The 71,686-nt window shown below is 46.4% G+C and overlaps 4 protein-coding genes across 4 annotated transcripts; 3 read left to right on the plus strand and 1 right to left on the minus strand.

Annotated features, from left to right (window-relative positions):
* The first annotated feature begins 362 nt into the window (after nt 1-362).
* On the plus strand, nt 363-6,581 carry LOC135812697 (uncharacterized). Its single transcript, XM_065325967.1, has 5 exons — nt 363-672; nt 1,498-1,554; nt 2,500-3,093; nt 3,584-3,709; nt 5,240-6,581. Exons 1-5 carry the CDS (start codon nt 616-618, stop codon nt 5,753-5,755), a joined length of 1,350 nt encoding a protein of 449 aa, XP_065182039.1. The 5' UTR covers nt 363-615; the 3' UTR covers nt 5,756-6,581.
* A 9,024-nt stretch (nt 6,582-15,605) lies between these two features.
* On the minus strand, nt 15,606-21,047 carry LOC135812698 (uncharacterized). The gene is made up of 3 exons (XM_065325968.1): nt 20,729-21,047; nt 20,288-20,335; nt 15,606-16,213 (listed from the first exon to the last, which is right to left on the minus strand). Exons 1-3 carry the CDS (start codon nt 20,856-20,858, stop codon nt 15,801-15,803), a joined length of 591 nt encoding a protein of 196 aa, XP_065182040.1. The 5' UTR covers nt 20,859-21,047; the 3' UTR covers nt 15,606-15,800.
* Nucleotides 21,048-27,911: 6,864 nt separating this feature from the next.
* Nucleotides 27,912-39,562, plus strand: LOC135812043 (cyclin-dependent kinase-like 3). The gene is made up of 5 exons (XM_065325359.1): nt 27,912-28,988; nt 32,772-33,320; nt 35,006-35,113; nt 36,041-36,136; nt 38,186-39,562. Exons 1-5 carry the CDS (start codon nt 28,038-28,040, stop codon nt 39,005-39,007), a joined length of 2,526 nt encoding a protein of 841 aa, XP_065181431.1. The 5' UTR covers nt 27,912-28,037; the 3' UTR covers nt 39,008-39,562.
* Nucleotides 39,563-61,208: 21,646 nt separating this feature from the next.
* Nucleotides 61,209-71,037, plus strand: LOC135812044 (putative mitogen-activated protein kinase kinase kinase 7-like). Its single transcript, XM_065325360.1, has 3 exons — nt 61,209-62,384; nt 66,617-67,000; nt 70,699-71,037. Exons 1-3 carry the CDS (start codon nt 61,419-61,421, stop codon nt 70,975-70,977), a joined length of 1,629 nt encoding a protein of 542 aa, XP_065181432.1. The 5' UTR covers nt 61,209-61,418; the 3' UTR covers nt 70,978-71,037.
* Nucleotides 71,038-71,686: the final 649 nt, after the last annotated feature.

The following is a 71,686-nucleotide window of genomic DNA, read 5'->3' on the forward strand; positions in this document are numbered from 1 at the left end:
GTACCGCGCACGTACACGTGGGAGGTCAGCCGTCAGCAGAGTCCACGCTTACATAATACATGTCATGTAATAATAATAATTAGTATATAACTATTAAAATGGGGCTGTTAATTTAATAGTGTGACGTCAATGGGCCCTTGGCTACGCGTGGACACGCAGAGCACAGTGGGAAAATGGTGGCGAGACCCAGCGGGATACGGTAATCTTGATCCTCTCTACATGTACGCGCGCTCAGATTCTAAGCGTCGCAGCTCGTGAAGCCCTATCATGTGCTTCACCTACGCCTACAACCTGTAATAAAGGTGAGCGCGGGAACTAGACTTATCGCAGTTACGTTACACAAGTCAGTAGTGAAGAAGAAATCGGTTCCGTTTGGTGTTGATTCACTACTAGCTGTTTACAGTTCTGACCTGTAGTTTCATGAGACTAGTTTTGTTGTAGATCTACAGCGTGTACAGAGCTGATCTACGTGCACGTTGCGATTTGAAAGACTCCTTGTTCACTGCTGCTTTACTCCTGGAAATCACGGTTTTCTAAGCTACAACTTACTCCGTGTGTGTGACCACCTCGAAGAAGTGTTTTAGCAGACCTTCTGTCAGCAGCAGGTATTTCGAAATGGACGTATCGGAGAGAACACCGCGGAATAGTGACATTGACCGTCCCCGCCTTCAGGTGAGTACATTTTCATTCCTTCAAACAAGTTTCTCAGTGACTGCTTTTATTGAGTATTCAAACGTCATCTGACTCTCATGAGTTTGAGGCTCAGCTTTTTTTTCTTCTTCTTATCTTGCACTCTGCTGCCGTGTATTTTTATGTTCGAAAATGGCTCATGGGAAGATGTTGTCACCAATAAGATATTTAGCAGTTGCGTGTCAGTTAGCCGGTGCCCTCGAGATCGAATGCTTTTGAATAAATGAATAATCTTGGTTACTGACACTATGTAGCCAATGACCATCTTGTGCTTACACTTGAAAAGGGTTGTGCACCATACGTATCTGAGTTTGGTTCAGTATTACTCCTTTGCTAGTTTTAGAGTTAGATAGTCAATGTGCTCATCTACATGTACATGACATTGTACTGGATCTGCGGACAGAACTGTTGCGCAATTTGTGGGCTCATCAGAGCGGCACAGAGAAAATGAGACCGAACGTGATAGCAATGAAATTATAAAATTTCCAAGGCCAGACATAATATAAAGACTGACTTGTAAGAGCAAGTCGTAATGCTGCATAACAGCAATGTTCGCAATGGCCCCTTTCCACATTTACACTGGAAGTAGGCCTGCAAATTTTACAGTGCAAATGAACTATCAGTGTACTGTTGGAGAACCAACTGGCCGGATGACTGAACAGCGACATAGGCGACTTGCAACTGTAGATCCTTATTATTATCAGCTAGCAACTGGTATAACGGCATTCAGAATGAGCATACACAAGCGCATGTAGTTGATTCTGATGATGTCTTTGGGTTTTGTTTGTTTTCATGGTTCAATCATAGGAGCGCAGCGTTGCAGGTTTGAGGAATATATTGTCGAAGAACGCTAAGTGCCCCAAGGTAAGCGCCCGTTCTGACTAAGCATCCTCGAAAAAACAAGTTTTCTAACCCTCAATTATGTATTTCCTTTTCAAAGAATGACTGGGGGAGTTTTATAACCTTGCTGAAGAGAAGTCCAAGTCTAGAAATGACTATAGCGTAGTTGCCAGCACGTATTCCACTCTCTACGTCGAAATTTGGTTTGGTTATGTGACCAATGATGCCCTGTCTACAATAATTATACGTATGCAGTACTAGTATGACTGTATAGACACACACACCTCAGACCCCAGACATGCCCATCGCGGAAGCGTTGATAGCGAACAGCTATGACAGACATAGCACCTTGTGCTGGGATTACACCATTCAACAGCTTGCAAGGCTTACACACACACACACACACCACACACACACGCACACACACACACACACACACACACACACCTCAGACCTCAGACATGCCCATCGCGGAAGCGATGATAGCGAACAGGTATGACAGACATAGCACATTGTGCTGGGATTACACCATTCAACAGCTTGCAAGGCTGACACACACACACACACACACCAGACACACACGCACACACACACACACACACACACACACACACACACACACACACACATACACACACACACACTCTTGTTTGCTTTGGTTTTTATTATTCCATTTCGCTGCCTCAACAGTACAACGTACATTTTTTTTAAGTCTTGTACAGTGTACTTTCGCATCAATACACATGCAAACATGCGTTATATGCAAATGCATGTGCATGACTGTATAATAGATCCATGATTACTTCTGCACAGTTCTGCATAGTTTTCACTGATATCATGATATGAGGGCAACAGAATCACTCTCAAGATGACGTCTTCGCAACCAATGTGGTAAAGTGATGCAATGAATTTTGAACTGGATCACTGAATTGCCTGTCTTTGCCCTTTGTTTTCTCTTGAATCTTGTAGAAACGAGCGTCAGATGATTATGAAATAGATGATATCCTCCAGAAAATGGCAAAGAAGAACGAAGAGATTCAACGGAAATTCGATATCGCTCAACGAGATCGTGAAGAAGCTGCTGCCGTGGGTGCCTCATTCCGTTCTTCCCAACGTAGCACGCAGACCTCCAGAGCCAACGTTTCTTACGGCGCTGGGTGTGCTCAAAGTCAAAGCAAGCCCGGAATAATGTCCCCGCCATCCAGTCAAACATTTGGTATGTCCTGTGGACAAATCCAGTCTGCCGGGAGCGCTTGTGGTCCTCTTTCACCAAAAGGACGAGCCAGGATACGACCACTGTCTTCCCACATGGCTGTCGTTGGTTATGTCGGAGCATCAACTGGGTCACAGGCATCAAGTCAAACTTCTACCATATCCTCGAGACAAGTCCAGTCTGCGGGGAATGCTGTTTGTCGTCTCCAGCCAAAAGGGCGCGGAAGAGTCCGAGCATTGCCTCCAAACATGGCTGGTGCTGGAAATGTTGGAGCCTCAACAGGGCCGCATACTACCGGATATGGACGAATGACGTTGACTCCCACCGAACAACCTGAATCCAAGCAGAAGGTGAGGGATAGTGATTCGTTGCAGACTGCGTCGTTTCCATCGAGTGAGTCGCCGTCTCTACAGGCCAGCAAGATGCCTGTATCCAATGAAACGAACGAAACGTTGCAAAAGGATAAATCCACACTTTTTCTGGTCAGATCCAAGTGTGGACTAAGCCAAACAAGACTCCCACCGAACAACCTGGATCCAAGCAGGAGATGAGGGATAGTGACTCATTGCAGAGTGCGTCGTGCCCATCGAGTGAGTCGCCGTCCCTCCAGGCCAGAAAGAAGCCGGTATCCAATCGTTTTGCAAGGTTTCAGGGTGCGCTACTCGGCCTTGAACCAACGGTCCGGGTGACTGAACAGCGAAATAGGCGACTTGCAACTGTAGATCCGTATCTCCGACGCTAGCAACTGGTATAATAGCACTGAGGGTGAGCATACACAAGCGCATGTAGTTGATTTTGATGATCTCTTTGCGTTTGTTTCTTTTTATGATTCAATCATAGGAGCGTGGCGTTTCGGGTGTGAGAGATTTGTTGTCGAAGAGCGCGTCAGCCAAGTCACACGTACCGCTGAATCCAAATGCAGCGCCATTTGTTCCTGGCGTACTGAGAGCACCAGGCCCACCTACGGTAAGCTACCACACAATTTCTCATATCATTATAATTATTACTCAAGTCTGTATCTTCGCCATAAAGTACACCACATCCATCGCCTCTTGTATGCCCACAAAATTAACATCTTATCTATTATTGAGTATTAACGAAGCTCATCTTGATAGCAGTATACTCGACCTCAACGTGCATATTCCAGGCTAAAATCTGTACGGCAGGGACCGAGATTTACATGCTGGTGGAGTTTCCCTCTACGTCCATTCTGACATTCACTCAGTGAGAGTACCAGTGGCTGACTCAGAAGTGGAGTGCCTGTTTGTCCGTGTACGTATTAGCGCTTCACCAAAGGCGACAGAATTGGTTGTATGCAGTGTGTACACTTCACCCAGTACTGCTGTTAATTTTTGGCAATTGCACTGCCAGCATCTTTACGCCGTAACCCGCAGCGACTGTAGAGTTATTGTCCTTGGATAATTCAACACTGATGTGCTACACCCTACACCCACCAGTTACCATAATTATAAGCACCTGCTCAACTTGTGTGCAGGTCCAAGTCTAGAAATGACTATAGCGTAGTTGCCAGCATGAATTCCACTCTCTACGCCGAAATTTGGTTTGGTTATGTGACCAATGATGCCCTATCTACAATTATGCGTATGCAGTACTAGTATGTGTAACACTAACCTGACCTGACCTTTGACGCCCATCGCCGGAGGCGATGATAGCAATGCTACGGCAGAAGCCATAGCAACTTGTGCTGGGATTACACCATTCAACAGCTTGCAAGGCTGAAGAATTGACCGTCACTATTCAGCCTGGTCTACACCATACAGCTATTTGGAGTGAAATTTTCTGGCCAGTGAATCCCTATTTTTGGTCTTTTTTCATTTTTTTTCCCCCACACACACATCACACCACATACTCCGGCATGCACTGGCTGTTGGTAACCACCCAGGAGAATGAAAGAAAAGTCAGGAAGAGTCTGAGAAAGAGATGAAAGACGTGTGCGACCATAATCGTCGGGAATCGAACCCGCAATCTATCGATTGGAAATCGCTGCACATACCACTGCACCATATGGGCACACACAACAGACCATAGACACACACACAAACACAAGTCATACAGACAAACATACACATACACACACACCACACACACACACACACACACACACACACACACGCATGCACACACACACACTCAAACCCACACAGACACACACTCTTGTTTGCTTTGGTTTTCATGGTTTCATTTCGCTGTCTTATCAGTACAACGTACACTTAAGTCTTGTACAGTGTACTTTCGCAACAATACACATGCAAACAGGCGTTATATGCAAATGCAGAATATGTACATGACTGTATAAATTATAATCTATGAGTACTTCTGCATAGTTCTGCACAGTTTTGACTGATATCATGAGGGTAAGAGATTCACTGTCACTATGACGTCATCGCAACCAATGTAGTAAAGTGACGCAATGAATGTTGAACTGGTTCACTGAATTGCCTGTCTTTGCCCTTTGTTTTCTCTTGAATGTCATAGAAACAAGCGTCAGATGGTAATGTTGGAGCATCAACTGGGTCACAGCCATCAAGTCAATCCTCTACCATATCCTCGAGACAACTCCAGTCAGCGGGGAATGCTCGTTGTCGTCTCCCGCCAAAAGGACGCGGAAGAGGCCGAGCACAGCCTCCAAACATGGCTGGAGTTGGAAAAGTTGGAGCATCAACAGGGCCACATACTACCTCATATGGACGAATAACGTTGACTCCCACTGAACAACCTGAATCCAAGAAGAAGATGAGGGATAGTGATAGTGATTCGTTGCTGACTGCGGCGTTTCCATCGAGTAAGTCGCCGTCCCTCCATGCACGAAAGAAGCCTGAATCCAAACGCTTTGCAGGGCTTCAGGGTGCGCTACTCGGCCTTGTAACTGAGGTACACGCCAAGAACGAAACCTTGAAAAAGGATCAGTCCACACTGTTTTCTGGACATGTGCAAGTGGTGAGTACGCCGAACAAGACTCCCAACGAACATCCGGGGCCAAATCAAAGGTGAAGTACAGATGTGTCCGGCCAGCCTGAATCGGTATAATACGCTAAGCAGTGATGTTATAATTTCTCGCCGGCCGAGCGGAGCGAGTGAGGCTAGAAATGATTTCTCGCGCAGCAAAATTATTTTTTTTGCGAATTTGGAATCTGATGTTTTCTCTTTTTGTTGCTGTTCTTTTTGCCTGACTCCTTCAGTCAGTGTTTTGTGTCTCACCAGTGTCTCCACCCTTCCACCCTTCATGTCTGCCCATCTTCTTCCATTCATTTATTGGCTGTAGATATGTTGTGCCTAATTTTATGCTGCCATGTTGCCACTTGGGGTTATGCACCCGGTTTTTTCCCTCATTCGTACGTCCGTCGGCGCGAGGGTTTTTTCCCGGCTGGCCCGGTCCAGAGAAATTAATCTGACGGTCCCAAGTGGTGCTTGTCCTGGCTTATTTATGTTAGGTGAATGTACTCATTCTTTCCTCCTGAGGTCTCTCCACCTGTTGCTGCTCCTAGTTTTCTTCTGCATTCCGGTTCACATCTGGCTGCGGCCTACTACCCTCACTCTGTGTGCTCCTGCCGCTGTTGTCTGGGTCCATGTCGGTATGTCGGTGTATGTGGAGCGGGAAGGGATGAAAACTAGAAAAACTGGCACTGAAGGTACTGAGGACCAAGCATATATCCTTATGATAAAGAAAGGAAAGGGACAAGTGTTGGAGAAGTGTTGGAGCTAGATGTCAGGTTGCCGAATGTCTCAGTACTCCTTGTCAGTTTTGTGCCATTTTGTCGCACTCGCTAACTGTATAAGATCTGGTTACGTTGGTGGACAGTTTGTCATAACTCGTAACATTTTGTCCTTTTTCTTTCTTCATCATACAGAATATTGCAATAATAAAAGACTTCGAACAAGACATGCTTGACATCATGTGACTTGCGTTACGGAGCCCAGGATGAACGGAGCCAGCGCAGATACGTAGATCTACGACAACGGACTTGTTCTGTATAGTTCGGGTGATTCGTCGTCAAGAGCTGGACTGGAGTTGGTCTTCTCACCAACAAAAAAAAACTAGTAAATAACGTGGATCTGTCGGGGAAGTGAACTGCCTGAAAAGATAACCAATCGTCAGACCCACCAGGACTTGAACCTGGGAAGTTGCTTTTCAAGATCATGCTCTAATCACCGAGCTATGGGACCGGGCTGAACCTAGAAGGCGCTGAAACGTGGGGCTGGCGATTTGTTTCTTTTTCTTCAGGCGGTTCACTTCCCCGACTTACCATAAAGTAAACTGCACTATTTCCCACCTAACTTTAGATGAGGCCTCCTGGTGCCAGTATACAAACGAGAAAGGCCTATGGCTCAGCTGTACCGAAACGGTACAGACCAGTCATGCTCTTATCAGTTGTTCGCAAGTTGCTGACACGCAACATCATCATTCGTTCACAACAATCGACCACCTCTTTTGTACGTCAAAGCCATCAGGCTTTACACTGGGACGTCCCACAGCTGACGGAGTATTGTATACCCGTGTCATGTGCGAACGTTCACTACTCGGTGACTTGAAATACTCTGCGGCACCAATAGACTCCAGAGGAGCATTTGACAATATTGTCTGTGAGAAGGCATTGGCACGGTTGTCAGACCGTGGGGCTGGCACCGATGTCTTTACCACTCTCATCTCGGATACGATGGTCAGAGTGAAGCTCAGTTCAGCTTCCCATTCAGGCAAAGGTCTTGATACGGACATCGGAGTATTGCAGGGGATACGCTCTCTTCCAGCATGTATAATATGCATGCTGAGGGATCCATGCGCCATATTGTTCCTATGCTATCGCACGCAAACACAAAACACAGTCAGCACAGCTAGCGAATGATCACGAGAATATTCACACCGATGTTAATTGGGACTTAAAGCACTTCAACAAATAGTCCACAAAGTCAAGTAAGCCAATTTAGTAACCGAATGTTTTTGTTCCCTTCTCATTATGGCCAGGGCGTCACACACCGTACGACCACTGCGACCATGGTCATACCACTTCACGTCCAGGATGGTCCACCCAATTCATCCCAAAAAGCAATAAAAAAATTCAAGGATCTTCGGACTTCGGACAAAATATCACAGCTTTCATTGCAAATAGAATATTTGGTTCAGACTTGATGCCTAGCAGCTAGATATTGCCCAATACTCCAGGCGGCTATCAATTGCATTAGGCGGATGGAGCTACGGGTAGAGACAACCAGGCGATGGCTTCCTCACGGACGCATTCACTGCAAACTTGGCGGAAACAGCTCAGGCTTGTTGTTGTTGTGAAACATCTATTACCACCTCGAGACATGTCCAGTCTGAGGGAAACGCTCGTCGTCATCTTCCGTCAAAAAGACGCGAAAGGGTCCGAGTAGAATCTTCGGGAAAGGCCGTTGTTGCTAATAATAATAATAATAATAATACAGCACGCATATAGCTCATAATTATGAAAAATCATATGAGGGTCATGCATCTGTCGACAACGTCGAGCCAGTGCGTTCTATCTGAGGCAAGTTGCTCCGCTTCCAAAAGAGACATATTGAGAAGTAAAAGGTCATTCCTAATGTTGTCTACCCAACTGGTCACTGGGCGACCTCTGGGCTTCTTTATATCTGTTATATTCATTGCCATGTGAAGGGCTTTGTAGGGCACAGCGTCCTTCCCTTCACGAATGACATGTCCAAACCATAATAAGCGCCGGCGTCTACAGACTGCACTTATTGAGCATTGAGCAGTTTTAGCATAAAGAGCATTATTCGAAGTTTTATTGGGAAAGATGATTCCAAGTATGTATCTGAGTTTACGGCGGTGCCATACATCAATTTTGCTTTCTAAGGCTTTTGTTAGAGTCCATAGGCCGCAGTTATATAGGAGAACTGGCTAAATGAGACAGTTGAACATGCTTAAATTAAGGGGGCAGCCTACCCATAAATTTCATATGGCATTCAATTGACCGTAACTCTGGTGTTTCTCAATGGATTTGAGTGGCATTTTGACCACACACTCCTGCCACTATGCTGGCCCTCAGGACATGATTTACAAGTTCTTGCGCCTCACTGACAGGCTTTCCAGGCCGGAAAAACTCAAATTTCCGCCATAGTGCCACGGTGTGCGAGCCCACCAGGAGCCAAACAAATGCATTTACAATTTTTTTCACATTTTCGTGCTCATTCTGTTCGTGCGCGGGACTCAAACCTAGAACAAGTCCAGAAGCAGCCATGGGTGATGGGGTAGGGCCCCTCAACGAGGCCCTGGAATCTGTCACAACGGAACGAGTGGGCGTTCTCTCACACACTCCCAAAGACCCAAGTAGATTTTTGAATTTTTTTAGGTTTAGCACGTGCTACGAGGTCGTACCTTTGATACAACATCCAGTGCTGGGACCTCCACAGCAAGCCATTTCCACAGCGCTGTACACCAAATCCAGGATACCCTCAGAAACCGGCAAAGACTACCACTGACGTTTCACTACTGCCTAGTACTGAATCCTACCTGACTTCTTGACACGACTCAAACTTGCCAAAGTCACTAAATCAACGTCAACTACAATAATCAAGCCACAAATCTGCAACGTCACGAGGGTGCTGGCAAAAGTACTGCTGCACGGCGGCGGGCTTCGCCCGCCACCGTGCAGCCCAATACGTGGCTCAAAAACCTGATTTTTTGGACTTGGAGCTAAATTCTGCACACTTTCACGTGTTTCCATGATACGACAAGTTGCGCACGGTCTGCTCACATTCAAATACAGTGCTGCCAACAAATGACAGCGTGCAACAAAAAATCTTTCCTTGCAAGGGCACATTTTCGGCCATAACTCTTGAACGGCCGGTCAGATCGGGACAAAATTTTCAGAGAATTTGCAGCTATTCATGCTTTTTCAACTGACGTTGCACTCAATATGAATTTACAAATTCGATTTTTCAGCGAATTTTTGGGTAGTCTGCCACCTTAAATGCTGACGGTGTGGAATAGCAACAGTGCGAAATCGGGCAGGGTGGTTAATGGCCCACACTGGAGCCGAGTAGGAGCGCCAGTGGTTGAGGGCTAGCACAGGAGTAGCAGCAGCTCCAGCCTAGGAAGATCAGCTTCTGGATGAAAATCTCCCGGACACAGTAGGTACCAAGCTTCACTAGCAGATTGCCGGCAGGGGTGCACGGCGAGCACCCATACATCCCTCAAGCCACCAGAGCCGCAGTACTTGGACACGATCCAGGTGCTTACCCGCCAACAATGCTGAGAAGGTACTGGAGCCATACAGGAACTTATGATCGAGCATGACCACAGACTTGAAATACAGGGTCCGGCGTTGAATACTGGGACAGCGACGTCTCCTCCACAGAACACCACTCAGCCCCACCATTGCATTATTTTCGCTTTTTCATGATTTTTACAATTGTGTTAGAGCACACAGCACTCGATGCAACATTTATCAGTGACTAAATAACTCCGCGTCTCCGACCATAACTGCAGCGTTCCCGTGAGCCTGTTGGATTTCCGTCAGCCTGTTGAGATTATCTTCATCTCGTCACATGTGAGCCTGTGTGTTTCATCCGTATCGTGGCACAATTACACAGACACGATTTCCAACTCAGGCCGGTTCCGTTGCTCGAAGGGTTGGCGGTAAGAATTGCTTCGCCGTCTGTGGCTGCATGGGAACTTGGCGAGTCGTCGTCTTTCTCCATAAATCCTGATCGTCACGCGAACAACAGCCACTATTGCCTAAAAACTACGACACAACAGTATCAAGCTCGCCCCATGCCCAGCAGAAGGACACGAATGACGAGCGCTAAGACGGAGAAAGAGAGACAGGGTTAGCGAGAGCTGACTAGTGCAGCTAGGTACGCTGTCATCTCCTGAGGTGGTGGGCGAAGCAGCGAAGTGAAACGAAGGAAGATAGAACTTATTAGAAGGCATACGGAGGCACCAAAACCTATTGCCTGTCACATACTAAGTGCCATTTAGGGTTGACAGCTGTCAGCTGACAGCCTCAAAAATTTGAAAATCTGCTCAAAAAACTCTCGATCAGAACTCTGCGCACTCTCAAATGGAGCGCACAGTAAAAACTCGGCGACGAAGAACGCTTCGTATCGACGCCCTGGACTGAATTCGGCACGTCCAACACAAACGGAATAGTGTTCTCTGATATATTCTCTACGTGCTGGGTATGGTCGCGTTTAGTTGGAAGCTCAGTGCATCACCACTTTCGATTTTGAGACTTGGCCGATGGACTACAGGGATCACACTGTACAACAGTACACAGTCAGGTCAGGTCACCGTTTTTCTGTAGCCGTGCATGCTCACTGTACGTAGACTCTACTCTAGCTCTGACTGTAGACTGTACAGTGTACTGTAGTCTGTAGTGTGTACAATCAACACCAGCTCGAGCACCGCACCGTGCAACCGCTTTTGCACAATCGTCTCAGGCCGCGCGCGCCCCGAGCTAGTCTAGCTCGACCTGGCGCGCGCCCTGTATTATTTTTCGAAACCTAGGTCGAAATTTTTGAGGGGGGGGGGGGGGCGCGCGCCCCCCGCGCCCCCCCCCCCCCTAAACCCGCCACTGTGCACGCACATGTCGTCACTCTAGCACGACTTGTGTTATTATTGTTTATTTTGATTCGCACGATAAATAGAGCACAATAAACGTTAACTTGACCGAAGGTTAAAGGCGACTGCAGATAGAGGAACACATCGAGGTACAGGTACCGGCATCAATACAGTATCAGAGAGAAACAAACAAAAATGAGAGGTACGCAGAAAAAACTCTCGTAAGCCCAAGGGGAAGTGGTTGATGAGGGATGAATGCACTCTCCACGCTCATCTACACTGTTCGTGGAAATGCACACATACATACAATAATATACAACATAGCAATAGCATGCACAGAACCGAACAATTTCATGTTCACACATGCAAGCACAGACCTGAACATTAGTACCAAAAGCCAATACAGACAATATTCCCATACACACAGACGCACACACACGCACACACACACACACACACACACACACACACACACACACATACACACACAATGTCCCATGTATGCGCCCGTGGCGAGAAAAGCACGCAAATCTACAAATGCACTGGATGTGAACCCACAGATTTTCTCTTATAGCAACGATAGCGGATCTGATTCTGAATGAAACACACACACACACACACACACACACACACACACACACACAATACAATCATTGAATGCCCATCCGCAGATGATGGCAGGTCCTGAAAGAACAGGCAGTGTTCCAGTGATGGGGAACAGAACTTCGAGTGGCGAGTGAGGTATACACACACACACGTGCGTGCGCAGGCACACACTAAAGCATTCAGAAATAGAATCGACATTGAAGTATTCATTGGTTGGGGAATGGAAAGGAAAATAAAACATTGCTGTAGGTTACTGTTGTAAGGACAATGGGAGCACAACAGAAAGGTAAGCAACTTGCTTTGAAGCAAAGAAAGTTATTATTCCACGGATCTCAGAAGGAAGGAACGTTCCAGAATGCTGCACTGGCAACAGGCGGCCTGCATGTGAGCGGCCCCTGCAGTCGGTCCAGCTGCCGGCCTTGCAGTGCTGAAAAGAATGTGCAGTACAGCATGTCACATAGTATCGCAGCCTGGACAAATAGGCGCTGGGAAGTCCTAGTTATGTGCTCACCTACACCACGATGCACCAATCTTCTGAGCTACTTTGGCAACAACTTTGTCAACTTGAGACTCCCATGGGCTGAGGCAGTTGTTGAGGGCTGCACCAAGGTGGACGGCAATGACCGCTGATGGCAAGGCAATCCATGACACACAGTCACTTGGGCATCCTCAACATGGCGCTGAGGCTGGATCGATAAAATCAACCTTTAGGCCGCCGCGGGGTTGACAACGAGGCCGCTGTCTCGAAGCTAGTCAGTCAGCCTGGTCACCGCCATTGACGAACCAGTCGCCACCGCCAGCAGCGGCGGTAGGTTGTGACAAGTGTGGTGCAATATTGTCAGCAAATTCAGTACTCAGGATAAGATGAGTGACAAAGGGAAAGTTGTGTTTGATAATATTGAAGTGAACAGGGATGATCACAAACCCTGCGCGTACTCCACCGTGAGTTACAAGAAAATTCCGGACTCGACGACGAGCATACACCAACCTGCTACATCCAACCAGGCAGATACTATTACGATAGCTGCCAAACCAGGTCAATGCCGACCTACTGCATAATGTCAATGTCAAACAGATCCTGCAGGAGAAGACTGGGGTGTTGGCGTCCAGTCACTGAGTGTACAGACACCAGTCACATTTCCTGTATCTTTTGCAGCATACAGGCTGAGACTCATCACTGTAGAGTCCACTACTGCATGAGTTTTATTTGTACAATACATGGCAGGCGTGCACGGTGTGCCTCGCAGGACTGCGAGATGCTGCAGAAGACCAGGTTCTACCTTTCTGGACCGCCATTCACCGACGGTGGGCTACACGATGCTGGAGGAACTAGATTCCAGTGAAAACCCAAGATTCCTTTGCTCCTGGACGCTCCGACGTGTTGTGATATCTGCCAGGTGCGCAGTAACTAGTATTTTCATCGCTACAGCGAGGACGACGCCGATCGGCAAACTCTCGCTCACAGCCATCACCAGCCTCTCAAAACCATCACTTGGCATCCCCCAGAGGTACAGGAGAAAGCCAAAACAGCTCACAACAAACAAAAGCTAAGGACGATGGAAAGAGAGCATGTCAAAAAGAAGACGAACAGTATGAAGTTCAAATCGTTTTGAACACTCATAGTCATACCACCAACTATACCACTTTCAATAAATCGTGACGCCATTTTGTTTTAACATGAATATCGCGGATTGTATGTGTGAAAAAAACGCAAAAAAACGAGAAACAAAACCAAAAAACCAAAACCAAAAAAAAACAGGAAAATACAATTACAAGGGCACTGTCCTCAGTGTCCTGCCCACCATCGTCTCCAAAACCTCACAGCCGGCCCTCCGAGCTTGCCAACTCTCGCAATGCATTCACAGGACGGTGGTGATATGACGACCGGGCACCACGGATACACATGATCGCCGCCCGCAACAATGCAAACGCCAGTCGACACCGGACATATGTCATTGTCTCGGCGTACAACTTCGTGTCCCCACTCGAAATGAGGCCACACAGGCGCTTGACAAATCTGGAGCACTCTGGCGCACAACAACCGGCCGTGGTGAAAACTAGTGGAGTAAATGTCCCACGGTCCACATTGATGATGCGCTCAGCATACTGCAGCTTCTTCTTCCTCTCATGCTCAGCCAACAGTTTGGGTAGTAACGAATATTAAGCTGAATAAAGACAGATTGAAGTATTTGAAGAGTCCATTCAGAAAAGTTATTTCGTTGTCCATCACCACTTTACATTTCAATAAAACCTTCGTAACATGTCGCTTCAGGTGATTCTGTTCATTGCCATCTTAAAATTGTTGTCACCGCACCGCCTGTTCAAATCTTGCTATATTCAGAAATTCATAATTGTCCACTTGGTTCCCATCAACCGCTGACATGTTTTATCTAGCTGCAAAATCTGTATGCTCAAACATATGTAAAACAAGTAAGCGTTGCATGCCCTCGTGCACGATCAGTTGGACCTGAGGAGTTAATTTTATTGTATTACAATTTCTTAGGTACGTGCTTGCATCATCGCCATCAGTCGCTATGTTTCCTCACAGATGCATTAGATGAAAGAGATTGTGATTAACCCTCATTCCGGGTTGTGGGGTCCGAACGGACCCCAGGGTATGATTTTTGAAATATTTATACTTTGCTGCATCATATCTCCCTGAAACTGCATGTATTCCTCAACAACACAATAACTGAGATAAATAAATTGTCTGGGTTAGAGGTTCATGATGGATTTCACTTTTATTACGGAAAATGCGGGTGGGGTCCAAATGGACCCCAGTGATATAAAACACAGGGAAGTGCAACAATTGCGATAGTTTTGGTATTTTTCTACATGGTCACCGAATACAAGGATGGTACCCACTGAAGTATGAGGCTCTACAAGAAAATATTCGTCGATAGCCATAATCCCTCATTCCATGTTGACTTTTTTCCTACGTTCCCAGTATATTGGGGTCCTTTTGGACCCCAGGAACGTTTTGTGTGGTATTCTTGCAAGCTTGCAAAATAATCCCGACAAACTTCAGAGCTGTCAACAAATGCAGTGTGGTCAAAGCATTGGCCTATGGGAAGGTAACACAGCAAAAAAATACATAAAATGGAGAGTTTGCAAGAATACCACCCAAAACGTTCCTGGGGTCCAAAAGAACCCCAATGTACTGGGAACGTAGGAAAAAGTCAACATGGAATGAGCTAGGGTTAACCATTCCTACCTTCTACCTTCCTTGTGTGCAACGATAATGCTACAAACTGTTTTTTCGAGCGCTTGATACCACTCTAAGCGGGTACTAAAATGCAATAGTAAAAGCACGCAGGATTCTCATATTCAGCACTCAAAATGTATTCAATACACACGGTGAAAGCTGGCACTACATTGCACTACATGAACCGGTGTGTATCCTTCATACAGAGACACCCGCAGGTTAGAGCTAAGTTCTCATTCATCTCTATGCAGTAGAGCCTGGTGATAGAACAAAATACATTAACAGCATGAAGCAAATCAGGCACACCGATAAAGAAATCCCGTACTCTGATGAACCAATACGAAATGCAGAAAAACGTGTTCTTTTGTCATTGCACATAGTAGTCTGTTCGAGAATAAAACAATTCGGAACGACGCTTCACACAGCAGTGTTCCCCGAATGTTGGACAGTGTTTCCATAAGAGTAGTGCATTAAAAATTTGAATGCCAAAAAAAAAAAAAAAAAAAAAAAAAAAAAATGATATCTACGTATAAAATACATGTACTGATGTAGCTACAACAAAAATACAGACAATATCCTGAAACAGTTAGCTCAGGTTAAACAGCCAGGTGAGCACCTCCACCACAAACAAGCCAGAAATAACATTAGTATTGCTGAGGAGTGCATTTAAAACTGCTCCTGATTGGTGTTTAATTCGGCGGGGGCGTCGCATAGGAAAATTTATACATGTATCCGGAATTCGCCTTGCTTGCTTGCTCCTTCGAGCGGATGATGACGGGATAGCCATCGGTATCCTTTGTGGAACTGACGCAGACCACGGTCTCTTCGTAGGATAGACACTCCAGCGTATCACCATCGCTAATGTAAAACAATCCTGGCTTGCGTAGTGCCTTGGCTGGCGTTATGTTGGTCGCTGGATTTATCATTTCAATATCCCATGTCCATAGGTCGTCTTTGGTGGGCACAGTGGTGTTCGCCATGAAGATAGGCTCCTGATGATATTCGCCGCAATCTCTTTTCATGGCAGCCTGGAAGACAATATGAGTCTCGTCATTTGCAGAGTTAGTTGACACGCTGAACACTGCATCAATCGGGGGCGTCACTGAGGGAAGAGAAATAGGAAAAAAGATGGAATTGGCATCATACCATGTTCGTAAGTACTCACTTTCTTTTAGAACCAAAATGCCTACTTCAGTGGTCCCAGAATACATGGGACGCTTTGTTATGTCCCCTTGCTTGTAGGTGGGAACGAAACCCACGGGGTGCTCATGAAGGCAATCTGGGACGTTTCCTTGTCACAAGAACTCACTCAATGCTCCCCACGACTAAAGCAGACAGGCATTGTGGCATGTGGCTACATGTATGTGGTTGGGGAGACCCACCCGACCCGAGTTCTCGGAATTATAGCATACGAGCTCTATGACCCGGTCACCGTGATTGAGAAACAGGGGGGGGGGGGTAACAGGTTCAAGTCCTGCTTGGAAGCGGAAGGATTGTTTATCCGTGCTACGACCCACAGTAATTTGGGAACACGTGACCTGGCACGAGGGGGCACAGATGCAGCCAATGGCATTTTCTGTCATTGACCACTAAGGCGGGCATTATCTACTCAAGTCCCATCGCTTTAGGAGCTGAACCTGCTCCTTGATCATTGGGATGGCAGCGTTCCCATGGACGCGGACAATCGGCTGGAGGCCTAATGTCACGCGAACCTTGATTATATTTTAATTTTTTATAGTAGAATAACTATGGCAAAGGATTTACTTCCCACACTGGAGGTCGCGCGTTTCTGTTTTTTTTGTTTTGTTTTTTTATACGAGAGTCCACTATTTTCCCGAATATGTGCAAGAAGTGGTGGCGGGGCCAAGCTGCTCTGCCGACCTCAAAGATCTCGGCGTCTACGCAGACGAAGCGCGCCATAATGCAGTAAACCATGAGGAGGGGAGGAAGAGGGGAAATGAATAATAGTGAGAAAGGAGGACAATGTCAATGGGTAGATGGTCGTGAGAGAAGCAGATTGAAAGATAACGTCACATTGTGGTAAAGGGGAGAGGATGCTAGTGAGGCACTGATCTAAACCGTTTCATAGGGCGTCGGTGGCTGCTTGCCAGTTCAGGTGCAGCAGATACTTGTTGCATTCTCTGTAGACTTGATTTGACACTTGAGTGACTCACGACAGCCACCCAGATTTGTTTTGTTTTAAGTTCTATTTTTAATACATCGCAAACCAAACGGGCATTGATGCCCAATATCATGATGGCGATAGAATAAAAAGTGTGGCTCGATAAAGCTGCACTTGAGAGAATGAGAAAACAGTCAATAGGAAGTATATGGACCGGTAATTACAAGTCAAGTTCGAACGAATTAACAATCAGAGAGAAATAGGAAGAAGAGGATCTATGCCAGAGGGAGGTACTATTTGGCCATATTAACCGTAGAAAAACACTTTCAGCAATCTTTTATACGGGGTTGGACGACGAGTGGACGTGTGTTCCTGTGGCAAGGTGTTCCAAAGCTTCACGGCGAAACCAATGGTCGGCTGTCGCCAGATGTTCGCCGAGTTAGCGGAACAACATAATTATTTGAGCCCCAGGCTGAGAAAAGGGTGCTATTGGCAGTTTTGGTCAAATTGAGTTAGATAGCACACCTAAAACTCAAATTCTCACTGATTCATGTGCAGAAAACCGTGTTGAAAAATCTCGAAGACAAGTATCACAAAGTTACGGCCACAGATGTGAAGGCAACTTTACGGAGCGAAGGTCCGTACCCTGCTTTCAAGTGCCCTTTTCTCAGTTGTGCGCATGAGGCCAATAGCACCCTTTTCTCAGCCTGAGGCTCATTTGCAATTGTCATTGCCACGGGTTTTACTGGGAGGTTGAGGGCTACTCTATCTTTCAGAGGAGGGCTGATGCTGCTGGTGTGGACACGGTGCATAAGGAAACGGAGTTTGCATTTGGCAAGTTCAATTACAGGGGTCAGGGAAAGGCGAGTGTATATAGGAGTGGTATGGGACGGGAAGGGCAGATTGGCTACGCAGCGAACACATCGCTAGTCTAGGACAGTGAGCTGGTGCCGCTGCCGAGCCGTGAGTGCAGAGAAGAACGCGTTTGATCCATAAAGCATGTCAGGAAGTATAAGGGCAGAATAGAAGAGGAGCGACTGGCGTTCAGATGAGATAGCGACGGGCAGATGGTTCTCAGGGTGGTAAGCTTCTGGGAACTTTTACGTACTATGCTGGAGACCTGCGCGTCCCACCGAAGACAGGAATCGATCTGTAGGCCCAGAAAGCGAGCAGTGGTGGTCTGGGTGAGAGGCGTCCCGTTGCAGTTAACGTTGAGTTCCAGGGTACTACGGCGTGATGCCTCAATGGCTAAGACCTGCGTCTTGTCGGGGTTTAAAACCAGGCCTTTCCCGTGTAGGTAGTCAGCCAAGTTTGACACAGCAACTGATAACACTTGATTTAGGGTTGCTACGGATCTGCTTGCGGTGTCGAGAAGGATGTCATCCGCAAACAGCTGGGAGTGTGCTGGGCTGGTGACGCTATGGACATCCATGGTACAGTATAAATAGTGAAAACAGCAAAGGACCCAGTACACTACCCTGAGGGATTCCACACTCGCATGCAGTTAGGCCCGAGCACTGCCCACTCGCCAGAACTACTCTCTGTCGACGATCCGTGAAGTAGCTCGCAAACCAACGCAATGCAGTCGAAGATACACCCAAAGCAAACAAATCTTGGATCATGAGCTGGTGCCGTACTTTATCGAGTGCCTTGCTCATGTCCACTAGTACTGCGCCAGTATGTAGGTGGTGGTCTGCGGACGAAAGATAGCGGTCCATGGCCAAGGTCATGGCATCTTCCGTGGAGTGTAGTAGCCGGTAGATCAAACAAGATTCCATTGAACCGTCATCCTGCTCAGTACACAGTTTTTTTTCGGGGAATTAACCCCTCGTCAGTTTGAGCTTGAGTAGGCTAAGGAAGATTATACCTGAAGAGCATCATTAATTTATAATAATTATAGTGCCCCCCCCCCCCAGGTCCAGACATCACCAAGGATACAAACCTTCAGAAACTCTCCGTTTCCAGAGCGACAAACACCTTGTGAACAGCAGATAGCAGAGTGAGTCACTGTCGCTCCTGGATGGTGACTGGAGAGAACAGACGTTGAGGCACTCCGTCATTTGCAACGCAGTCACGTCCAAACCAATTATTACTGAGTTAGTCGCAATGCCATGCTTCGAACAACAGGTATAATTGTAGCGACTTCGGTAATAGTTTTGTAGCAACGCATGTACCCACACTAATTAGGATCGCCTTTTTAGTATAACAAACTAGAGCGACACTGACTCACGCTGCTATCTGGTGTTCACAAGGTGTTTTGTCGCGCTGGAAACGGACTGTCTCTGTAAGTTTGTATCCCTGGTGATGTTTGTGCCTGCAGAGCAATATATAAGCGGTGCTCTTCAGGTACAATCTTCTTCCGCCAACTCAAGCTCAACAGATGAGGGGTGAGTTCCCCGAAACATTGTGTATTGAGCATTGAGTGGTGCTTTCTTGCAGGTAAGCCGAGTGGACGACTCGATGGACTTCACATGTGCTCAGGATGGCAGTCGTGAGTAAGGTGAGAAGTGAGAATTCAAGTCGGCAGGAATAGCGCAAGCTCAAACGTGAGGAGCAACACACAATTCCCTCAGTATCGCTGAAGTCGCACCAACCTCTTCATAAAAAACTAGAGTTAAAATTTTCATCTGCCATATTTATACCTTAGACTCTACATGTATTAGGGGCGTTTGTCTCATTCCATTGCTATCACTAGAATACCACGAATTTCTCCCCACTGTTGAAGTCTTAATGACACACTGGTATTCGTACTTCAAAGTAGCATGGTAGCATGTTTACGGGTCATGTGAAGCGCTAGCAACGGTTTGAACTCATTGTACTGGGAAAACCCGAGCTTCCTTTTGGTCACGAGCCCTGTTTTGCCATGGAGCTGATAAAGAAATACAACATGATCTAAACGGAAAGCAATCGATTTTGCACCTTTGCTTCTGGGGATTTCATGCTGGGCCGTTGTTGAGCGTTTGCCCTCAGTGTACATAATCTCCAATGACTGGCTAAAACAAGCTCAATATTGCAACCCGCCAGGACGTTGAGTAAATATTAACTTAATTTCACCTGCGTAGGCCTTGGCGTAGAGCTTGTACACTTCACCCACCTTGGTTCCTGGAAACATAGTGCATGTAAAAATATATCAGAAACAATTATATCAGATGTATTATATACATAATAGTACTTTCCCATGACTTCACATACTGTAGTGCAGCCATTTACACCACACCTTAGTGCATCGATGGGGCTTAATTGATTTTTGATACAGTCATGTAGCTTCAAACGATATTTGACCATGTTCCATTCTCAGGTTGACCATCCCATGATAGGTTATTGAATATCTATAATCGACGACGACTGCAGCATCGTGCCGGAATTCATAGAAGCCTATTGTTTTGGAGAATCAGCTTCCGTCATTGTGAATGCAAAACGTATTCAACCTAGGCTACACTTCATAAGATCGACGTATTATGAACGTTTGGTCCCATGCTGTTCCCATTGACTTACGTGTTACGTATAGTGTAGTGTTCTTCTCCTTGGTCACCAGCTCTGTCGTCAGATACCTGTACACTGGCTTCTTCACAATGCCACAGGAGCCGGGACCACACGAGCGGTGGCATTGGTGGGCGTCTGCCATTCTAATCGAACTAACCACTTCACAGGTCTGAATCCGTCGGCGTCTTAATACAGCTACCTCATTCAAATCAAACAAGCGTGGCTCTGAGTCGGTATTGACAAGCACAGTGTGCTATAAAGAACAGATCTCCTTGGGATACAGAGTTGGGCGTGGCGCAAACATCAGAATCGTGCTGGATTCGCTGAAATGAATTCAGTGCAATGCAGGCTGGCTGGGTTAGAAACTATAAGATTCCAAGCTAGGACTGCTAGCCAAGTAAGTAATTAGTTGTAGATCGGCACAGTGCCAGTATTGAGTGGTGGCATTTTCGACAGCTGACAGAATGTTCGTGCAGCATTATATCACGTGATGGCTTTGCCCTGGATTGTCAGCAGAAATCGATGTCGCGTGCATCACTGCTGTGAAGGGAACCCAAACGTGCGGACGACCTGCTGATCATCTTAACCTTTGCCACAGGTGCAGGTGAATTCCGAAGAAATTTAGCGAAGACTTTCCCCTGCATTTGCCTCCTGTTGTCATATTCTCCCGCCGTCCTGACCCTTGAGTCCGAATCATGCATGACGGATTTGATCTGCTACATGAAACAGTCGACCATCCACAGATTGATCAGACACGTGATGGATGTCGTAAAGCTGCCAATGAACTTGGAAGGTCTGCACAAACATTGCCGACAAGTCTAGGTGTACAAGCATTTGAAAAGAATTGTGACCCACCGCGTCAAGCATTGCATACTGGTTCAGTTCATCGTTCGCCCGCCGCCTTGCAGCAGGACTTTTGCCAGCACCCTCGTGACGTTGCAGATATGTGGCTTGATTATTGTAGTTGACGTTGATTTAGTGACTTTGGCAAGTTTGAGTCGTGTCAAGAAGTCAGGTAGGATTCAGTACTAGGCAGTAGTGGAACGTGAGTGGTAGTCTTTGCCGATTCTTGAGGGTATCCTGGATTCGGTTTGCAGCGCTGTGGAAATGGCTTGCTGTGGACGTCCCAGCACTGGATGTTGTATCAAAGGGACGACCTCGTAGCACGCCCTAAACCTAAAAGAATTCAAAAATTGACTTGGGCCTGTGGGAGTCTGTGAGACAACGCCCACTCGTGCCCCTGTGACAGATTCCAGGGCCACGTTTAGGGGCCCTATCCCACCACCCATGGCTGCTTCTGGACTTATTTTAGGTTTGGATCCCGCGCACGGACAGAATGGGCAAGAAAAATGTGAAAAAAATTGTAAATGCATTAATTTGGCTCCTGGGTGACTCGCACACCGTGGCACTATGCCGGAAATTTGAGTTTTTCCGGCCTGGAAAGCCTGTCAGTGAGGCGCAAGAACTTTTAAATCATGTCCAGAGGGCCAGCATAGTGGCATGAGTGTGTGGTGAAAATTTCACTCAAATCCACTGAGAGACACCAAAGTTACGGTCAATTGAATGCCATATGAAATTTACGACCAGGCTGCTACCTTACTACCCAAAAATTCGCTGAAAAATCGAATCTGTAAATTCATATTGAGCGCTACGTCAGTTGAAAGAGCATGCATAGCTGCAACTTCTCTGAAAATTGTGTCCCTATCTGACCAGCCGTTCAAGAGTTATGGCCGAAAATGTGCCCTTGCAAGGAAAGATTGTTTTGTTGCATGTTGTCATTTGTTGGCAGCACTGTATTTGAATGTGAGCAGACCGTGCGCAACTTGTCGTATTATGGAAACACGCGAAAGTGTGCAGAATTTTGCCCCAAGTCCAAAAAAGTCCAAAAAATCACGTTAAAAACCACGTATTGGGCTGCACGGCGGCGGGCGAAGCCCGCCGCCGTGCAGCAGGACTTTTGCCAGCACCCTCGTGACGTTGCAGATATGTGGCTTGATTATTGTAGTTGACGTTGATTTAGTTGACTTTGGCAAGTTTGAGTCGTGTCAAGAAGTCAGGTAGGATTCAGTACTAGGCAGTAGTGAAACGTGAGTGGCAGTCTTTGCCGGTTTCTGAGGGCATCCTGGATTTGGTGTGCAGCGCTGTGGAAATGGCTTGCTGTGGAGGTCCCAGCACTGGATGTTGTATCAAAGGTACGACCTCGTAGCACGTGCTAAACCTAAAAAAATTCAAAAATTGACTTGGGTCTGTGGGAGTCCGTGAGAGAACGCCCACTCCTTCCGTTGTGACAGATTCCAGGGCCACGTTGAGGGGCCCTACCCCATCACCCATGGCTGCTTCTGGACTTGTTCTAGATTTGAGTCCCGCGCACGAACAGAATGAGCACGAAAATGTGAAATAATTGTAAATGCATTTGTTTGGCTCGTGGGTGGCTCGCACACCGTGGCACTATGCCGGAAATTTGAGTTTTTCCGGCCTGGTAAGCCTGTCAGTGAGGCGCAAGAACTTGTAAATCATGTCCTGAGGGCCAGCATAGTGGCAGGAGTGTGTGGTGAAAATTTCACTCAAATCCATTGAGAGACACCAAAGTTGCGTTCAATTGAATGCCATATGAAATTTACGACCAGGCTGCTACTTATAAAAAAGTTCTTGCGCCTCACTGACAGTCTTTCCAGGCCGGAAAATCTCAAAATTCCAGCATAGTGCCACGTTGTGCGAGTAAGCCTGGGCGGATAATGCTAGTTATTTTGCGGTATAATGGCAATGTCAGAAACACTGTATCATATTGCTACTTATATAGCTGCTACGGTTCCTCTGTAATGCCAGCAATTCAGCAGTAGTAAGTATGGAAAAATGGCTTGGTTTGGGCAGTATTGTGCACGTTTCATAGTTCTATGTAGACGGCATGGAAATTGTTAGAAAATCATGATCATACTGCTAATTTTATGCTGCTATTGGCGAGTAGATTCTGATCTACCCCCACCCCACCCCACCCCCTCCAAACCAAAGTGGTCAAGGACCAAAATTCCCATCAGTCTTTGCATCAATGTTTCCCTTGTGCCAGGCTACGAGTTTCCAACTAACTTTGGGTCTGAAGACAGCTGGAAAATGCTAGCACTTCCAACAGATAACAGTAGTACCTGGTCCAACCCGAATAAGAAGCGACAAATTATGAATGAAGAGAAGAAGATGAGTAGAAATAGGCGCACAATTTTAAATGTGCTTGGTTGATGCTCAGTTGGTGAAAAGGAGGTGTGCGTGTGGTGATGGTGGTTGAGGTTGGTGGTGGGGGAGGGGTGCAGGGTAATGTACCAACGTTACATCAAAAGAAAATGTTGAAAAGAATGAATTCGTATTTTCCATGATGTTTTGATAAGATAAAATAGCTCATATAAATTGGAAACTAGGGTATTGAGCCCATAATAAAGGTAGAAAGGAAAAACGACATATGGAAACGAGTTAAGAGTAACTCTCCACCACTGTAACTAGATACTACAGTCAGAAAGTGCAACAACTGGGCACAAAACTGACCGAGTACTGAGACATTCGACGTCCTGACACTTAGCTTCAACACATCTCCGTAGCGCTAACCGACAGCCTTCCAACTCGGAAGGTTCAAGGTTACGGAGAGACCAAAGAGGGGAAGGTAAGCGCAACGAAAATGAGCATAAGCCACAGTCCCAACGGAACAAAGAATGTCGATTGTTAATGTACGTTGACGAGACCAGTAGGGTACTTGACAAAGCGGTCTAACTACAATTCGAGGCAGCAAAGCAGCACACCACCCAATTTGGGTGGCTCAGAAATATCAAAGATAAGTACAGAAGGGGGAAGCTTTGCGAAAACGAATTGTACAAGCCGAACGCCAAACTCTGTCAATTTTGTGCCTAGTTGTTGCACTCTCCGAATGTATCTAGTATCTAGTTACAGTGGTGGAGAGTTACTCTTAACTCATTTCCATAATTAAGTCCTTTTGCCTTTCATATAGATTTGTCGCTGAAACGCGTAAAGAAAGAAAACCTCGCAATGAGTAATGAAGGGAATGGATGAGAAAAGATATGAGTGATGGAGGAAAACTAAGGAGAAAGGAAAGAAAAGAGGCACAGGGGGGGGGGGGGAGAAGAAGAAAAACTGAAGTACATTGTAAGTCATCGAAAGCATGCAAGCCAGATTCCTTCTCTCAGTTTGTTATCTATAGTCTTCATGACTGTACTGCAACTTCATCCTGTACAGGAACATACATGTATAGCCATTGGAGGACTATGCTCGGCCAATCGTCAAAATTAATTATGCTTTTGATTATGCCACAATTATGCCAACAAATATGCTGAATCATGCTGGATTATGCTCGGTTCCACTATGTATTCACGCTGCACATAGAGGATTGAGAAACCACGCATACACACACGCGGCCCCAGGGATTTCTGACAAAGCTGTATTATGCCCTACAGTCCATTTCAAAACTATAGACGCGTAGGGTTTTTGAAATATTTCAAATTTGGCTGGAACTTTTTGAGAATAGTTTTCGGAATATTGCTCAGGACCGCTCCACAATTACTCTCATATAGTTTCTAAACGATTGGATAACAGACGCCCAATTGGAAAAAATTATGCACAAAGTGATCACAGATTTTATGTGGTATACATGTAGATGCTGGCATAACGGTTTTTGCCTTGGTACGCGTCTATGTTTTGAAATGGACTGTAAGCATAATTTTTGTCTAAACCGAAAGATTATGCCGACCTTACACGTTGGAATCCGTATATTATGCCGGAGGACAAAGCTGTATTATGCCCTGAGCATAATTTTTGTCTAAACCGAAAGATTATGCCGACCTTACACGTTGGAATCCGTATATTATGCCGGAGGACAAAGCTGTATTATGCCCTGAGCATAATTTTTGTCTAAACCGAAAGATTATGCCGACCTTCCACGTTGGAATCCGTATAATTATTATGCCGGAGCATAATGTTTTGACGAAATCCCAAGATTATGCCAAATATTATGCCGGCATAATCCGCCAAGAGCTATACATGTATGTTAAGCAGCAACAACACACAGAAGCGCTGACATCGTGTTTTTTTGCTGGAAAACAGTGTAATCCAGGTGTTCATCACCATACATGTACATGTACATGTCTGACTGCCCGAGTGTCATGCTCCTACAGAAACAGCAAGTCCCAATGCTTCACCATGCTTCCCAAAGCTCAATCCTCCCCTGGCAATGTCATTGAGCCTAAATGCATAGAGACGGTTTACCAACCACAATATTAATACTGATGGCACTTGGGTCTTTTTGCCTCCGTGTTGTGACCTGCATTTGGAGTTAAAAACTTGTCAGCACCTTTTAGGTTCAGCCTGGTCCCATACCACCATAGCTCAGTGATTAGAGCATTGCTCATGACAAGCAAGGTCCCGGGTTCGATTCCTGGTGGACCTTGCGATCGTTTCTCTTTTCACGTTTTCAGGCAGTTCACTTCCCCGACTAGCCCTTTCCCAAAGGTGCTCGCCCTTTTTTTCGTCCTTTTTGGCCCTTTTGGAAAAGCCCGTTTCTTTCGCCCTTTATTGCGTTTTTTGGTGAATATCTCCCTTTTTGAGCTTTTTTAGCTGAAAAAGTGCTAAAATCTGTTTGTATATCATGCTCATGCATGCGATCACAGTTTCCCAGTGCTCCATGGAAAGTAAAGTGTCATGTTTGGTGCGGCCAAGCTTGGCCGTTAATGTTCTAGGTGTAATATACTGCTGTTATTTGTTATCACTTTGTCCTTCCTTCTTTCTTTCTCTTCTTTGTTCATTTTCCAGTTGCAAGTTTAGTGTTAGTACACACATTCGTTATTGCTCTCGCTTTCATTGTTAAAATTCACACTTGTAAATTTCAATGCTGTTGTTCTTAGTGTTATTTCTCTAACTTAGATTTTCTATAATAGTTCAATTTTGTTTTCAGTGTCCTTTAGTACAACGAAGATTCCTGATTAGTGTTGTACGAAAACTTGTTTGAATCCCTTTTTTTCTCTACACAATTTCTTCACATTTTCATCGTTTTATTGCACATTGTTTCCACAGTTTTACATTACATGAATACAGTGTACAGAAATGTCGATCCAGCTTGTATTACTGATTGCGGTTATCAAATTGTTGTCTCCTCGCCGTTTGTTCAAACATGTATCTGTACTGTCACTACTGGTATTTTTTTAGAACACGGTATTGGTATTGCAATATCCAGGATATTGTATTCGGTAATAGCACTTTTTATCCACTATTGTACATGTACATGTACATGTACATGTACATGTACATGTACATGTACATGTATCCAATGTATGTTCGATCCATAGTATGCAATATCCATGGTATGTTACATGTATAGTGTACATGCACATGTAATGATGTACATGTACATGTACATGTATATCCATAGTTTGTTTTATGCAGGGTACACTACACTGTACTGGACTGGTGGGTACAGGATCTGGATTAATTTGCTCTCATTTCCCTGATTTTGCTGGTTTTCGACAATTTCGGCCGCTTTCTCTGTTTTTGCATCTTTTGCAAGTTTTGGAGTATTTTGACATATTTTGCGCATTTTGTTCTTTCTCTTTCAGAATACTAGTATAGTAGTACATATAGTAGTACATGCCGAAAGTACAGGTTATTGAGTTACCCTAAGATTACTAGCCGAGGACTCTTGCGCTGCAGCGCGCTGGTCGTATCCATGGTATCGGATCAACATGACACTGCAACAGTGCAAGCAACAAAGCAGTCATGTAGTTACTTTCTGTAGGCGCTGAGCTCATGAGGGCTCAGGCCCCGGTCATTTGACTGGATTTTCATGTCATCAGTACTACATCACGTAATTTACATGTACTGTCGCGGACATGGAAATCCAGTCGATTGACAGGGGCCGGCGCCCTCAGCGTGTACAGAATGTAAGTCGTTGCATGCATGCAGTGCACAATCATGTTGATCCTATGCGACCGGCAGCAGCAGCGCATTATAAACATGATGCTACGACTGTATGGCCAGCGCCCTGGGCCGCTAGACGTGCGACCGGATTTCCATATCCACGACAGTTGTCTTTGTTTCGCCTGTACTGGCTGTAGACCTACTGTAGTACCGGTACCTGATCAGATACAGATCAGCGACGCGAGCTAGGTCGCCGAACACTACAGTATCAATTATTTTCTATCGGGGAGGGCTAGGGCTCTTACGTACGACTTCCTGGTGTCTAGTCACCGGGAGGGATTATTGTTTGATATTTTCCAATCGCTCAACACGAACTGTCTAGACTGAAGTGTGAGTATCGTGTACAAAGTCGTTCGTGATGAATCGCGACGCTCAGGCGTTGCTGGATGACCTAGGGCTAACACACCAGCATATCACGTTCCTAGGTGACGTTCAGGTGAGAGACGAAGACGAAATCGGCAGAGGATCAGATGCTGTTGTCTACAAGGTCAACTGGCAAGGTATCGATATCGCTCTCAAAGTTTTACATCCTGTGTTGGTTGAGCCAGGTGTACAGGATAGAGAGCGTAAGATCAGAGCGTTTGGCCAAGAGTTGTTTCGTCTTAGCAGGGTGCATCACCCGAACCTGTGTCAACTGATAGGATTAGCTCGGGTAAGGGGAAATGCTGCGTTGGCCCTGGAGTTATTGTCGGCGTCTCTAGAAGAGGTTAGCATTGGAGATGGCAGAGAAGATGCTCCTAAGCTCGTGTCGTATCTCTGCGACGCTAGTGCAGGACTTCGCTATCTGCATTCATTCGCAATCATTCACCGCGATCTAGCGCCCAAGAACGTGCTTGTGAAAAATGGCACGGCCAAAGTCAGTGATTTCGGCGTTGCTAAATTTGTGCGCTTGACCTCACCTCGACAACAACAGCACCAAGTCCAATCGGCCATGGACATGACTCGCTGCCCAGGTACACTGCCGTTCATGCCACCTGAGGCGTTGACTGAGGCTCCGGATTACGATCGTCCATTGGACGTGTTTTCGCTAGGTGTAATGATGCTGAGCGTTCTAACAGGAGTAATGCCTGGCATCGAGTTGATCACAGCGCCACATTTCGTCGTCGTGCGGGAACGTGGCCAACAAGTCGAAGAAGTGATTCCGGAGACAACACGCAGAGCACGCTACCTAGCACGCTTGCCAGATGGACATCCATTGAAGCCATTGATACACCGCTGCCTCTCTAACCGTCCTGGGGACCGACCGTCAGCCGAGCAAATGCACGAAGAGATCAAACGTTTCCTGGCCATGTTCAACAGTATCTTGCCGGTGAGTATTTTTATTTTTGGAACGTATCGTCCCTGAGCCTGAGGGTATTACAACTACGGTAGACCGGTAACCATGGTAACCTCAAACCAATCACTCCCCCATACACATAGTTGTACTGTACAGACGCACTCACACTGACTGTCCACACAATAAGGCTGCGTTTACACGGAGGCGAAATGAAACGGAACGAAACGAAACGGAAAGAAAACGGGCTGACCTCGAATCGTTTTCAAACCGTTTACACGAGAACGGCAAATCGTTTTGAACCGTTTACACGAAAAGGGAAAACAGGCTGGAGTTAGCACGCGCTGGCTTGGCGCAAGGGCGGGAAGTAACACGTTAGTTTGAGTTGGTACGTGCTGGTGGTCGCAAGGGTTGGGTATTTCCCGAGAAATATACTCCAGCGCGGAATGGTTTCAATGACTGCGCTCCGTCTCCAATTGTTTTCACTATTTGCACGGTTTACACGAGAACGAAAAACGTTTTGAAAACGTTTCAAAACACTTTGAAGTGCGTTTCCATTTCGTTCCGTTTAGGTATCGTTTTCGGGCGTTGTCGTGTAAACGATAGTAGTAAATGCAACGATTTCGTTCCGTTTAGGTCGTACTTCGTTGTCGTGTAAACGCAAATTGTTTTCAATCGTTGTCGTGTAAACGCAGCCTAATAATAATGATGAGTGTTTGTGTACGCACCCACTCACACTGTCAAAGGGGAAGTCCGGTGGAAAAGTTAAACTTCAGGGTCCGTAGAGTTTCGGGCGCTGAGTCGAATGGTGTCGGTCCCACGTGTCTCCGACAAAGCGTTCTTGAGATATTTCCGTTTGAAAAACTGAGTTTCGGGGGCTGCGCCGTAACGTCATGCGGCCGCGCCACACCCTCCGCAACGTCATAGCGTGCAGCTAGGTCGATTCAATGGAGTGCGTGAAAGCAATAGGGTCAATGCTATTTCGAATGATTTGGCGACCGATGGTAGGTCGTGCAAGCGACCCTGAGGCTGAAGACGTAACGCTATGTGCATGTGAGAGTGAGGATGCAGCCATGGCTGACCTTCAAGAGTTCGGTCTGGGGCCGGGAACCTCGGTATTCTGCTGAAGAAGTGGCCGCTCGGGCCGATCAAGAGTGAGCGCTGCTGCGTTTCCGTCTGATGAAGAAGCAGCAGCTACTGCAGACAAGGTTGATATAGTTATTAGGTCTCTGGAGAGCAGAGTCGCCAAAATGGAGAAGAGATATGCGAGTGCTCTAAATGTTATTCCATACCGATTCGCTTGGACTCCAGTAGCCTGCCCCATGGTGATGTTTTGGTGCGAACTTGGCACTAGTATTTCGGACTGCTCGATTGGAGAACAGTGCAGGCTCTTTGAACCACGGGCACGACTCTTCGATTCAAGGCTCGCAACAATACGGGATGTGAAAGTTTTAGGTCCGGGAGCTGTTCGCTGTTTTGTCACTTGTCACGGATGTGCACTCATCGCTGTAGCGTAAAATAATGAAGCTGGACTATTCCATGTGGAAAACTAGAATTTTCTTTTTCAAAGCACAACCACCTGCACCGGCAAGGAGAAACCCTGTGCTCTCACATTAGCGCAACTTTAACCGCGCACCACACATTAGCGCATCCAAATGGCACTTGTCCATAAATCGCGCAGGCTCATTGGAGCATCACTTTTGAGAGCATGTCCCAATGTAGCGCAACTTTTTTGATGTTTCACTAAGTGCAGCGCTACTCTTGAGGCAGTACGCTAAACACCGCGCTTTATCACGTTTTATAATTCTGTGGTTCATTCTATGGAGGTCATTCTTTGCCGGACAATCCTTCAAAGTTACTGTGGCTCTACCATGCAAAACAACAAAAGGTGGGGAAGGAGCTTCGTGCAACGGCTATCTATAGAATGGACAAACGGAAGAGAGACGGGACCATCACGTGGCGGTGTGCTGAAGCTGCTTGCAGAGGGAGGCTAATGACAACGGACGTGTTGCTGCAAGACAAAGAAGACTCGTCCCTGGAAGAAGTGGGAGAGCACCATCACCCTCCAAATCCTGAGGCAACTCAAGTCCGTGGGATAGTGACAAGAATGAAACAAAGAGCCAGACAGGAATCCCTTTCTATTCCTTCTATTTACCGGGAAGAGACAGCGAACATCGCCCCAAATGTTGCCGCCGCCATTCCGTCCTTTCATTTACAACACCGAAACGCACGTTATAATTCCCAGACTACATGACTGTACATACGGCTGGTACGAGTGTAGTACATGACAAGCCCATGCCTTAACTACCGTATTTCCCGGGGTATAAGCCGCCCTTTTTTTCGCTAAAAATCGGACCAAAATCGCCCCTGCGGCTTATACACCGAATATGCTTGCGCGAATGAATGCTTAGCATACATCAGTATGCATGCTGACGTCATGTGACATGTCATTCGACTCAGCTTCGCGCCTGTGTTGCTATCCCGGCACTTTTACTAGTTTTAGTGCGCGGGCTACACCATACGGTACGCGTATACGGGGACTCTATTTTTCATAATCTGATCTAACATGCTATTTAGCTCCATGACCATAATAAATTTGTAGAAAGGCCATTTTGTCAATGAGTGTGAAAAATCTTGGTTTGTGGGTGCGGCTTATACTCCGAATACCAACTTTTAGTCAATATTTTGCCTCAAAAAGGGGGGTGCGGCTTATACCCCGGTGCGGCTTATACCCCGGAAAATACGGTAGTTCTTTTGAGTCTTGTGACTCGAGTCTTGTTGTAGCTACCCCAGCACGGCAGTGCGGGAGTAGTTCCGTGTGTGATGAGTTTGTTGACTACACTACAGCTAGCATGCACGCAGCGCAGAGCTAGAGGCCAGTGCAGTACGGAGGGAAACGTCCAATTCGGAAACGGCTAAAATACGGGATAACCTCGAGGTTTGCCGAGATGAAAATCACAGGGTAGATAGTGTTTGTAACACTGAATTGAATGGTCTTGGTCCGAATATGCTGCGACGAACGGTTGCCCAATCGACCGCGCTCCGAATATGGCCATTTTGTACACAACTAGATGGTGTGGCTGCACGCTGTGACGTCATCACCTGGATCTGGGTGATGCACGATCAAATTCGCACATGTTCGTTTGGGCGTATCTGACGAACCATAGACCGCAGCCTCCTCGGACAAAGACCATTCGACTCAGCGCCCCGAACTCTACGGACTCTGAAATTTAAATTTTCACCGGACTTCCCCTTTAGTGATACGAGTGTTCCTGAACTACTCGCATTACGCTCACATACTTGTACATTATTACAAAGCAGCGAATGCAAGTCATCACTGCATGTATGTTGACACTGTTAGGAACTGTTGATGAGAAACAGTACAGTGAAACCTGTGTTTGCTGGATGCTGTACCAAGCGTAATCCTGTATTGATAAGACCATTTTTCATGCCCCAAAGTGCTGTGGACTGAACTTGCATGCCTGGATCAAGCGGAATACTGTCATATCAGGACAGTTTCCACTGCACCAAGGGAGTCTGGTCAGACACTTGAATAGTCTGACTGTGCAATTTTGTCTGTATGTTTGTCCATCTGCAGGTGTGTCAGTCTGTTTTTTGTGTCTCTGTCTGTGTGTGTGTGTTTGTGTTTGTGTGCATGCGTGTGTGTGTGTGTGTGTGTGTGTGTGTGTGTGTGTGTGTGTGTGTGTGTGTGTGTGTGTGTGTGTGTGTGTGTGCATGTGTGTGTGTGTGTGAGTGTGTATGGGTACGTGTGCCTTCCTGTGTCTCTGTCTATCTGATTGTTTTCTTCATGCTGTACAGAATCAGCCTAGCACTGCTGGTTCAGGGGTTACCAGGCAACTGGAGTCGATTTCACAGCAGCTAAGCCAGCAAGCTACATGCATTGCTGACATCACCGCACGCAGCTCTGCAGTAGAGGACCAACTCAGCACCATAACACAGCGTCTTGTCAACACTCAGCTGGAAACCACCGCCATCCGTAGCCAACTGCAGACTACGAACCAACAAGTGACCGTAATCAATGACCGCGTGCACCGCACCAGCCAACAGGTGACTGGCTTGCGCGACCGACAGGAGACTACACACCAACAAGTGACTGAGATCCGTGACCGACACGTGACTACGAACCAGCATGTGACTGAGATCCTTGACCGACAGGAGGCTATGCAGCAACAAGTGACTGAGATCCGTGACCGCCTGGAGACTACGACCGAACAAGTCACCAGCCTGCAAGGACATGTAGCACTAGTTGCCAGTCAACAGACAGACCGTGCATCCATCAGTGAGCAGATAGATGAGACCAGCAGCCGAGCAAATGATCAACTATCACAACATCGCTCTACACTGCAGGTATGAACGTGTGTAATTAATTCATTACCCTTTCAAAGGATAAGTCGGGGAAGTAAACTGCCTGAAAAGAGAAAAAAAATGCCAGATCCACCAGGACTTGAACTCAGGACCTTGCTTATCATGAGATTGACATGTCATTTTGGCCATGAGCTCAAATGGTTAGAGTACTGGTCATGACAAGCATGATCCTCAGACCTGGGTCTAAGTCCTCGCAGGTCTGGCATTTTTTCCGGCAGTTGACTGATCCTTTGAAAACTGAAGTTCTCCTAATCCTTTAAAAATTAATTACCTTTGTTTCTATAAGACAGTCACGTGCAACATCGTCATATTTTACGATTCCCTCAGCCGCTCTTGAACCTACCTGGCTCTGGTCCGGTTGCAAGAGTTGACCCAGTTGTTTTCTGTTTTTTTAATGTTTAAAGCAGCATTGGGTATTACGCTCCTCGGCTTTCGTCTTGTTGAGCACTCTCATTAGGCTGCTCTAGTGCTGCTGGATCATGCTATGCCCGCTATGCCCTCAATGCCCGCTACTTTTTGTAGTTTGAGCACTCTGGCGCTAGAGCGATGAGCTATCTTAATGTCTGTGGTGCCTCCTTTGCACCATGGCTGGTAGCCCGGCCTATTTAGCTCATAGCTGTACTGATGAGGCCTTTATGGCCGAGACAGCTTGCTGTCTACAGCATTGGGTAATGTTTAAAGCGCACGGTCCTGCTGATGAGGTGGGGTAACCGTGAGTGGGACAGAATACTAGGACAAACAGACAGAAGGGGGTAGGACAGGCAAAAGCAAGGTGCAGGTGAGGTGAGTCCAGCTAGTCCGACCAGAGTTCTCGGAGTCAGTACTGGATGCGCGCACCAGGAAGGGGTGAGGGCGGGTTGAGGTGGGAGAGGAATGTAGTACTAAAATAGCAGCATAAAGTAGAAAATCAAATGCAGGCGTAAGGCGTTTGTACAGTGTTATGGTTCTTAGTTGATCTTAGTTGCCGTCTGTGGCCCACAGCCAGTCCTCGAAGGTGCTTCCAGGAAGCTGCCTTGAAAGCAGGCAGACTGTTCAACGATTGTTCTTGCCGGATGAGAGCAGGGGGTAGGCAGTTCCATTCACCGATGAGGGCGAATGGGAAGGATCTCCTGATGTAATCTGGAGCACCTGGTGGAAGTGGGTTGATGAGCTGGTGCTGATAGACTGGTACGTCCTAACTTGCGTGTTCGTGGCGTATGAACCCTGGGGGCAGCTGGCGGGAGCATGGCTTCTAGTTGCTGTGGGCTCTACCCACACTGCAGCTTGAAAAAGAAGCAGAGGCCAGAGAGGGTGCGTCGGGCAGCAAGGCTCTGGAGCAGAGTACCTGGTCATATGATTGCCATCGCATTGCTATGGATTCGATCAAGTCGGGCGAGGTTGCTTGGAGCAGCAGATATCCAGACCAGGGCAGCGTACTCTAGCATAGAGAGGACAAAGCCATGGTACACTGTTTGGCGTCCTTTAGAGTCGAGAATTCGAGCTACACGGCGTAGGAGTCCAAGCCTCTGGCTGGCCCTAACTGCTGTACTTGCCGTTGAAACCAAGTACTTGTGTGCGCGTGTGTGTGCGTGCACGTGTGCGCATGCCTTTGTGACCATGCACCGGTGTGTGCATGTCAATGTGTGTGTGTGTGTGTGTACATGCTTATGTTTTTCTGTACCTTTCAGGCTCAGGGCAGTAGCAGCGACTCTGGACGACCTGCAATGGATAGTGGTAGAGTAAGACCAATTTCTAGTGCGGAATCCGGAGCCACCAGGACCACTCCAGCTTCCGGTGTAAGGAGAGATTAGTGCACAAACCCTGATGGGCTTTGATACCATGCATGGTGGAACAATCTTACTTCAATAAAACTCTGAAGACTGAATTTTTTGAAACAGGCAAAGACCCAGCTGCAACCCGTTGGGTTGGCTCAGGCCACCCCGACGAGCCGGCCAATTTTGTTGTAGCAGTAAAGCAATGTACGGTTAGCGCAGCTTAGTGAAAAGCGGTGAATTCACATCTCGCAAATCAAGAATCAGTACGGACTGAAATCCAAATGACAGTGTCCACATCCTTTATTGCTGAACCCACAAATAATTGTGATACAGATTATAAACCATTCGAGGTAGAAGAGAAAGCCATTAAAAAGAAAAGAAAAAAGAAAAAAAGGTTATAGTACCATGCCAGACGGCTATAATTAAGTCATGTACCAATTGTAGTACATGACGTAGTAGTCAAGCACCTACAGAATACTTTGCAGGATAATATTTAAATTGCCTAGCATGCCTACAGATCCGCAGAGCATGCCAATGTTAAATAGGCCAACAAATGAATACCGAAGGCGGTTACATGGACAGAAGGCGACATCGGTCGAGAAAAGATGGGCCTATCTAAATCTATATCTAAATGACAGTAGTGACAGCTGTGGGTGCCGTACACAACCGTTGCATACATACCAGGACGGGAAGGGTGTGGATTGTTGGGCAGTTTGGGGGCTACTTTTGTGTCAGTTTACGGCATGTAGGGTGTGGGTTGGTATTGGGGTTGTGTGGTGTAGGCTGGGCCGGCAGGTGCTGTGTTGCTTGCACGTCTATTTGCTGCTGTGTGTGTATATGTGTGTGTGTATATATATATATATGTGTGTGTGTGTGCTTGATGGCACGTGTGTGCATGATCGCTTCCAGGGCTACCCCGCTAACATTCTCCTTTGTTTACGTGTGTAGGTTGGTGAAAATTCTCGACAGCACTCTGCAGCACCTGCCGCACGTTCTCTGGCTCTCACACCAGAGAAGATTGAGCGTATCGCGAAGAAGAGAAAGGTATGATCAAAGATGTCTTGCTGTTGATCTTTCTCTTCCCAATCTTATAACTAGGGGTTGAACTATAATTATACGCATTGATTGTACTTGTATTCCTGTGACCACACCCCTACAAACTCACACTACTTGCTGTACCACCTTTCAGTATAGAGTGATCAACCACTTTCAGGTTTATGACGAGTACAGTCGTCACGCAGACCCGTCTTATCTGGGATATAATGAATGTGCTTGCCATGTACGTTTTGTCCAGTGCATACTGCAACACTGGATAGTGCTAGTGTTTCAAACCAACATGAATACTTTGAACGAGTAGTAAATAGTTTAATCTGTCACCGAGCGAATATTCTGTACCCTATACAACACACACGCACACACACACGCACGCTCACACACACACACACACACACACACACACACACACACACACACACACACACACACACACACACTGTACTTACTGTACTGGTTAACTGCCAAAATTGGTCACGTGGGTCTCCCCGGGAGAGGGGAGAGAGGAACTCAAAAGGAATCTTGGAAAGAGGACTCAAATGGCTATTGAACCACCCACCGGCCTATACCTCCTGAAATCCCCAAACTATGGGTGGACTTGCAAATGATCCCACTTCCTGGCTCATCACACCTCAGTGGGTGTGGGCAATGTGCAGAAAAAGGATTGACGGCATAAGGTTATCCGTCGAGGGATCCAACTGCAGTAACCCCTGTTTGAATTTGATGTCCATGTAAACAAATTTACTAAACTAATATTCAAATACAGCTGTACTGGGCCGCAGTGAATGTGCCCCGAACCCACGAGTGTACTTGACAGGGGACATTCAGCAGCTGCCTGTCAGTGTCAGCGATCCACGATGGCTCAAGAGAAGGTTGCTTCAACTCGGACAACTAATAATTGTTACTTGAAACATCTAAAATTTTATAGGACTTGTAGACCTAAGCTATGTGCTGCATTTGCATTCTCTCCGCCAAAGCGGAGCGTTGACGAACACAGTACCGGTACATGTATGTGTGACCGCTGCATCGTGTGTTCCGCGAAAGCGGCTGCGGCAGCTACGCTTTTTGCCTCCACAAAAGCGGTGCAAGCGTTTCATGTGTGACCGCAGCCTTAGGGCGCGTTCAGACTGGCGTAAAACGCAAGCGGAATGTGAAAGTTGTAAAGGTGAATCACTCACGTGACGTTCCCGCCAGCGTAAACACGGAAAAGGTTTCCCAACACTGTGCAGGCCGGTTGAATGCAGACCGAAAATCCCGCTCACTACATCCATGTTTCCTTTGTGCAAGGCCACGAGTTCCCAAGTAACTGTGGGTCGCAGCACGGCAGGAAAAAATCCTTCCGCTTCCAAGCAGGACTTGAACCTGGTATCCTCTGTTTCTCAACCGTGGTCTTAGACTATTCCACTATGCCTGCCTGCTGCCTGAGCCCGACACTGAAGAGAATTGTTGTGCTTAGGGAGTTAATATCAAGTCGGAGTATAACAGGGACAATGTTAGTGAAGCGAGCAGCCTCCGTGGCGTTCGGCAAATTATAGCGCCACAAAGACAATTACAAGGAAGAAAAGAGCTATCCGTAAATCCGAAATATTGAAATTGCTTCTACTGTGATCTACACAATTGCACTGATGCACTGAGTCACAATCCATAGACGGTATGGATGCACCGTGACTGTGAAAGATTAAGTCTCAAGCGAACCGTGACATGTTTTTCTCTTTCCATTACACCAAACTACCCATATGCCATACCGAGCTGCCGAGTACAAAATGCGAAACATCTGATAGCACCCTATTAGGTAGGGTTCACACATGTCCCCTGCACTTATGCGTGTTCACACATTTGAGTATTTCCAATATCACATTAAATTTGTTATTAGTTTATTGTAGATACTGATCTTCCTCATGTTCACTGCATCATTGTTCTGTACTTAGTGTGTGTGTGTGTGTGTGTGTGTGTGTGTGTGTGTGTGTGTGTGTGTGTGTGTGTGTGTGTGTGTGTGTGTGTGTGTGTGTGTGTGTGTGTGTGTGTGTGTGTCTTCTCCAGTGGATCGAAGTGTCAACCCCCAGTGATGATCATTTAAAACTCATCACGCACCAGAACACTCTCGTGGCCGTCTGGACGGAGGTGTTCGACAGCATTACAAGCATCCAGCAGACTACAGACATGCACCACTGGACTGAGCTTCCGCGTCCGCGTGGTTCGTTCCAATGCCCGTCCCTTGCAAGCAATGGTCAGGATTTGTACATGTATTGTCATGACAACCAAGATCAACCGTTTCTACTACAGTACGAGCAGAATGATAGGCAGTGGGTGAAAGTGGCAAAGGTGCCATGTGGCCAGCACAGAGGCTGTATTGTACATGCTACTGACACTAGTGTTAGTCTTCTAGGTGGTATCACCCCTAGGTTGGCTAGGCAAGCTGTCAAGCGTGTTAGCTGTTACACACTTCTTGACAAGCAGTGGAGATCCTCTGCTATCCCTTCCTGGCCTGCACCACATGCACTTCCATGTGACTGTGCAAAAGCATCGCTTGTAACCTGTGGTGGTTCACTCTACATCATTGGTGGTAGCACGGGGTGTTTCCTCCAGTACACTGACGATGGTCATTGGCAGGAGGTTCCAGAACCAGATGAGGTAGACCTGAAGAGCAGCTTGGCATGCTCACTGTCTGATGATAATCTAGTCATCACCGGCAGTACAGGATTCTGGCAATCTCCGTGTACTGTGTACAATGTACGTACGCGTTATGTCTATGATCTGCCCGGTGTAGAGTGCGTTACCCTTTCGTCACTAGCGCTACTCAATGGAGTACTAGTGCTCAGTACAGAAGGTGGCAGCCTCTACACCCTGGACATGAACATTTGAGCCGGTCGTGTGCAGCAAAGGACCACTGCTGTGCCATGTTCGTGTTCTGTACATTCTACTTCCAGTTTTGCTGATGATTGGATGGCATAACTGGATGTTTCCTTTGCAGACTTTCTCAACTTGACCCTGTACTCCATGTACATGTACATGGTGATACAGTAGACTAACTTCATGTTCCTGTACATATCCACACGTATACATTGACAATGTACAATGTAAGCGTAGAACTGGATTTCCTTGCCGCTGGTCCTGATGTTTATGAGTGCTATTTGTTTACTAACATTTATGCATTGCCTGTTGTACTAAGGATTGTATGATAACATTACTGGCTATTCATGGGACTGGATTGCGTCATTGCTTTTGCTGGATGATGTCATTCCTAAGTATTGTTAGCCTAAGGACTGGACGGTGTCAATGAACTGCTTTAATTTCCCCCTGTCGTGTATGCACGCTGATTTTTCTTTCCAAGTTTTAATACGTGTTTTTTCTTGCTTTTGCGATTTTTTCACTTTATGCGCGGTTCGTAGCATGACGATATAATACTGTGTGAAATGTGTAGCGAGCGTGTGTGGGTATTTCCCTGGGGAATGTCTTCTTGCACTTGAACTGGCAAGAACACGGTTCCGAGTTCTAGTGGTTACAATTCCTATCTCAGTAGCACTAGACTACAGCACCGTCGGTGGCCGAAGAACTGGGGGGTCAGCTCCCTAGCCTAGACCGTTCTTATTTTCATGTACTACAGTCGATGGGCAGTTAAGTCCTCGTGTATACATTGGTATGCTGTGCTTGTTGAAATTCTAGCCTGGCCGTTCTGCGGCGCTCCGTTCTTCGGCACTCCGTCCTTCGGCGCTCCGTGCTTCGGCGCTCCGTTCTTCGGCGCTCCGTTCTTCGGCGCTCCGTTCTTTGGCGCTCCGTTCTTCGGCGCTCCGTTCTTCGGCGCTCCGTTCCTCGGCGCTCCGTTCTTCGACGCTCCGTTCTTCGGCGCTCCGTTCTTCGGCGCTCCGTTCTTCGGCGCTCCGTTCTTCGGCGCTCCGTTCTTCGGCGCCCCGTTCTTCGGCGCCCCGTTCTTCGGCGCTCGGTTCTTCGGCGCTCGGTTCTTCGGCGCTCCGTTCTTCGGCGCTCCGTTCTTCTGCGCTCCGTTCTTCGGCGCTCCGTTCTTCGGCGCTCCGTTCTTCGGCGCTCCGTTTAGGCCTTGACAGATTATGCTAGCATAATTTTTCGCATAATTCCTACCAAAATCGAATCATCGCATAATTCGAGGCAAAATGCATACGAATCGCATAAAATTGGAATAATCTGCCGGTTCGCATCAAATTCCATACAGTTGTACATGTTCTACAAGTACAAGTACAAGTAAATGCACAAGGAAGTCGTACATGTAGGTTTACGACTCCCTTGATAACATGTCCAGTCCACTACAATCAGTGACGGCCGTAGCTGTAGGTCGGACGGTGCGTTGACCCCGTTGAACATTTGCTACTACAGTACAACACCCTCTACAAAAATAATTCCCCTGTTATTTTGCACAGAACCATTAAACATCAGCAGCATACATGTATGTGAGCACAATGCGGCATAATAATTATGATAACTTTTAGCCTAAAAATAGCATAATTCTGCAATTTTTTCAGCAATGCGAAAAGCATAATTTCACGAAAATATTAGCATAATCTGTCAAGGCGCTCCGTGCTTCAGCGCCCGACAGTACCGTAGTAATGTCATGTAGTTCTAGTGCTGAACAATTAGAACATGTGCATGTATAGTGAGTAGATGGTTGCTAGTGACAACGCATGACGAAGTCCTGAGAACGGAATTCTGTCAATGCTATGGGCTAGCTCCCAGGTACTGGAGTCTATGATGGATTGCAGAAAAACAGCTCATAGAACGACAGTTCACTGAATTCCTCTACATGTACCTTGAAAGGCGATTCACAGTACCACATTTCATAGAAAAGCATGCCTTATCGAAAGATACAATTCACCGAAATCACATTCATAGATAGTTTCCTACACCGAAAGAAATTTTCACAGCTGGCTCTTTGACCAAATGATCAGTTCACAAAATAAAACCTCGGCATGAATAATCCAACACTGTTGCTCCGAATTTTAATTTCTCGTGATTGCATGATGCCACGCATAAAAATGGGAAATAAATGAAACAAATGTTGAAATAAAACGACGTTCAGTATCATTGTATAACATTTATGCCGCAATGTTTTACGCATGTCCCCGCTTCTAGAGGCACGGTAAACAAGGCCAAATCATGGGCAATCCCCCTCGGGACTGAAATCGGCTTTGGTGTGATTGTGGGAAGTACATGTGGGCATGAGGCCGCTGCATAACCGTTTGTGCTCCGTTCAAACATAGCAATTGGATACAGTATTGTCTGCACCCTGTGGCTCATGCTTTTCATGCATGCTCTGCTCCATTCTCTGCTCCATTCCATCAAACAACGAGTGCCCTTGTTGTCTGGTTCGTCTTTTCTGTCGAACCTCCAATACATCGCCTCGGCCCGTCCTCATTTCTCGACAAAATAGCCATGTCCTGTACTAAGCACAACAGCCACTTTTTTCCACTACACTTCTTAGTAGTCACTCCATGGACCATGATGGAAACACACAATTATACCGCCATAAGCGCCAACTATGCTTTCCCCAAATCAGCCCGTTTTTCGTCCATTCCGCTTTTCGCTCGGTCCAAAATACATCAAATTCGGCTTCAAAATCAGCTGTTTCTTCGCAAATCGGCTGCAAACTTGAAACATTCAGTGAAGTGGTGGACATCACGCAACTGCATTGTAAATAAAAGGGGGGTTGTCTACTGACAACCGCTCTATTGAGTTGGTATTCATTCGTTAGATGAAAATTCTTTTATTGATGATTTCGAAAAATTATTTTAATAATTTTTCGATGGGTGACTGGCCCGAAACGTTAAAAGGTTTCGGGCAAAAAACGTTTCGGGCCAGTCACCCATCGTCAGAACAATGTACAAGGAGCGAACCTGGCCTTTTTATACGAAAGCAAGCGAGAGCGTATGTATGTCCATGTACAAAAAAAACGAAACACACGAATCTCGATGGACTCCCTAATTTTGCTTCTGTTCATCCGTGTTTCCACAGCCAGTACTTGGGCCTCAATGAAAATCACATCTGTGCTCTTGATGGTTCCGTGCTGCATCATATTATAGATAATGCTGTGGGAATCACACATGCAGCTCGGCAAACCAGAGGAGCATGAGATGCAGGGGTTGAGCGGTCTTCCTCGCCTCCGCTGTTCTCGGCGCTGCACTCGTTCTTGTGTTACGCTGCACTTCGATGGATTCAGCGCTGACTTCACGAGGGCATCTTCAGTGAGGTTGAGAGTGTGTTCAGACACAACATTGACCGGGAACCCCGAGCGCTCGACCAAATCCCTCGCTTTCCGCTGAATGTCTTGTGAGCGAAAGGGTAGCTTCAGTATAGCGGCATCTTTTTTGTTATGGCTCACGTCGTTGGGCGGTGTGGCAACCTTTCTGAGCGATCTCTTCGATGATTGCCTCGGGATAGTTGTTGCTTCGCTGCAATTTCTTCGTCATACCGAGACTCTCACAGGCTTGTGCCAGTGAGGACGAATTCGTTCGAGCTCTGACGAAGTGCTGCTTACCGATTGCATACTTGACGGAGCGAGGCACTTGGGGATGAAAGTCCACGTTGACACCACTGTCACTAGGCTTCCTGTACAGGCGGTGTGTAATGTTGCCGTCAGGGGCAACCTCAAAGCGAAAGTCAAGAAATGTAACCGATTTTTTTCGGCCTCTTTTACGGCCAAATTAACACAATGGTTTAAAATGCAATAAATCATACACTGGAGAAGAAATCAGAAAAATACATGTGTAAAATAAAGAATTTCAAACCCAAACCAAAAAAAACTTCAAAACAATTTTTTTATATTTGAAGTCGGTTCCTTCAACGAGGAGCACACGCTTCTTCGTGTGCTCCTCGTTGGAGCAGCCAACTTCATGACTAATACCGCCGAAGTCGCAACTTCTAAGTTCAATTTTTTATAATTAAAAAAAACTCAATCAATAAACTCAATTCAAAAGGAGAAAAACAATAACAAAACAAAAACACTGTACTAAGAACACCAATAACTTCATCAAGAAAAATCCAAAAAAACAACAACTTGATAAACAAATAAACACAGTATAGAAGATCAGAAAATTACGTAACAAGCCGAAACTCAGCCACCACGACGGAACTATCCACAAAACGTTGGACGGGGAAACCCCGACGAGAACGAGCACCACGAATACAAAGAATACTGGATCTCAGTAAGGAGAAAGAGAGGCGGGCACGCAGCAGACTCATGACAACAGAGTATTCGCTACCAGAAGTCTCACATTGCAAGCGACAAAGACGTTTAAAAAAAAGACAGTGCACAACGGACTACAACCACCATGAGTACCGAAGAAATGGAACCGATCCATTTTCACTGCTTTCGTAAGTGAACTTGATATTAGGGTGCTAGCTGTTGCAGTGGGCAATGAATGTCTGTAGAGTATCTGAGCCATAGATCCAAATTAAATTGGTATCGTCGATGTACCTTACATAGAGAGATGGCTGGAGAGTCCAGCAGACAAGTCTCGACTAGCCCTTTCCCAAAGATGCCAAAGAATTTCGCAACTTATGCTTTTCGCAACCATGCCAAAACAATTTCAAGTTGCTGAAATCGCATCCATATTTTCAGAAAAAGCTCAAAAGTTGCTAATATCGCAACTCCGAATAGGAAAGTTCTTGTGCGAAAACCACCAAAAAAGAGCAGAAATAGCAGAAGTGCAGCGACAGCAAACTCGTACACCCCTTTCTGCTGTGAACTACCACTTTACACAGTGCCAGTAGCCTTTTGCACATACATGTACTTGTACATGTATCCGTCATCAATCCAGTGCACAGAAAAGGGAATGCACATTATCGTAACTACCGATGATCTACTGTTTCTCTGAAACGAGTCTCAAGGCAGGCGAGAAATGAGCGAGTGTGCAACTAATAATCATTAATTTTGTCCGACATGTAGTTTGTGACTTGACCTTTCGACCCCATGCCATGGGGCCAAGGACCCCAAGGTTGCGAAATAGTTCGCAAAATGAAGATTGTTGCGAAATTGCGATTTCTTCCAAAACAACGAAAAGTTGCGAAAAAAGTGGCGAGCATCTTTGGGAAAGGGCTAGTCTCGACGCAGTGCATGAAGACAATAGCAAACGGAGGAGCGAGTTGGTTGCCCATGGCAACACCTTCCTTCTGTCTATAGAATTGACTATATCCCTATATCCCCTCCTTTTCGAAAATGTATTTCACCAATAAAATAAGGCTTGGAATTTTTTAAACATGAATATTGACGGACTTGCCCCTTCTGTTCATGCATTGCCCTGCTCTAGTAATGGTTCATGAATCCGCCCAGTCCACATTCCTTCTCCGTTTCTCTCTACTAATGGTTCATGAATCCGCCCAGTCCACATTCCTTCTCCGTTTTTCTTTCCTTTCAGTTGCATCTTCCTCTCTGCTCTGTTTTATTATCTCTTTTCGTTCGTCCCTCTTGATATTTGTACTTTGTACTGTTGAGGCAACGAACTGAAATAATGAAAACCAAACCAAGAATTGATCTCCAAAACGAAAATAATTGTGAGTAAGGACAAATAACAGAAGGTCATGAATATCACAGATCGATAGTCCCAGGAGATCTATATCGGCATGATGTTGCTGCAGAACGGCGATGACACACTCAAATCCCTCTTGGATTGGAATAGAGGGATATACATGTACATGTAGATGCACCACATCCATTGGTAGCACTATTGGAGTGTTGGTCGATGTGTCCAACGTTCCAAGCAAGCGCTTAACTCCTTCTAACGCATCTTGGGTTTTGGGGAGGTGTGCCGGTACGAATGGAAGGAGCTGGTTTAATATCCTCTCCAATATGATTGATATAGCAGTCGTTGGGGTATCACACGCTTCTACAACCGGGCGCAAGGGAACGTCCCGTTTATGAGTCTTTGGTAACCCATACAACTCAGCAAGCCGTGTGTGCCGAGGCTTCATCAGAGATAAATTGAAGTGGACCCATTAACCACCGCAACCCGAAAATCATTGATGCAATGTTGGTCTCTAGATTCTTTTAACTCCATAGCTGTCATCTTTCCCTAGGTAGCAGTAAATCTAGGACATTTAGCGAGGACTTCCCTTTCCCCTCTAGACAAATCTACATTGATATTGGTGAATTGCTTCGAAATATCGTAAGATGTACAGTCGCTTGAAGGTGCAGCAAGGTCATTAGATGGAGGCTCATGATCAACTGGCGTAGAACACTGCTTACCAGTTTGTCGCATCCGGGCTTGTTCCTCCTTTAGGCCTTGAAACTTGCGTTGTGATCTACCCTTAAAGCAATAATTCTCCCTCTCTTCTCTCGACAATGGCTCCACCCCCGACACACCAGCCCAGGACCACACGCATCACCCGCCAGGCTGTACGACTATCCACCGCGCATCCCCATCAGTTACAGAATGTTCTTCCTTCTAATTCCCGGAACAATGTGAGCCGAGCCTTTCACCACTCCGTCATCCCAATTTGGAACCAGCTGCCTTCCTCTAACATTCCCCACCCATTTCAGCCAAAGAACATCCAAAAGTTCAAGACAGCAGCTTATCACCATCTCCTCAGAACGAACTGGCACTGGGCCACTCATAGCATACCGTAAAGTCTAACGACCAAAAAGTTAAACGTTTTTGTAATTTTGGCATGATTACGTGCAGAAAGTTTAAGGATGGCTACCTGGCCACCCATCTGTATGCGCATCTTTACACAGACATCTAGCGATAACGCATTCTTCAAATAACGAAAAAGAATTGGTCGTTAAAACGTTACACTTTGTGACTCGTTAGACTTTCCGGTTTTACAGTACGCGAGTAAGAGGGTACAGTGTCCTACCCTGCTTGGACATAATTTCTCCTCGCAGACAGTCTACTCTTGAATTTAAAAGTCTAACAGCGTTCACATCAATACTCAACTTATTCTTTTGCTCGCTGAGCAATACAATCTTTCCATTTTCTTTCTTCTGTTTTCTTTTTCAACTTAATCCTCCCTACCCAATCTCCCTTTGGTGCGTCCATGGAGCTATGAAGCTGAGACCTCTATTCGGCGGAGCTTAATGGGCCCCACCACCACACTCCATTATTCACCCCGGTGTCTGGAGAAAATTATGTGGATTTTGGAGAAGAAAAAAAGAAAGGAAAAACCCTTGCTAGCATGGCGTTCACTGATGACTACGCGGGTAGCGATGTTTCGGCACCATACATAGTCAACTTATGAATAACTCTGCATATCAGCCCGTTTGGCCATGCTTAAGTCGAAGTACCTCCGCTGCAGCTCTTGTTTCTCACGAGAGCGTCGTCCGGAGATCAATATCTCCTTCGGATGGCCATTGAAGGCGCTAGTGTGATAGGTAGCCGAGTGGAGGCGCGGTGCAATCAACACGACTTAGTTTTATTATTATTCTCTCAGGTACACACCAGGAATATATTATAAGTAAAAGAAGAACTTAGAAGTTGCGACTTTGGCGGTAATAGTCATGAAGTTGATTGTTCCAACTAGGAACACACGCTTCTTGCCGAACTTGACACTTGACTGACTCACGACTGCCATCCGGAGCACACGAGGAGCACGTCGCACCTTCCACTCGGCAAACCTGCAAGAAGGCACCACTCCCTGCTCAATACACATCAATACACATATTGAGCAGGGAGTGGTGCTTTCTTGCAGGTTTGCCGAGTGGAAGGTGCGACGTGCTCCTCGTGTGCTCCGGATGGCAGTCGTGAGTCAGTCAAGTGTCAAGTTCGGCAAGAAGCGTGTGTTCCTAGTTGGAACAATCAACTTCATGACTATTACCGCCGAAGTCGCAACTTCTAAGTTCGTATTGTTGTCCCTCACGCGGACGTGCGACTAGTTGTTGGAGGTGACAGCGTTGCGAATAGCTATACTGGCTCTCAACGTCTGTTTATCACAACTCCATGAGCGACTCTGACTCACGCTGCTACCTGGAGCTTCACGAGGTGTTTGTCGCGCTGGAAACAAAGCGTCTCTGTAAGTTTGTATCCCTGGTGATGGTTTGGCCTGGAGAGCAGTATATAAGTGGTGCTTTTCAGGCACAATCTTCCTCAGCCTACTCAAGCTCAACTGATGAGGGGTGAATTCCCCGAAACACTGTGTATTGAGCAGGGAGTGGTGCTTTCTTGCAGGTTTGCCGAGTGGAAGGTGCGACGTGCTCCTCGTGTGCTCCGGATGGCAGTCGTGAGTCAGTCAAGTGTCAAGTTCGGCAAGAAGCGTGTGTTCCTAGTTGGAACAATCAACTTTAAAAGAAGAAGCGGCAAATAAATAGAACTTTCTTTCCGGTGCACACCTGGAGGTTGAATACTTCTTCTTCTCGGCTTTTTCGTTGCTATAAAATCTAATAAAAACAGAAATGCGCAGCAGCTTTTATGCAACAGACGCCGTACGCTTACATACGGAGATACACTAAATATACATCAGGTAAAGTTCCATATTAGGCTGTGTTGAGAAATTTCAACCCGGGTCGAGTTCAGCCCGGGTTGAAAGTCTGTACGATAGGCAAAAGAGGTGAGCGTTTACATGAAGACAGTTGACCCGGGTCAAATACTGATATGCCGCCAAAAGTCCACTTCTACAGTCCTGTATGGTCACGTGAATCTGTTCGCGCAAAATTTGCATCTGCAGTGCCGTTCAAACCTGGCGCGAGATACGCACAGAAGTACGTTTGTACGATTTTCTTGACCCGGGTTGATTTCAAGTTTTCGACCCTCCCCTTCCCCTTGAGGGGAAGGTTGAAATCAACCCGGGGCGAAATTTCAACCCGGGTCAAGCGCAATGCGTCATGTAAACGCGCCATTCACTTTGTGTACATGGCGGGTTGAAACCTGACCCGGGTCGAACTCAAACCGGGTTGAAACGCTTCATGTAAACACAGCCTTAGTTCCGTATTACTTCCGTATTAGCCAGGCAGGGATACTACACCCTCCTTTCCTACAGATAATCACGCCCTCGTGATTTTCGAAAATTAGCGAAGAGTTATGAACACAGCGTCAACCGGAAGATGGCATATTATATCGGAAATGATAACGTTTAGAGTAGACAGAAGAAATGAACTGACAACAAATCATAACATAGAAGTAAAAGCACACCAGGTTCACACGATCTCTCGGGGTCAAAAGGGAAAGAATGGTCCTCCAAACAGGACGTGAAAGACAGTCAAATTTCTGCACATCGCGGGCTCAAACTGCCAGGAAATTCACAATTTCAAAAAATGCACTGCATCGTGGGAACTTACTCCGGTACACACCCGGAGTGTAAAAGGGGATTCTCACATACTTCTCTCACAAGGTTAGTTAGGTAAACCGTGGCTCACCATGATCAGACGCCTACCAAACTAAACTGGATTCACACACTCGCATAAAGGAAGACTGAAGAGAACAGGGAGACTGAAGGAAGACAGGAAAGAAAATGCCATACCTGGAACCAGCGTTAGTAACCACGGCGGCGGCTGGAGCTATGGCGGAGGGCGAGCCAGGTTTTATCTTCATCTTGATTGAGCCGGTCACTCAGAGCGGCTAGCTCGGCGTACAGATTCTGCCTGAACAAATGCTCATCAGTTATGTTCTTGTCCTCTATCCTAGTCCAAATTCTGCCTTGCCCATGCATGACTCTCATGAAATGCCCGTACTAAATAGTCTTTAGAACAAGAATATTGGATATCATACTTCTCTCATCAACTATGATAATACCCATTTCATACCCCCCCCCCCTTCATAAAATTAATACCTACTGTTTTCTTTCCTTTCATTTCATCTTCTTTTCCGTTCCTTTCTTCTTCATACAAATTTTAAACATTTTCATCATATTGTGAGAGCCGTGGGCCAATAGCCCCGGTGAGAAGGCAGTCTTGCCTGTTCATATGGTGAAGTAAAATAAAGAAACAACAACAACAACAACAACAGACAGATCACCTGGAGGTTGAATACTTCTTCTTCTCGGCTTTTTCGTTGCTATAAAGTATAATAAAAACAGAAATGCGCAGCAGCTTTTATGAAACAGACGCCGTACGCTTACATACGGAGATACACTAAAATAATATACATCAGGTAAAGTTCCGTATTAGGGCCTGGTCAGACTGCGGCAAAATCGAAATAATCCTAGGATTATAATCCGAATCTCCATAGTAACTTGCCGCCAGAGCGGCAAAAGCGAGAGTTGACGCTCCAAAAAAAAAGCAAGAACGGACCACGCTTTTCCGCTCCAAACAGGATTTGACGCTGATACGCCATTGACGCTGATAATCACTGATTTTTTCATCTCGATATCGAGGAGCTAATTGGCCACGGACAACAACAAAACTCATAAGGATGGTTGCAAGGATTGCACTGAAGGTGTTGGCGATCCTCAAGGTGAAGGAATTTGACGTCGTTCGTGGAGATTACCACTTGACGCTCGAAATGAAGTTTGACTTTTCACTCTCCCCACATGTGTAGTGTGATCGCGATTCAAATTCTGGACGCTGTTCATTTTTCGTCAGGCAACCAAAATTTGCCGCAGTCTGACCAGGCCCTTAGGGCCTGGTCAGACTGCGGCAAAATCGAAATAATCCTAGGATTATAATCCGAATCTCCATAGTAACTTGCCGCCAGAGCGGCAAAAGCGAGAGTTGACGCTCCAAAAAAAAAGCAAGAACGGACCACGCTTTTCCGCTCCAAACAGGATTTGACGCTGATACGCCATTGACGCTGATAATCACTGATTTTTTCATCTCGATATCGAGGAGCTAATTGGCCACGGACAACAACAAAACTCATAAGGATGGTTGCAAGGATTGCACTGAAGGTGTTGGCGATCCCCAAGGTGAAGGAATTTGACGTCGTTCTTGGAGATTACCACTTGACGCTCGAAATGAAGTTTGAATTTTCACTCTCCCCACATGTGTAGTGTGATCGCGATTCAAATTCTCGACGCTGTTCTGTTTTCGTCAGGCAACCAAGATTTGCCGCAGTCTGACCAGGCCCTTAGAGAGGTTCCGGGGTACGATTTTCCGTGCCAAAATCCGTATGGGCGCTACGGATTTTTTCCAGGCGTGCTCCATACGATTTTTCGGCACGAGAATCCGTGTGGACTGGCTTTCATACGAACCATGCTTCGTATGGAGATTTTGCGTCATCGGGTGCAGAAAGATTTTTCGCGTACAAATTTGGTACGAGAAACATCGATTTTTCGCGGGAAGTTTTGATTTCGGTACAAATTTTCAAAATAAAAAGGCATAGCGCGGGAATGTGACGTGTTTGCGATCGTAACCTAGGCAGTGACGGCAAACACATAAGTTCCGTACCCCGGAACTTTTCACTGCTCGAAAACGACGTATAAAAAATCCGTAGAGCCTCCACGGATTTTGGCACGAAAAATCGTACTCCGGAACCTCCCTATTAGTTCCGTATTACTTCCGTATTTTTAAGGGGATACTACACTAGCACCCTCACAATGAAACTGCTAAATCGTGCTCTGTCTGTACAGCCACAGGGTTATACACACAATAGAGAGGTTCTGCAAAACGAAAATGTGTACGAACTTTCGCTCTACGTCACGAAGTGAGAAACTTCGCACGAACTTTCACAACTTTGGACGCGAAACTTGCAGGGAACGCGAAATGAACTTTCGTAGGAAGTTTCGTGAGATTGGGCCATGTCGTCCGTGCACTTGGCGCGTGCAAACTACGAAAATGTGCAGAACCAAAAGTAGGTGCGAAAATTCGTACACATTTTCGCAAGGCCTGTCGCGAAACTTCGTTCGAATTTTCGTTGTGCAGAACCTCTCTAATGATCGTGATACACCTTCGTACACACATTTCCTGCGCTTTATCTGCTGAGCTGTTGCATACCCACTCTTTCAGCGCACTTCGCCTTGTCGGTTGTACATGCAAATTCAGACACTCAATTGCATACGGCTATTGTGTGTTTCGTTTATTATTATTATTATTAGACACAATCTCATAGCATGTGACAAGCATAGCTAATGCAGGGACAGAATCCCCTGAGACAAGGGCGTTGAGCCAGCCACGGCAATAGTAAGCTAGGAAAACAAAGCAAAATAATATGAATTAAAGCAGAAAATGAATGGAAAATTACAAAGAAAAACGATTAACGGAAGTGAGCACTATCAAAATTTGTGCATCACCCAGGTATTCGAGAATGTTCTTCGATGATAATTATTGCGTCTAGTTCAGTTGTGATAGTAGATCTTTAAACTGACCAATAGAAGAACAAGTTTTCAGACCGTATGGTAATGATAACCAATGAGAGTAGCCGGAAAACAAAGGGGACTTTAGATACTGGGCTGACTTAACAAGAGGCAGGGTGAGCGCGTTACGGGTTGAGCTTGTCGAAAACCAATTGTACTTCATCATGTGAGGGGTTTTATGAAGAAATATCTTATGAACCAGTGTACAGAGATGGTGCTTATGACGAACGGAGAGAGGAGAAGTGTGTGCAAGTCGATAAAGGGCATCCGAAGGAAAACATCGATCCTTGTTGTAAAGAATTTTAAGTATAAATCTATGGTGGACTTCTAATTGGCTCAGAGTTGTGTCAGAAAGGCCACACCAAGCGGTATCGCAATAGTCGAATATAGGGAGAATATAGCACTGATAAAATAATAGTTTACACTGGATGGGCAAATGAGTGCAATGTGATTGTAGTACCCCTAAGGCTGAACTGGTTCGCTTGCATACACAGTTGACATGTGCAGCCCAAGAGAGTTTGCAGTCAAACATCACACCTAGATGTTTGTGCTGAGTAACAACACGGATAGGCATAGTCGAGTCAGGGAAGAATAATGGTTGATCAGGAGGGGATGAAGAAATATACATGGCTTCTGTCTTGTCTAAATTGGGCTGGAGTTTCCACGTTTGCATCCACATGACAGTGCTGTTGATGCGATGCTGCATGGTAAGGAGTAATTGTGCAGGGGAGGAATCAGAACAGATAAGGCCAGTGTCATCCGCATACAAACTAACATCGGGGACAACTGAAGGTAGGTCATTAACGTAAAGCAAGAATAACAAAGGACCCAGAATGGAACCTTGGGGCACTCCAGACGTTACAGGGAGGGGATCAGACAAGAAATAGAACAAGCGAACAGCCTGAGAACGAGCAGACAGATACGAGGATATCCAACGCAAGGCAGCATCCTCCACCCGGAAGGTGACCTTCAACTTGGCAAGTAAGCCACGATGCCAAACGGTGTCGAATGCCTTAGCCAAGTCGAAAAACACCATTCCCACGTGCTCCCCACAGTTCCTCTTTGTCGCTATGTCTTGGACAAGTCGAGTCACCTGGTATTGAGTTGAGTCACCACGGCAGAATCCCGACTGAGCTGGTGAGAGAGCCGGAGCGATGTGCAGGTAGAGGGAATCGAATACAATACGCTCACAAAGTTTGGAAACTGTGCGCAGCAGAGAGATGGGGCGGTAGTTTGCCGGGCAAGCACGGGAGCCTTTATTCTTGTAAAGCGGTGTCACGATGGCGGATTTCCAATCCTGTGGGAATGTACCAGTTCGAAATGACATATTAAAAATAATGGCGAGAGGATAGGCTATTGATGGTGCAAGAGACTGCAGCACTTCATTCGGGATCCCATCTGAGCCGGGAGACTTTCCACATTTCAGGCGCTTCAGATATTTCCGAACTTGAAACGTAGTGACAGTGATTGTACGGAACGGAACAGATATGAAAGGCGATTGGGACAAAGAGGGAATGGGCCACGAAGGATCATCAGGTAGCCCAAATGAGGTGAACTGAGTGTTCAGAACATCAGCTATGCTCTTGGGGGACGTGGCGACCGTACCGTCGGATGCTATCATCGTTTGGGGCATGACACGGCCGAAAGTGTGCCGCTGTGCTCGCACAAACTGAAAGAGTGTAGGTCGATTCGGTGACGTTAGTGATGCTTGGATGGAGCGTATATATTGACGATGTGCTTGCCGAGACAGGTGCTTTACAGCATTCCTTTGTCGGTTATAAGCTGCATGATTTACTGCTGTCGGATATTTTTTGTACACACTATATAGATCACGCTTGCGTTTTACAGCAGAGTTTATTTTGTACATGGACATACATACGCTCTCGCTTGCTTTCGTTATAAAAGGCCAGCTTCGCTCTTTGTAGTACATTGTTCTGACAATGGGTGACTGGCCCGAAACGTCAAACATTTTTTAATATCATTAATAAAAGAATTTTCATCTATCGAGTGAATAGCTAGCAACTAAATAGAGCGGTTGTCAGTTGACAAACCCCCTTTTATTTAAAATTGCAATAATAATTATATCGGGAAATCGGCTAAAAGAATTGTTGGCATATTGGCTTCAAAAGTTGGTGAGATATTGGAAGATATGGTAGATGTTCGGTACTTCTCAAAGGAACCCTCCAAAATCGGCCAAAGGCTTAGCTATTTTTCGGTAAGTCTCGTTTTCGGCGAATTTTTCTGCCGGCCGATTCCCCCCCCCCCCCCCTCCCGGCCGATTTAAGGATTTTGCTAGTAACGATCTTCCTAATGGCTAATGTTTGTTTGGGAGAAGGTCAAAGGACACGAGTCATACGACCTCAACGCACTATTACTACAAGTACTGGAGGAGAGAGCTCGAGCGGTCATGCTTGCAGCAACATCATTCGTTCGTAAATGCACTTTGCAACAACATCTGGTAGGTTTTCGGCGATTTCAAAGGAACCCTCCAAAATCGGCGAAAAGCTTCCCCGATTTTTCGATAAGTCTCATTTCGAATTTTCCGGCCGACCGATTTGGGGAAAGCCTAGCGCCCACGACAGTACTACTGAACTTCGCATTCTACATGTATGCCTTCGCATGCATTGATTGACTCAAGTTCACATAATCCAGAAGACACTTCCTTTCATCTATCAAACAGTTTCTTTCCATTCTCTTCAGGACAGTACAGGGAATGATGGAAATGTTGAAAGGCACATACTTCAGTACATGTAACAATAATATTACAGAGTTTGACAATGAAAGAAAGATAGAGTCCAAACATCAACATAGGTGAGAAATATAAGTGCTAATTTGAAGTGCTAACTCAACAACTGGAGCTGTTGGTTATAGACAAACACTTCGAATTCATCAAGAAATACTAGTCACACTTTCACGAGGTGTGACACCGAAAATTGCAACGTTAACACATTATCCTACTGGACACATAGTTCTGAATCTAACTTACGAGTATACAGAGCTTCTAACACAGCAAGATGTAACTTAGACCTTCAACAAGTTAAATTCGAAAGATATCATCACTGTACAACTTATGATGCTCGATGGACGATGGGCGATGTACGGTCTACTGGTGTCCCGACATATCACCGAACGACAATTCACCGAGCGACAGTTCACCGACTGACAGCTCACGGAACGACAGCTCACCGAATACCCAGTTCACAGAATGCCCATTTCACGGAATGCACAACTCACAGAATGACAGTTCACCGAGCCGCCAATTCGCCGAACAGACATTTCACCGAAAGAAAGAAAAAATAAAGAAGGACGGAGAGAATTTTGAATTTTTAAATATATTTCAAGGATTCCCCAGAGGCCATTAAGCCTATCGAGGCAGTCTCCATTTGTGTACAGAGGTGAGCAGATCAATGAGGAACAATAGACTAGCAGCGAAAATGTTTCAATTCCAGCTAATCGCTCCACAACGTTGAAGGTCAGGTTGTGTGCAATTCCTCTGAGGAATTCCAGAGGTGGTCGTGCCTCGAATGAGTGAAGTAGGGTCCTCAGCCTTCTGTCACAGTCTGCGTATTTCTTCTTTCTTTTCGCTGCACCGTGGCCAGCCACCAGCTAATCGCTACGTTTTTGATTGTCTGATATTTTTCACCCAAAACGTACTAAATTGAACCCCTACTGTTGATGTTTCAACCAGCTAACACAGTGTTTTACTCTTACCAGTGGTGATGATTGGAATAAGGGATTAATTCAGTAAAAACTCGCTGCTTTTCAGAGCTATTCTTCCATCTTTGTAATTTTTGTGCTTACCATTTTGGTCATTTTGGTCACAACTTAAGGGGGCACATCACCCAAAAATTCGCTGAAAAATCGAATTTGTAAATTCATATTGAGTGCTACGTCAGTTGAAAGAGCATGAATAGCTGCAAATTCTCTGAAAACTGTGTCCCTATCTGACCAGCCGTTCAAGAGTTATGGCCGAAAATGTGCCCTTGCAAGGAAAGATTTTTTGTTGCATGCTGTCATTTGTTGGCAGCACTGTATTTGAATGTGAGCAGACCGTGCGCAACTTGTCGTATTATGGAAACACGCGAAAGTGTGCAGAATTTTGCCCCAAACCCAAAAAAGTCCAAAAAATCACGTTAAAAAACCACGTATTGGGCTGCACGGCGGCGGGCGAAGCCCGCCGCCGTGCAGCAGGACTTTTGCCAGCACCCTCGTGACGTTGCAGATATGTGGCTTGATTATTGTAGTTGACGTTGATTTAGTGACTTTGGCAAGTTTGAGTCGTGTCAAGAAGTCAGGTAGGATTCAGTACTAGGCAGTAGTGAAACGTGAGTGGCAGTCTTTGCCGGTTTCTGAGGGCATTCTGGATTTGGTGTGCAGCGCTGTGGAAATGGCTTGCTGTGGAGGTCCCAGCACTGGATGTTGTATCAAAAGTACGACCTCGTAGCACGTGCTAAACCTAAAAAAATTCAAAAATTGACTTGGGCCTGTGGGAGTCCGAGAGAGAACGCCCACTCCTTCCGTTGTGACAGATTCCAGGGCCACGTAGAGGGGCCCTACCCCACCACCCATGGCTGCTTCTGGACTTGTTTTAGGTTTGGGTCCCGCGCACGGACAGAATGGGCACGAAAATGTGAAAAAAATGTAAATGCATTTGTTTGGCTCCTGGGTGGCTCGCACACCGTGGCACTATGCCGGAAATTTGAGTTTTTCCGGCCTGGAAAGCCTGTCAGTGAGGCGCATGAACTTGTTAATCATGTCCTGAGGGCCAGCATAGTGGCAGGAGTGTTTGGTCAAAATTTCACTCAAATCCACTGAGAAACACCGAACTTACGGTCAATTGAATGCCATATGAAATTTTTGGGTGATGTGCCCCCTCAAGGGGGCACATCACCCAAAAATTCGCTGAAAAATCGAATTTGTAAATTCATATTGAGTGCTACGTCAGTTGAAAGAGCATGAATAGCTGCAAATTCTCTGAAAACTGTGTCCCTATCTGACCAGCCGTTCAAGAGTTATGGCCGAAAATGTGCCCTTGCAAGGAAAGATTTTTTGTTGCATGCTGTCATTTGTTGGCAGCACTGTATTTGAATGTGAGCAGACCGTGCGCAACTTGTCGTATTATGGAAACACGCGAAAGTGTGCAGAATTTTGCCCCAAACCCAAAAAAGTCCAAAAAATCACGTTAAAAAACCACGTATTGGGCTGCACGGCGGCGGGCGAAGCCCGCCGCCGTGCAGCAGGACTTTTGCCAGCACCCTCGTGACGTTGCAGATATGTGGCTTGATTATTGTAGTTGACGTTGATTTAGTGACTTTGGCAAGTTTGAGTCGTGTCAAGAAGTCAGGTAGGATTCAGTACTAGGCAGTAGTGAAACGTGAGTGGCAGTCTTTGCCGGTTTCTGAGGGCATTCTGGATTTGGTGTGCAGCGCTGTGGAAATGGCTTGCTGTGGAGGTCCCAGCACTGGATGTTGTATCAAAGGTACGACCTCGTAGCACGTGCTAAACCTAAAAAAATTCAAAAATTGACTTGGGCCTGTGGGAGTCCGAGAGAGAACGCCCACTCCTTCCGTTGTGACAGATTCCAGGGCCACGTAGAGGGGCCCTACCCCACCACCCATGGCTGCTTCTGGACTTGTTTTAGGTTTGGGTCCCGCGCACGGACAGAATGGGCACGGAAATGTGAAAAATGTAAATGCATTTGTTTGGCTCCTGGGTGGCTCGCACACCGTGGCACTATGCCGGAAATTTGAGTTTTTCCGGCCTGGAAAGCCTGTCAGTGAGGCGCATGAACTTGTAAATCATGTCCTGAGGGCCAGCATAGTGGCAGGAGTGTGTGGTCAAAATTTCACTCAAATCCACTGAGAAACACCAAAGTTACGGTCAATTGAATGCCATATGAAATTTTTTGGGTGATGTGCCCCCTTAACCGTGGAAATGTAGTAATTTTTGCACGCAAACCCGACACATGCACTCACTGGTTATGCGACGTCTGACTGTACATTTACTACAGTGTACATTTGCCACATAACGTGCAACCAGCGCCAGTAGTGGCAGTACGTCAGTGCCAGCATTTCAGCCCTGCGAAACTGAGCGCCAGTGAAGTTAGCCTGACTACGAACCAGTCATTACAATTTACAGTAGAATTTCGGTGAGCTGTCTTGTCGGTGATATCGCCATTCGGTGAAATGTCTTTCTGTGAAGTGTCTTTCGGTGAATTGCCCAGTCGGTGGATTGTCCAGTCGATAATTTGTCTTTCGGTGAAGTGTCTTTCGGTGAAGTGTCTTTCGGTGAATTGTCGTTCGGTGAATGGTCGGTAAACCCCTAAAATCCGTCACCTTCGACTCTTGCCGGTGTTCTCCTCCGTTGGGCTTGGTTATTTTGGATGTTCCGGTTGACCCATCCAGCATCCGTCGAATCCACGGTCGCTTTTGTTACCTTTCGTGGTCTTCCTCGTTTCCTCTTGTTGATCGAGGTCATCACTTCCAGTGCTAGTATGGACGGACTAAAATCTCCTTCACTTCGCCTCTTCACCTTGCTTCTGGTACCTATTCCAGTGTCTGTAAGTCTCATTGTTACATTGGGTAGTTTTCGGGACGCTCTTCCCCGCTTCCTCGCACTAGTCCCAGATGGGTTGTTGTTGTTGTTTGAAATCTGTTATTCTCACGATGGCCTGTTGTTGTTGTTGTTGTTGTTGTTGTTGTTGTTGTTGTTGTTGTTGTTGTTGTTGTTGTTGTTGTTGTTGTTGTTGTTGTTGTTGTTGTTGTTGTTGTTGTTGTTGTTGTTGTTGTTGTTGTTGTTGTTGTTTCAAATCTTTATTCGCACGATAGTCAGTGGCCAATAAGAGATAATAGTGTAAGAAAGGAGAAAGAGTGAGGAAGAATTGGGTGGGCAGGGCCTAGGGGTTAATGACTACTTAAGTGTACGGGCAGGGGTGGTCGCCACACGAGCATACAGAGTTGTGTACTTAAGTTTTGTTGTTGGTGTTGTTGTTGTTGTTGTTGTTGTTGTTGTTGTTGTTGTTGTTGTTGTTGTTGTTGTTGTTGTTGTTGTTGTTGTTGTTGTTGTTGTTGTTGTTGTTTCAAATATTTATTCTCACGATAGCCAGTGGCCAATAAGAGATGTTGTTGTTGTTGTTGTTGTTGTTGTTGGGTCCACTTCCCAACCCGACGATAATCACCCCCCCCCCTACCCCCGAAGTACTGTGAGTCCCAGGGAGTCGTTTGCACCACGTACTCGTACATGTACAATGTACATGTACTGGTGAGCACCCCATTCCCTTCCTTCCTCTATCCATTGAAATGCATTGTATTGAGTTGAATAATTATTATACAAGTACGAAAGACGCTCGGAGCAGACACTTTCTATTATTCAAGTGTCATGCTAAAGAATCACCGTGTATTCGCTGTTCAATTAGGCCACCTAGAATTCATTCATTGTTTCGGGTCACTTCACTCATCCGTACCAGGGTCGGTCGGTCGGGTTGTATTTTATTTTATTTTATTTTTTATTTTGGTTTCGGCCATGTGCATACGTGTACAATTGTGCATATCGAATAGCTGTTGTCCATCAAGCCAGTAGATCAAATCTGACTGTAGACGATCCAGAGCAATCATTGTCCCATCAGATCCAGGTCCCCTCCAGGACAAGATCTTGGCCTCGCTAGCAAACGAGTCTGACGAGCAGCTCTCACTTTGAAAACTTCTGTCAATGAGCGACAAGGTGGCGGAGCTGATACTGTTTCAGGATCGATTGCGGATCGGAGATACATGTAGAAGACAATGTCACCAAGCGCTGCATCCTGTCATTTGGCTGCTTCTGAGGTCGATGTCTGGACTGCTATTAATAGGGTCTCTTGTCTACATACATGTAGTCTAGTCATGTACATTTGCATGCACTATAAAAAACACAGTTTGCGGTCGGGTGAAGAAAGACAGTCGGTCGGGTGACCCGAAACAAGGAATTAATTCTGGGTGGCCTTAGATATAAAAATGGGATCGGTCAGTGTGGGTGTGAGTATTGTGAGGTTGAGTGTAAAATTTGAAATTGCGCCTGGTACATGTCTTACTTTTTGGATGGAGCCCGAAGCGACGACAGATCAACAACGCCACCCATTTCTTAGCGGAAGAATCCAGGACTAGACGACAATATTGTGACAGTAACTATTGTTAGAAAGCTGCCCTGGAGCGGATTTCCTTGTCTTTAAAAATTAATACTAGTAATGCAGTGCTCTCGGAGCAAATATTTCATCAACTTATTCAAGCTCAACTGATGATGGGTGAGTTCCCCGAAACACTGAGTTTTTAGCAGGAAGTGATGCATTCTTGCAGGTTTGCTGAGTGGACCCGAAGGGTCGACATGCTTCTCGTATGCTCCAGACGGCAGTCGTGAGTCAGTCAAGTGCTGCTTCATTCTTACATCTTGCCTACCATGACATCTTTCGACCTTGATAGGTATGTCTCATGAGCGGAGTAGCTCCGAGCGCAGAGTCACTGACAGAGCTCATCCTAATATCGATCTAGGGAGTAGTGCTTCACAAACCCACTGGCTAGAACATCAAACAGTACATGATCCTCCATGAAAGCAGCTGTAGAGCGTTGATCGCTTTGCCTGCAGCAGTCAACCACGAATTTACCGCCTGCACTGTCACTGTGCTGTCAACGGTTTAGAAGAACTGCCAACGGTTTAGAAGAACTGCCAACTTTGACTACTCTTGTCATGATACGCTCAACGCTGCCAGTCTCAGCGCGGAAAATCAACTGCCCAATCGTATTTGACTTGGTCAAACGGAATTACTGTTTCTTTCTCCCGGTGCGGCTAGGAGAGAACAAAGTCTGCCGAGGGAAAATCACGCGATCTCACCATCCCACTGTCCATGCATTTCCCTGTACAACAACACATTGTTATTGCTGGTGTGGATGTTGCAATCCTCGCTCTATCTACATTGTGGCTGCTCTGCATACAATCGTCAATGGTTACATGTACATGTACAATGTATGTACAGTGAAACCTTGTTTAGGCGACCACCCCACGGTGCAAGCAAAAGCGGTCGTTAAATCCAGGTGGTCTTTAGAACCAGATTCCACAGTGTGTGTGTGTAGAACTGTCGGTGCAGGAAAAACGGTCTTTAAGAGCAGGTGGTCGCTAAACCCAGAGGTCGCTTACACCAGGTTTTACTGTACCGACAAGCACACGTACAACGACGGTTACGTGCATGTACATGTAGCTACAATCATCACAGTACGTAGATCTACGAACATGTATGTGATAATTAAATTTTACCAGTCAAATTCTAGATTTTGCGGCTGCATCATTCGAACGCCAATGTCTATTGAGTATATCGTATATTGTATACATGCAGCATGCTCACCTGGACTAGACGTCACGTGGTTCATGAATCTGTCAGAGACGTTGCCGGGCAGCAGGGACCATGGGTACAACAGTTACAGCCAGGTGAGTGCTCGCTTGTTCGGAAAACACAGGCCATTTTCAGCCAGTCGCGGTGGCTCCACCTTCCCTAAGAGCTACACGTGGCGGGTAAGTGCATGTGCACGTGGATGTCTGAAAGGTAATGGTAATCCCCTGCTGCCCGCCTTCGACATGTTTTACACGCGAAGCCCACGATGGATACCACTGAGTCTGTGTTTTGTGTCGAAAGGGCCAGAGCCAGGCGCCTAGGCCCAGACCCAGGTAGAGGGGACAGCAGTCCCAGCACACAGGCAGCTGCGTTGTTCGTTTGTAGAGTTGAGCCCACACGACATGGTCCGCGATCGTGACAAGTCATGCTGCAGCTCATGCATGCACGGCTACACGTCGGCTAGGCTGCTGCCGCGCTCCTGGCGAGCCCAGACCCTGTGGCCAGGCCCGGAAAGCAGAGCGCTGTTGGAGTGTTGCTAAGATCTACCCTGTTGTTCGAGACGCAAACAAAAAAGACACGCATAACTGCAATCAGGTGATTCTCGTGAACCAAAGCGCAGATCGACTGGCCACTGAGCTGGCAATTTTCATTTTGTCTGGAAGACTAAACTCACACGTTTGATTTTTGGACATCCTCCACCCTGCCTGGATCGCCTGGTATGCCAGAGTGTTGGCGATGGCAACGCCTGAAGCGGTGTTGTTGCGAGATCTTAGCTTAGGCAAAGGGCAAATCGCCTACCTTGGTACTTTCACCGTTAGAGACGAGGATGAGATTGGCCGCGGTTCCGATGCTGCTGTGTATCGAGTAGTATGGCAAGGCATACCGGTTGCTGCAAAGGTGTTGCACCCGAACCTTGTCCAACCAGGTGTGGAGGGGAGAGATGAGAGGCTTCAGCGATTTGGCGTTGAAATAGCCAGACTGTCTCACCTCCAGCACCCTCGTCTTTGTCAAATTCTCGGCATTGCAGTCACCGCCGATCGTCATTTGCCAGTTTTAGTGGTGGAGCTATTGGATCGTACACTTTATCAATGTAGTGTTGGTCCAGATCGGTTGGACCATGTCACCCTGCTATCGTTCCTGGCTGATGCTATGGCTGCCGTTCGTTACCTCCACAGCAGAGATCCACCAGTGATTCATCGTGACCTGACTTTGCGGAATGTCTTGATCACGGGCCAGATCGCCAAGCTCTGTGACTTTGGTTGTGCGCGACTGTGCGCAACAAATCCTGCGGATTTGGTTGGCTTGTTGCCAGATCTCACAGCATGTCCAGGGAACGTGTTCTATATGCCGCCGGAGGCTCTGCTAAACCCTCCGGTGTACGACGAATCACTGGACATATTTTCTTTTGGCGTGCTGGCTACGAGCGTCCTGACCGGAGTTGAACCGTCGACAGACCTGCTCACAGCACCAAGATCCCGGGTTCATACTGTCCAGCGAGCGGACGGAACGAGTGAAGAGACCGTCATCGCTATCAGCGAAGTCGAGCGACGCAGTGGTGATTTGGGAAGAATACCAGACGGCCATCCGCTCAGGCATGTAATCGTCCGCTGCCTGGCAGTCATTGCAGATGACCGTCCCAGGGCTGAGGAGCTGCATGAGATAGTTCTGGACACGGTAAAGCTGGCGCGTGATTTGTCCCCGGTAAGCAATTTGGTATGAAATTAATTTGTAACGATTTTGTTTGGATCATTTTGCGAAGAAAGTAGAATTTGTGGTATTTCGGGAGTTTAGCATCGCGAATTTCACGTTTGAGCTCGCGACCAATATTCTTTCGTATCGTTATATTTATAAGAAGAAAAAGGACCAAAGAGCTACAAGTTACACTAAAATCATCCACTAACACCACCAGTTACTTTACAATCAGCTCATGCGATAACATTGCCCGACATTGACCAACGGTACTGAAATTCTACACCTAACTGGCAATCAGCTCTAGCACATCTTTTTATTTCTTCTTATAAATTGATCCTTGGCTCTCCACCCAAGTCTACTTGTTATATTTCATCACTTCATGGCACACAACATGGCCAGTACAAGGAAGCGAGGGTGACAAACCAACCACGGGGAGAAAAAGAGGAAGAAAAAAATGAGATAACAGTTGACTACAGCGAGACAGTGGTCAGCCTATTTCACATCACTCAGTGCATTCTGAAAATCTGACGTAGACGTTGCAGTGTATAGGCTATACGGTAGGGAGAGCCAATTAGGGTAGGCAAGAAACAGGGGAGATAGGAGAAGAACAGATAAACGAGGGACGTGGAGCGAGACCTGGTTACGGGTATTTCGACTGCGGTGGAACCAATCATACTTTTTTTAGGTGGTTCGGGATTTTGAAAAGGAATATTCTGTGTGTAAGCTGGCATAAGTGGTCATGGCGGCGGGTGGATAGGGGGCATGCAAGAACTGAAGTGTACAATAGCGCTGAATTTGTGTAATCGAACGGTGCATCCACCATGACTAATTCTAGAATTGACCGAAATGTGTGTAATCGGAAGAGCCCAATGACTATGCCCTGCATACATTCACCATGACTCAGTACAGCACTGCTGGTACGGTACAGTAAAACCTGGCGTAAACGACCACTGTGTTTAGTGACCTCTGTGTTTAGTGACCTCTGTGTTTAGTGACCTCTGTGTTTAGTGACCTCTGTGTTTAGTGACCTCTGTGTTTAGTGACCTCTGTGTTTAGTGACCTCTGTGTTTAGTGACCTCTGTGTTTAGTGACCTCTGTGTTTAGTGACCTCTGTGTTTAGTGACCTCTGTGTTTAGTGACCTCTGTGTTTAGTGACCTCTGTGTTTAGTGACCTCTGTGTTTAGTGACCTCTGTGTTTAGTGACCTCTGTGTTTAGTGACCTCTGTGTTTAGTGACCTCTGTGTTTAGTGACCTCTGTGTTTAGTGACCTCTGTGTTTAGTGACCTCTGTGTTTAGTGACCTCTGTGTTTAGTGACCTCTGTGTTTAGTGACCTCTGTGTTTAGTGACCTCTGTGTTTAGTGACCTCTGTGTTTAGTGACCTCTGTGTTTAGTGACCTCTGTGTTTAGTGACCTCTGTGTTTAGTGACCTCTGTGTTTAGTGACCTCTGTGTTTAGTGACCTCTGTGTTTAGTGACCTCTGTGTTTAGTGACCTCTGTGTTTAGTGACCTCTGTGTTTAGTGACCTCTGTGTTTAGTGACCTCTGTGTTTAGTGACCTCTGTGTTTAGTGACCTCTGTGTTTAGTGACCTCTGTGTTTAGTGACCTCTGTGTTTAGTGACCTCTGTGTTTAGTGACCTCTGTGTTTAGTGACCTCTGTGTTTAGTGACCTCTGTGTTTAGTGACCTCTGTGTTTAGTGACCTCTGTGTTTAGTGACCTCTGTGTTTAGTGACCTCTGTGTTTAGTGACCTCTGTGTTTAGTGACCTCTGTGTTTAGTGACCTCTGTGTTTAGTGACCTCTGTGTTTAGTGACCTCTGTGTTTAGTGACCTCTGTGTTTAGTGACCTCTGTGTTTAGTGACCTCTGTGTTTAGTGACCTCTGTGTTTAGTGACCTCTGTGTTTAGTGACCTCTGTGTTTAGTGACCTCTGTGTTTAGTGACCTCTGTGTTTAGTGACCTCTGTGTTTAGTGACCTCTGTGTTTAGTGACCTCTGTGTTTAGTGACCTCTGTGTTTAGTGACCTCTGTGTTTAGTGACCTCTGTGTTTAGTGACCTCTGTGTTTAGTGACCTCTGTGTTTAGTGACCTCTGTGTTTAGTGACCTCTGTGTTTAGTGACCTCTGTGTTTAGTGACCTCTGTGTTTAGTGACCTCTGTGTTTAGTGACCTCTGTGTTTAGTGACCTCTGTGTTTAGTGACCTCTGTGTTTAGTGACCTCTGTGTTTAGTGACCTCTGTGTTTAGTGACCTCTGTGTTTAGTGACCTCTGTGTTTAGTGACCTCTGTGTTTAGTGACCTCTGTGTTTAGTGACCTCTGTGTTTAGTGACCTCTGTGTTTAGTGACCTCTGTGTTTAGTGACCTCTGTGTTTAGTGACCTCTGTGTTTAGTGACCTCTGTGTTTAGTGACCTCTGTGTTTAGTGACCTCTGTGTTTAGTGACCTCTGTGTTTAGTGACCTCTGTGTTTAGTGACCTCTGTGTTTAGTGACCTCTGTGTTTAGTGACCTCTGTGTTTAGTGACCTCTGTGTTTAGTGACCTCTGTGTTTAGTGACCTCTGTGTTTAGTGACCTCTGTGTTTAGTGACCTCTGTGTTTAGTGACCTCTGTGTTTAGTGACCTCTGTGTTTAGTGACCTCTGTGTTTAGTGACCTCTGTGTTTAGTGACCTCTGTGTTTAGTGACCTCTGTGTTTAGTGACCTCTGTGTTTAGTGACCTCTGTGTTTAGTGACCTCTGTGTTTAGTGACCTCTGTGTTTAGTGACCTCTGTGTTTAGTGACCTCTGTGTTTAGTGACCTCTGTGTTTAGTGACCTCTGTGTTTAGTGACCTCTGTGTTTAGTGACCTCTGTGTTTAGTGACCTCTGTGTTTAGTGACCTCTGTGTTTAACGACCTCTGTGTTTAACGACCTCTGTGTTTAGCGACCTCTGTGTTTAGCGACCACCTGCTTTAAACGACCGTTTTCCATGCACGGACAGTTCTACACAGAAACTGCACTGTAGTAGTAGCAGTAGTAGTATTTATTATTTTACTTGGGGTATACCCAACAGGCCTATGGCCTTCTTACAGGGTGCCCAAGGAGAAATTGTGAGCAGGTAGCGCGAAAAGCAGGCAAGGTACGCTGGGATCGAATGTTAGCGGGAAGTGCATTAAAGCGGTCAGCACCAAGAAATGAGAGACTGTAGAGGCCTGGACTGGACATGAATGGGGGTAGGAAGAGACTACTGGATGTTTGGCCTCTGGTTTGGGAGGTGGTGTGGGTAGCATCATTTCGGGTCGTATGGATTTGGGAGATGAGGGGACTGCCAAGGGAACTGATGCACCAAAAAGTAAAAATGAAAAGTTTAAGAGTGAGGCGTGGGCTGAGTGGGTGGAGGTTGCGACAACACAAAATGGGCTCAACGTCAGCACGGAAAGGGTAGGCAAATACAATACGAACGGCTCGGCGGCTCAGTCCTAGAAGCTTATCGTATTCTGCACCGTGTAATGAATGAGCATAATTATGATGTGCTGGCGTACTCTAATTTGTTCTGTAGAACTCCGAGATAGAAAGCTCGGCGGGCCTTACTGTCCAGGTTGTCTCTGCCTCGCCAAAGAGCACCTAGCTTCTTATTAATGTCATCACGGAGGAGGGAGATATGGGGTCGGAAGGTCAGGTGCTCATCGATGTGGACTGGATACAGCGACCACCTGCCTTGCGCGACCAGTGACTTAGTGCACCAAGTGCCATATTGGACCTGCACACAGCCACCAAAACTAACCAAAACTGCAATCTGGGCTGTCAGGTTTGACAGCAACAGGGTCGAAGTGCGCTCTGATTCATGTGCATGAAGTCAACAGAAGCGACAAGGGACAGTGCAGGATGCGCTGCATGCACTTGAGTGAGGCGTGCTTTGCTGGAGAAAGTATTCTATGCTCCACACCTGTCAATATGAGTACATGGAAGTACAATAATGCGCATGTATGTACACAATCCGATATGTCACGAATGTATCGGACATATCACGAATGTATCGGACATATCGGATGTGTTTCTAAAGGGTATTTCTCAAAAATCACTATCCACGCCCCTTTCGAGGTAACGTTTTGAATTTTCAAATTTCCGCGTCACTGCACCCTATGAGATAACTCACCAAAATCACCATTTTAAAAATTGGCCCGTCATTATGTCAACCTGTCTGTCTCCTTGTGTGTGTTTGTCTGCGTGTGTATGTGTGTGTCCGCTGTGTTTATTTGATGGTGTTGTATAGAGTCAGCCTAGCACTGCTGGTACAGGGGTTACCAGGCAACTAGAGTCGACTTCACAGCAGCTAGGCCAGCAAGCTACATGCATTGCTGACATCACCGCACGCAGCTCTGCAGTAGAGGAACAACTCAGCACCATGACACAGCGTCTTGTCGACACTCAGCTGGAAACCACTGCTATCCGTGACCAACTGCAGACTACAAACCAGCAAGTGACAGAGATCCGTGACCGACTGGAGACTACGACCGAACAAGTCACCAGCCTGCAAGGACATGTAGCAGTAGTTTCCAGTCAACAGACAGACCTACGTGCATCCATCAGTGAGCAGCTAGATGAGACCAACAGACGGGTGAATGATCAGCTATCACAACTTCGCTCTACACGGCAGGTAAGAATGTGTTTAATAGTCATTAATATCTGTTTTTAACCCTTTTAAGTTAGGTTTTGACAGAAATGTATATGAAAGAAAGAGAAGCATGGCATTGATTTGAGCATTTTTTGGTTCACTTTATGAAACACGGATGTTTTTTCTCTGAAAGCACACATATCTACGTTTGTGACCATAATATTAGGACACTACCTTCCACGGTGTGCCCAAGGAAGTGGCAGTGACTCTGGCCGATCAGCAATGGCCAGTGTTAGCGCAAGACCTACTTCTAGTGAGGCAACCGGATCCGCCAGGACCACTCCCGTTTCTAGTGTAAGAAGAGCTTCATGAACAAATCTTGATGGGCTTTGATACCATGCAACCATCTTACTTTTCATCCACTTGTTCAATAAAATTGTGAAAACAGATGTTTTTGAAAGAGGCACAGACTTGACTGTTCAGTGTTGGTACACCGGAGGTCGGCCACGGTAGGATAATTTCTATACATCTGGATGTTTCAGTTGCTCAATCTGGTAGCCAAACATCTATAGCTAGCACAGTTGTCACAAAAGGAAAGGTTTTAACTTTTAACTTCAATGGAGTTATCGTATTTCCGGAGTTTTGGGGTGATTTCTGGTGTTTAGAGTGCGGCCTATACTGCGGAAGAATTTGTCAAATGAAAAGTACGTGAGGATACACTGGTAGTAAAAACGATGAAAGCAACCCATAGCCATTGCTGCCTGTTGTGTTGTCAAGAAGAACCCTTTATTTCTCATCAACATCCGTGTATAAAGAAGCACATAGAAGGTGTGTGCGTGCGTGCATAGTGAGGGCACGTGCGTACGGGATACGAGCAAAGTGCAGACTACTGTACCACTACAACACTGCCTGTAGGGCAAAGAGTTGTTTTAGGCCAAGGCCGTTTGGGGGCGTCGGAACCGGTGCGGCAGGTACAGCCAAAGTCGTACCAATAATTTCATCTTGTGATTTTTGAGGAAATAGAATATGGACTCTTTGGGCCCAATATCCCTCACATTTTCCCGGAGGAGGACACCAGGACCTTCCACCCATTCATGACCATACCAATGTCGGATACATTCCGACGCCCCTGGCTGTCACCGGGGGATGTACGCTGAAGGAGTGTGGCGTCGGCTGAGCAGGTGCTGTGTTACACGTATGTGCATGTGTGTGTGTGTGTGCCAGCTAGTTCGGTTGGTAGGTACACTTATGCCTGATTGTGTTGGGTCTGTTGCCAACAGGCTCGGCTGCTTGAAGGTGTAATGTTGTACCTGCCACCTTTGTTGGTTCCAGGATTCATATACTTTCTATTTGAAGTATACATACCTGTTAACCATGGACTGCTTCTGGCTAGATTAACTCTTGTGTAATCAATGGTGCTAGTGAAGCTTTTATCAGATCCACTGATTTAGCCACTCACACTAGTAGCAAATATTACCTTCACTGGGGGCAGGGGTAACTGCAGTTGGATCCCGGGACGGATACCCTGATGCCGTCAATCCTTTTTCTGCACCTTGTCCTCACCCACTTACTGAGGTGTGGTGAGCCCATAAGTGGGATCATTTTCAAGTCCACTCAGAGTTTTGGGGATTTCAGGGGGTGTTGGCCGTTGGGCGGTTCAATAGCCAATTGAGTCATCTTTCCAAGATTCCTTTTGAGTCTCTCTCCCCTCTCCCGGGGAGACCCACGTGACCGGTTTTGGCAGTGAGCAACAAGTACAAGTACAAGTGTGTGTGTGTGTGTGTGTGTGTGTGTGTGTGTGTGTGTGTGTGTGTGTGTGTTAGGCCATCATTTTTTATATCTATGTTTCGCGTCAGTTCAACTTCCAGAATCATATGCGAGAGGTGGAAAAAAATAAAAAGTTGCAAAAATAATAAAAAGGCTCATCAGAGGTGTATGCACTGTACATAGCACAATAGCTTGTGCATGGTGTACATTCGAGAGAAAAATCGTACATCGAAGCACAACATCTGGGTTATCAGCATGAGTAAATATTCGCTTTGGACAGAGGCTAGGAGGGAACTGTTGGTCATGGTGCCTATGCTTCGCTGGAATATTGTACACAGACTTCAGCAGCAGTGCAAAGAGCTCCGGAACGACGCATTCCTCTCAGCTTAGGCGATCAATGCGGTCTGGTGTAAGCTCATAGAATATTGCTCCCAGATGCCGAACAAACGATTTACCAGCGCTGGCCTAGGCTAGAGGCCATTTCTGAATCCCAGCTTCGCCGTATGCAACCTGTCCACACTGATGACTCGCACGATCGTACACTCACTGTGCATGTTCGATTTTTTATTTTTTTCCGAAAAAAATCAAAACGTATGCGTGCGGGTCACGCGAAACATAGCTATAAAAAATGATGGCCTTATATGGTGCAGTGGTATGTGCAGCGATTTCCAGTCGAGAGCTTGCGGGGTCGATTCTCGACAATTATGGTCACACACGTCTTTCTTCTCCTTCTCAGAGTACTCCTGACTTTTCTTTCATTCTCCTGGGTGGTTAGCGTACTCGCGCTATTAGTGCCCCAGGGGCACTATTATTTCACTGTCAATCACAGATGGGGCACTATTAAAGAGAGGGCACTATTTTTCAATGCTGGTACATTTACGTAATCCAGCAAAAATTCTGCACCTCCATGAGCGACACTGACTCATGCTGCCATCTGGTGTTCACGAGGTGTTTGTCGAGCTGGAAACTTAGCCTCTCTGTAAGTTTGTATCCCTGGCGATGTTGGTGCCTGGAGAGCACTATATAAGTGGTGCTCTTCAGGCACAATCTTCCTCAACCTACTCAAGTTCAACTGATGAGGGTGAATTCCCCGAAACACTGTGTAATGAGCAGGAAGTGGTGCTTTCTTGCAGGTTTGCCAAATGGAAGGTTCGATGGACTTTCCGTGTGCTCTAGATGGCGGTCGTGAGTCAGTCAAGTGAGAACTCAAGTCGGCAGGAAAGCGCGAGCTCCCACATAGGGAACAACACACAATTCCCCAGCATGAAAACAAAGGAAAATAGAGCCTAAAGTTCACTCTAACTATCACGACTCAACATGAACGGCAACAAAAACTGCGATTTTGATATTGAACCCACCAGTTCAATGACATGGACGAGACCATCAGCAAAAAGGAAACCAAACGTGCACATGCGCTTGGTTTCATGCCGGGAGGGGGCACTATTCAAGAGAGGGCTTTATTTTTTCACTGGCCCTTAGAGGCTGGGGCACTATTCGAGATAGGGCGCTATTCAAGAGAGGGCTCTAATCGCGCGAGTACGTTACCAACGGCCAGTGCATGCCGGAGTATGTGGTGTGATGTGTGCGCGGGACATTTAAAAAAACCCAAAAATAGGAATTCACTGACCAGAAAAATCCACTTCCTAGCTGTGTGGTGTAGACCAGGCTGAGTAGTGGCGGTCAAATATTCAGCCTTGCAAGCTGTTGAATGGTGCAATCCCAGTACAAGTTGCTCTGGCTTCTGCCGTAGCATCGCTATCATCGCCTCCGGCGATGGGCGCCAAAAGGTCAAATGGTGTGTGTTTGTGTGTGTGTGTGTGTGTGTGTGTGTGTGCGTGTGCGTGTGCGTGTGCGTGTGCGTGTGCGTGTGTGTGTGTATCTATCTATCATCGCCTTCGGCGATGGGCTTTCCAAAGGTCCAAAGGTGTGTATCTGAGTTTTGCCATTCATATTCTTCCTGTTTACTTGTGTAGGTTGGTGACAATTCTCGTCAGCACTCTGCAGCACCTGCCGCACATTCTCTGGCTCTGTCACCGGAGAAGATTGAACGCATCAGGAAGGAGAGAAAGGTATGTGCAAACACAGATATATACATACACACAGACAATACAATACAATATGCCCATCCGGAGATGATAGCAGGTCCCGAAGGGACCAACAGTGTTCAAGTCATGAGCAAAATCGGGCGTGGCGAGTCAAGTCCTGGCGACGGTGATAGCGCTTTCCACAAGTGCAAACGAAGTCTAAGGTGACGAGCTCGGTCGGAGGAATGGTGCTGCATGCTAATCTCCACTCTCTGCGATCCTGGGCGAGGTTGTACCAGCACACACACACACACACACACACACACACACACACACACACACACACACACACACACACACACACACACACACACACACACACACACACACACACACACACACATAATATATATATGGCAGGCAGTCATAGTGCCTTAGTGGGATGGTCTAAGACCATGATTGAGAAACAGAGGGTACCAGGTTCAAGTCCTGCTTGGAAGCGGAAGGAATTTTTCCAACCGTGCTGCGACCCACAATTAATTGGGAACTCGTGGCCTGGCACGAGGGTAACATGGATGCAGCTAATGGGATTTCGGTCTTTGACCACTTGGAAAAGCGCTTTGCGAGCTTGAATTTCAGTGCTGGCACAGTACAGCGCCTAGTGAAGAGTTATCACCAGCAAATCGCTGACGAAGAAAACTGCAGCTCATGTCGACATCTCCAGAAAGTGAGACCAATCTGGCGGACATACTTTGAAGCTCACAGGGGACCGGGCAAAGGAGCTAATCAATAAACCGTGACTAAGTCCTGAGTGAAACTCTCGTGCAAAGGACTTCACGAAACTAGCCAAAAAGCCTGGCGCAAGGGGTTAGGACTTAGGGTGCTACTAGTACATCAAGTACGTGCACTCAGCGACACACATACTTATAAAATAAGA

This window comes from Sycon ciliatum, chromosome 3 (genome assembly GCF_964019385.1).
Source record: "Sycon ciliatum chromosome 3, ocSycCili1.1, whole genome shotgun sequence".
NCBI lineage: Eukaryota > Metazoa > Porifera > Calcarea > Leucosolenida > Sycettidae > Sycon > Sycon ciliatum.

Coding starts and splice junctions, on each gene's coding strand:
- LOC135812697 (XM_065325967.1), top strand. CDS start 616: ATGGACGTATCGGAGAGAACACCGCGGAATAGTGACATTGACCGTCCC. Junction 673..1,497: donor TTGACCGTCCCCGCCTTCAG/GTGAGTACATTT, acceptor GTTCAATCATAG/GAGCGCAGCGTTGCAGGTTT. Junction 3,094..3,583: donor AACCTGAATCCAAGCAGAAG/GTGAGGGATAGT, acceptor ATTCAATCATAG/GAGCGTGGCGTTTCGGGTGT.
- LOC135812044 (XM_065325360.1), top strand. CDS start 61,419: ATGGCAACGCCTGAAGCGGTGTTGTTGCGAGATCTTAGCTTAGGCAAA. Junction 62,385..66,616: donor TGGCGCGTGATTTGTCCCCG/GTAAGCAATTTG, acceptor GGTGTTGTATAG/AGTCAGCCTAGCACTGCTGG. Junction 67,001..70,698: donor AACTTCGCTCTACACGGCAG/GTAAGAATGTGT, acceptor TTACTTGTGTAG/GTTGGTGACAATTCTCGTCA.
- LOC135812698 (XM_065325968.1), bottom strand. CDS start 20,858: ATGGCAGACGCCCACCAATGCCACCGCTCGTGTGGTCCCGGCTCCTGT. Junction 20,336..20,728: donor CACTACACTATACGTAACAC/GTAAGTCAATGG, acceptor CTATGTTTCCAG/GAACCAAGGTGGGTGAAGTG. Junction 16,214..20,287: donor CTACGCCAAGGCCTACGCAG/GTGAAATTAAGT, acceptor CTCTTCCCTCAG/TGACGCCCCCGATTGATGCA.
- LOC135812043 (XM_065325359.1), top strand. CDS start 28,038: ATGAATCGCGACGCTCAGGCGTTGCTGGATGACCTAGGGCTAACACAC. Junction 33,321..35,005: donor AACATCGCTCTACACTGCAG/GTATGAACGTGT, acceptor TGTACCTTTCAG/GCTCAGGGCAGTAGCAGCGA. Junction 35,114..36,040: donor GGACCACTCCAGCTTCCGGT/GTAAGGAGAGAT, acceptor TTACGTGTGTAG/GTTGGTGAAAATTCTCGACA.